At 46.6% G+C, this 72,089-nt stretch overlaps 1 protein-coding gene across 1 annotated transcript; it reads left to right on the forward strand.

Moving 5' to 3' along the window:
* The first annotated feature begins 3,935 nt into the window (after positions 1-3,935).
* LOC119963870 (octopamine receptor-like) lies at positions 3,936-44,997 on the forward strand. Its single transcript, XM_038793229.1, has 3 exons — positions 3,936-3,990; positions 38,407-38,583; positions 42,949-44,997. The coding sequence occupies exons 1-3, from the start codon at positions 3,938-3,940 to the stop codon at positions 43,628-43,630; spliced, it is 912 nt and encodes a 303-aa protein (XP_038649157.1). The 5' UTR covers positions 3,936-3,937; the 3' UTR covers positions 43,631-44,997.
* The last annotated feature ends 27,092 nt before the right edge of the window (positions 44,998-72,089 follow it).

Raw genomic sequence — 72,089 nt, forward strand, 5'->3', positions numbered from 1 at the left:
CAAAATGGAAGATTGCAAGGAATGCAGGGAAAATGGACATGTTGTAAAGCAAGCAGCTTGCAAAGCGCTTGTATATTTGGACTGCTGCAGAAACCAGTTTTGACTGCTGCAGAAACCAGACAGCACTGTGAAAAAGAAACCAGTTAACATACTAATGAGACGATACCGGGCGATCCCCAGGTACAATGGAAACAAGTTAAACACAGATCGATACATTGAATGGAAGGCCAGACCTTTCGGCGCCAGAGAAGCCCAAAACAATAAGTCCCAAGAACCGCCCCAGTGACCAAGGAACTGCCCCATGATTGGAGGATTCAAACATAATCGATTGGGAAGAGACCCAATCGATTCCAAGCAGGTAAGGGAGTCCGCCCAAAGGGGCGCGGATCCCCTGGGACCTATAAAAGACAGGTCCCACACATGGTTCAGTCTTCTGATCCAGCCCTCCAGCCCTCCTCTCTCTTTGACCAACACTCCTCCGTGGACCAGCACCTCGACCAGCTTTTGCCAAGAAGATCTTGAACGAAAGAGAGGAGAGGGTTCGGACAGCAGCCGCCAACAAGTAAGTGCCTCACAACGATCGCTACCAGAGATAGACACTCCTGACCCCTTTTAACTTATACCACCCTGAAGTCTGCAGACCAGAGCAAGAGGCCTTGTTCCCTGACCCAGCAGTTCCTTCGAGATAAGTATTAGTTTATTTAGCAGTAGGAATAAGTTTAATCCTTTTAGCGTGTGCATGGGTAGTTATTATAATTGTATTATAATAAACTCAGTTGTTTGGACTTACTAATTGGTGTATGGTTTTATTGCTTTGAACTTCACCTTGAAGCTTGTGGCGGTGTCTTAACGACACCTGGCGACTCCAGAGCTAAATAAAGAAACAGAGCCAAATTGAGTGTTAAGCACACTCACCCAGAACGACCAACAACTCCATATTTAACAGCACTGTGGGTGTACCTATTCCACATGGACAGCGGCGATTCAAGAAGGCAGCTTATCACCACTTTCTCAAGGGCAATTAGGGATTGGCAATAAATGCTGATCTAACCAGCGAAGCCCACATCTCATAAATTATTTTTTAAAAAAGTATTTGATGAACGATAGTGTCTTTGGGTCTCAATATATACTGCCCTGGCTGGTAGATATCAGGGATTTCCCATGCTGGTCTCTCAACCAGTGCTGAGTTAATTGATCTCAATAGGCTGCAACATTAGGGGAGCTACTACTGGCCTCTGTGTCCTTAAGTTAAAGAATGAGAGAAATATAGCTTTTCAACACCAAACCCCTGCTTCATGTGTATATTCAGATGTCAAACGTGGCTCAGTGGATAGCAATCTCATTCTTCAGGTCGAAGGCTGGGGATTCAATTGCCTTCACCTCCAATGACAAAATCTAAGTTGACAGACCCACTCACTGTACTGACTGCTGTAGTCGAGGCAATATTAAACTGAGGCTCAGCCTGCCCTCACAGGTGAATGCAAAAAGACCCCACATAGAACTATTTCAAAGAAGTGCAAAGACGTTCTCCCTGGTGCCCTAGCCCATACTTAATCCTCTAACGACAACCCCAAAAAGCAGATCCAAAAATACGTTGCATGGTAGCATAATGGTTAGCACTGTTCCTTCATTGCGTCAGGGGACTGGGGGAGATTCCCGGCTTGGGTCACTGTCTGTGCGGAGTCTGCACGTTATCCCTGTGGGTTTCCTACGGGTGCTCCGGTTTCCTCCCACAATCCAAAGATGTGCAGCTTAGTTGGATTGGCCATACTAGGTTGCCCATAGTGTCCAAAAAGGTTGGGTGGGGTTACTGGGTTATGGGGTAGAGTGGAGGTGTGGGCTTAAGTAGGGTGCTCTTTCCAAGGGCCAGTGCAGAGTCGATGGGCCAAATGGCACCTTCTTTCTTTTATTTTTTAATAATCTTTATTGTCACAAATAGGCTTACATTAACACTGCAGTTAAGGAACTGTGAAAATTCCCTAGTCGCCACACTCCGACGCCTGTTCAGAACTCAGAATGTCCAATTCATCGAACAACTCGTCTTTCGTGACTTGTGGCGGGAAACCGGAGCAAACCCACACAAACACGGGGAGAACGTGCAGACTCCACACAGAGTGATCCAAGCCGGGGATCGAACCTGGGACCCTGAAGCTGTGAAGCAACTGTGCGAACCACTGTGCTACCGCGCCACCCAATCTGCAAACGGTCCTTTGGAGTTTGAGTCATCCAGACTCCAAAAATGTTAGCTCTCCTTCTCTCTCCACAGATGCTGCCAGACCTGCTGAGGTTGTCCACTATTTTCTGTTTTTCCTTCAGATTCCAGAGTCCGCAGTCATCTCTTTTTATCTCCCAAGAAAACAGATGCCCGGGTCATTTTATCGCTCTCTGTCCCATCACTGTGGAGTTTATTTAGTGGTGACAAGGAATGCGCTTCCAAAGGACTCAATGGGCGGTCAAAGTGGGATGTCTGGCCCGCGTGGTGATAGGCGCTACGCAAATGCAAGTCTTTTCTGACTGGTGGAATCGGGCCACTCGCACAAATATTCCTGCATCCAAGTATTCTGGGGGTAAAAAAAAAATCCCCTTGTGTGACCGCCTGGCCGTCTCCTCACGATGAATGGGCGGCGGGGGGGGGGGGGGGGGGGTGGGGTACGGAGGAATGGGGGTTGCTGCCTGTGCTGAATCCGATGAGAACAGCGCCATGGGGCGGCGGTACCGTGCAGACAGAGAGGAGTTAGTTTGGTGCACAGGAGCATGAGGAACCTTCAAAGCCCGGCGTCTCCCGCTGTCCTGAATCCCGCCCGCGCAGTCCGGCAGCAGCAGGAGGGAAACGATGCACTCCGCTGAACAGACACAGGCAGCTGAGCTGGCTTCAAGGCGCGGTAGGTGCTGCTGTCTCTCTCTCCACCCTCCTCCCAACCCCAATGTACTCCTGAAGTGTGAGGTAAATTCTCCTCACCACTTTCCATCCTGTAATAGCCCTCACCCCCCTTCCCCTCCTCTCCCCATCATTTAACAATGCAACACACTTCATCAGTGTGACTGCACAGACATCCCACCCATCAGTTGCTGAAAGAGTTGATCGCTGTTGCTTCTTCTGACAAATATAATTGAGATTTTAACGCGTAGATTTCGATTCGAGGAGTGTATTTCGTTGCTGCTGGGGGAGTAAAAGAGAATTACACTGGTCTGCATCGTGTGTGATATATATATAGTTCCATGGGTGTTGGATCTCGCCAACCATTTGGAAGAGTCTGGGATCGCCTCTATTTTTTTACATAAATCGGGGAGTTAAGTCGCAGTTGCTGCTGTCTCCATTCGCACAAGTTTGGGAAGGGGGGGGGGGGGGGGGGAGCGGGGTAACTGAAGGACATTCGGGGTCGAGGACCAGGGGGTACAACCTTACAACAAAAGGTGGGCTGTCCAGGGGTCTCGCTAGACAGACACTTCTTCAAACAAAAGGTAATGGAAATCGGGAACTTTCTCCCTCAAAGAGCTGTGGGGGTGAGATGGGGGTCCATGTGCAAAGAGATTGACAGATTTTTCTCTCTTCAACAGGGACACGGAACAGGTCGAGAGAGTTGAGGCACAGATCTCACTGTCGGTCGGTACAGGCTGGACGGGCTGAATGGCCCCGGTTCTTGTTTGGAGCATGCGATTGTAAACTCTTCTCTCTCCCTCTCTTGCTTCCTCCTCAGCTTTTGCCATGTTGAAGATGTGGCCGGAGGCAAACATTTCGGCACCGTTCAACTATTCGGCGCCCTCCCGGAGCCTGGCAGCGATGGAGGGGAACAGCAGTGCCCGCCTCGCTCCCCAGGAGGTGATGGTGGGAGTGCTGCTGACTGTCATTGACCTGGTCACCTTCTTGGGCAACACCGTGGTCTTCATCTGTCCAGCAGTGGAGAAGAGGCTCAGGACGGTCACTTACATGTTCATCATGTCACTCGCCATGGCGGATTTACTGCTTGCTTGTCTTGTTATGCCTTTCAGGTAGGATTTTGTGTGTATATATATATTATATATTTAAAAGCTACAATATATTATTGGGGAAAATTGCATTTTAATATCCTTTTGTCAACGCCAATTTAATCCCATTAAGCTTTGGTTATGCATTTCTCAATTTTTAAAAACCTGCCACTTGGACCACTTGCACTTCCTTCCTCTGGCCTGGTGTCAATTATTGCGTCTAAATGCATTGCTGAGAAGCACCTTCGGCGGGTGGGGGTGGGGTTGGGGGTCCTTCACTAGGTCCAGTAGGTGCTATATAACTGCAAGTTGTTGTTGTAATGACATTTCTTCCCTTTGGTGCGGCCATTCTGGCCACCATCAAATCAGGAACGTCCCTTTTTAAAAAAAAAAATCCAATTAAAGGGCAATTTAGCATGGCCAATCCCCCTACCCTGCGTGTGGGGGTGAGGCCCATTCAGATACAGATAGAATGTGCAAACTCCGCATGGACAGTTGCCCGGGGTTGAACCTGGGACCTCGGTGCCGTGAGGCAGCAGCGTTAACCACTGCGCCATCATGCAACCCATAATCAGGAACGTCCACGAAAGCTATACGCCTGGGGCCATTTTCTGCCTCTGCACTCCCAGAGGTCATATCATAGAAATGTGGAACGCACTTCTCCAACCAAACAAAATGATGGCAGGCAGGCTGTGCCCAAATCTCCCTCAACGTGCAGAGTGTCTCTGACTGTCATGACTGGGAGTCAGCATGTTCTCCCTGTGTCTGAGTGGGTTTCCTCCGGGTGCTCCAGTTTCCTCCCACAATCCAAAGATGTGCAGGTTAGGTGGATTGGCCATGTTAAATTGCCCTTTGTGTCCACAAAATGTTAAGTGGGGGTTACTGGGGATAGGGTAGATACGAGGGCTTCAGTAGGTTGCTCTTTGTAAGGGCCGGTGCAGACTCGATGGGCCGAATGGCCTCCTTCTGCACTGCAAATTCTATGATTCTATGATGATACCAGTTATCATGGCAACCAGTAGTGTGAGGAATGTCAAACCCAGGTTGTTCATTGAGCAGCATTTGGAGTCTTGAGAAAACAATTCTGCTTTCTGTGTCACTTTGGTGATGCCTTGCACTATTCCCCAGAGAATACAAATGCAATGGTACTGGTACATCGTCTGCTCTTTAATATCCCAATTGAGAGTTGCATCAGCATGCAGAACCCCCGTGATCTTCAATGTTAAGGGATGTGGAGGATAAAGGGGAGGTAGCTACAGTAAATGTGACACTGCTCCCAGGCAGTCAGCAGCAACAGCAGATTATTACCACCATCTTTTGTTGAGTTCCACTGTGGAAGCGTCAAGAATGTAATGATGACTTTCCCTTCTGCTTGCACTTCATGGTTAAAGCAGGAGGTGTGGTCCAGTGGTGGAGTGATGGCTGCATGCACTAATATGTAAGGTGCGTAAAATACATTGTTTACAATGTGAAGGGTCATCCTATTCGCACCTCCCATGATTTGTACTGCCTCTTAAGGCTGCTCCATGTGACTTCCGGTTGCGGCTATGCGGAGCTAAGCCGCACGTTCGGCAACTCCCGCCAGGAACGGACTTTTGGGCTCTTTTTAGGGCCCCCAGCAGTACTTGATCGACGGTTCCTGATGTGGGAAGGTGTTAGCAGCAGATCCCCAGTGTTCTATGGTTTGGACCAGGAGTGGGGCCCGCAAAATAGCGGTAGCAGCGCCTAGGAAAAAGCGGGGGAAGAAAAACAAGATGGCGGCCAGTGGAGGCCTCGAGGAATGGAGGCGGTGGGCGCAGGAGCAGCAGGAGACTCTCCAGCGCTGCTTTCGGGAGCTCAAAGTGGAGCTGCTAGAATCGCTGAAGGTGAATACGGACAAGCTGCTGGCGACGCAGACAGCCCAGGGGGTGGAGATCCGGGAGCTCCGACAACAAGCCTCCGAAAGAGAGGATGAGGCCTCGGCCCTCGCGGTAAAGGTGGAGATGCATGAGGCGCTCCATAAGAAGTGGCAGGAGCGGTTCGAGGAGATGCAGAACCGGTCGAGGCGGAAAAATTTGCGGATCCTGGGCCTCACAGAGGGGCTGGTAGGGTCAGACCTGGGGGCCTATGTGGTCGTCTTGCTGAACTCGCTGATGGGAGCTGGATCTTTCCAGGGGCCCCTGGAGCTGGAGGGAGCCCACAGAATACTGGCCAGGAGGCCCAAGCCGAATGAGCCGCCACGGGCAGTGCTGGTGCGGTTCCACCTGTTCGTTGACGGAGAGTGCGTGCTTAGGTGGGCCAAGAAGGAGCGGAGTAGCAGGTGGGAGAACACGGTGGTGTGGATCTACTTGGACTGGAGTGCGGAGGTGGCTAAGCGGAGGGCCGTATACAACCGGACGAAGGTGGTGCTCCACAGAAAGAGTGTGAAGTTTGGCATATTACAGCCGGCGCGTTTGTGGGTCACCTACAAGGACCGTCACTTTTACTTTGAGTCCCCGGAGGAGACGTGGGCCTTTGTGCAGGCCGAGAAGTTGGACTCTAACTGAGGGTCGGGGGCGGGGGTTTGTATGTAACTGTGTTAATTTTTTGGTGGGGGGGTTCTCTGTTTTATGCTGGTTGTGTGTTGTTTCTAGGGCGGGTGGGGCGCTGTCTTTTTGTGTGGGTTCGGTGGATGGGCTCGAGTCGGGGGGGTAGACTTGGAGTGTGGGGAGCTGGTGGTGGGGGCCGACAATGGGAGCTACCCTAGAGGAGGCGGGGTCGGCAGAGTGAAAGCGCGGGCTTTTCTTTGGTTTCCCGCGCTGAGGGTGGATGGGGGCGGGGTCGGAGCTGAGAAGCGCGGGCTTTTATCCCGCACGAGAGCGGGAGGGGGACGAGGAGGGTCTGCTGATGAACATGGGGGGAGGAGAAGTAGCCCCACGTTGGGAGGTGTGGCGGGAGTCGCCGGGGTCAGCAGCAATTAGCTGACTCACGGGAGTGCTTCGGAGGGAGTAACGCGGCAGGGAGGGGGGGGTACAATTGTAGCCTGGGGGGGGGGGGGTACCGGGTTGCTGCTGAAATGGCCAGGAAGGAGCTGGAGGCTGCAGGGGGGGACTGGGGTGGGGGTTTGCCGCCGTGGGGAACGGGCCAAGTGGGGGGCGCTGGCCTGGGGCGGGCAGGGGATGGGTTATGGCCAGTCGGCAGGGGAGGGGGCAGGGAGCCCTCTGATCCGGCTGATAACTTGGAATGCGACGGGGCTGAATGGGCCGGTCAAGCGGACCCGGGTGTTTATGCACCTGAAGGGGCTGAAGGCGGACGTGGCTATGCTCCAGGAGACGCACCTGAAGGTGGCGGACCAGGTTAGACTGAGGAAGGGATGGGTGGGCCAAGTGTTTCATTCAGGGCTGGATGCAAAGAACCGGGGGGTGGCGATCCTGGTGGGAAAAAGGGTGTCGTTTGAGGCGTCAAAGGTGGTGGCTGACAGTGGCGGGAGATATATGATGGTGAGCGGCAAGCTGCAGGGGGAGCGGGTGGTGCTGGTGAATGTCTATGCCCCGAACTGGGACGATGCGGGTTTTATGCGGCGCATGTTGGGCCGCATTCAGGATCTGGAGATGGGGGGCCTGATATTGGGGGGGACTTTAATACAGTGCTGGATCCCCCATTGGATCGATCCATGTCCAGGACAGGCAGGAGGACCATGGCGGCTAAAGTATTGAGAGGGTTTATGGACCAGATGGGAGGGGTGGATCCTTGGAGGTTCGCGAGGCCGAGGGCCAGGGAGTATTCATTTTTCTCCCACGTGCATAAAGCCTATTCCCGGATCGGTTTTTTTGTTCTGAGCAGGGGGCTGATTTCGAGGGTGGAGGATGCCGAGTATTCGGCCATAGTCATTTCGGATCATGCCCCGCACTGGGTGGACCTTGAGCTGGGGGAGGAGAGAGACCAGCGCCCGCTCTAGCACTAGGAGGTTGGGCTGCTGGCGGATGAGGAGGTGGAAGGGCGGGTTCGGGGGTGTATCAAGAGGTACTTAGAGGCCAATGATAATGGGGAGGTCCGGTTGGGTCGGTTTGGGAGGCATTGAAGGCGGTGATTAGAGGGGAGTTGATTTCCATCCAAGCCCACAGGGAGAGCGGAGAGCAAAAAGAGAGGGAGAGGTTGGTGGGGGAGATGGTGAGGGTGGACAGGAGATACGCGGAGGCTCCGGAGGAGGGAGTGGTGTAACCTTCAGGCCAAGTTCGACTTGCTGACCACCAGAAGGCACAGGGAGCGGTGTACGAATACAGGGAGAAGGCGAGTAGGATGCTGGCGCATCAGCTCCGTAAGCGGGACGCGGCCAGGGAGATTGGTGGGTGAAGGATAGGGGAGGAAATGTGGTGCAAAGGGGGGTAGACATTAACGGGGTCTTCAGGGACTTTTATGGGGAATTGTACCGGTCTGAACCCCTGGTGGAGGGGGGGAAATGGGGCGCTTTTTGGACAAGCTGAGGTTTCCGAGGGTGGAGGAGGGACGGGTGGAAGGGCTGGGGGCGCCGATTGAGCTGGAGGAGCTGGTCACTGGGATGGGCAGCATGCAGTCGGGGAGGGCGCCGGGGCCGGATGGGTTTCCGGTCGAATTTTATAAAATGTACGCAGACCTGCTTGGCCCCCTGTTGGTTAGGACATTTAACGAGGCAAGGGAGGGGGGGGGGGGCTTTGCCCCCGACTATGTCACGGGCGCTAATTTTCTTGATCCTTAAGCGGGACAAGGACCCCCTGCAGTGTGGATCATACAGGCCGATCCCGCTGTTAAATGTAGACGCCAAGCTGTTGGCGAAGATCTTGGCCACAAGGATAGAGGACTGTGTGCCGGGGGTCATTCATGAGGACCAGACGAGGTTTGTGAAGGGAAGGCAGCTGAACACCAATATACGTAGGCTTCTGAATGTTATCATGATGCCGGCGGTAGAAGGGGAGGCGGAGATAGTGGTGGCATTAGACACGGAGAAGGCCTTTGATAGGGTTGAGTGGGGATACTTGTGGGAGGTGCTGGAAAGGTTTGGGTTCGGGGAGGGGTTTGTCAGTTGGGTGAGGCTGTTATATGAGGCCCCGATGGCGACCGTAGCCACGCAAAGGAGGAGATCAGAGTTCTTTTGGGTTGCACCGGGGAACGAGACAGGGGTGTCCCCTGTCCCCCTTGCTCTTTGCGTTGGCAATTGAGCCCCTGGCCATGGCGTTGAGGGAGTCGGGGAATTGAAGGGGTTTGGTGCGGGGTGGGGAGGAGCACCGAGTGTCACTTTACGCAGATGACTTGTTGCTATATGTGGCGGACCCAGTGGGGGGGAATGCCGGAGGTGATGAAGATTCTCAGGGAATTTGGGGGCTTTTCCGGGTACAAGCTCAACCTGGGTAAGAGTGAGTTGTTCATCGTGCACCCGGGGGATCAGGAGGAGGGGATTGGTAGGCTTCCACTGAAAAGGGCAGGGAGGAGCTTTAGGTACCTGGGAGTCCAGGTGGCTAGGAGCTGGGGGGCCCAAACTTAACCTCACAAGGCTGGTGGAGGAAATGGAGGAGGAGTTTAAAAGATGGGACATGTTGCCGTTGTCGCTGGCGGGCAGGATGCAGTCAGTCAAGATGACGGTGCTCCTGAGGTTTTTGTTCCTGTTCCAGTGCCTCCCCATCCTTATCCCGAAGGCCTTTTTTAGGAGGGTCAACAGGAGTATTACGGGATTTGTATGGGCGCATGGGACTCCGAGGGCGAGAAGGGTGTTTTTGGAGCAAAGCAGGGGGGGGGGGGGGTGGGGGGGGGCTTGCGCTGCCCAACCTCTGTGGGTACTATTGGGCTGCCAACACAGCGATGGTGCGTAAGTGGGTAATGGACGGGGAAGGGGCAGCATGGAAGAGGATGGAGATGGTGTCCTGTGTGGACACGAGCCTGGAGGCGCTGGTAACGGCGCCGTTGCCGCTCCCTCCAACGAGGTATACCATGAGCCCGGTGGTGGCGGCTACCCTCAAAATTTGGGGGCAATGGAGACGGCATGGGGGGAGGTGGGGAGCTCGACAGAGTCCCCAATACGGGGGAACCACCAGTTTTTTCCAGGGAGCATTGATGGCGGGTTTCTTAGCTGGCACAGGGTAGGTATTAGGAGGTTGAGGGACCTGTTTGTAGATGGGAGGATTGCAAGCTTGGGTAAGTTAGAGGGGAAGTTTGGGCTCCCCCCGGGGAACATGTTTAGGTATATGCAGGTTAGGGCATTTGCCAAGCAGCAGGTGGAGGGGTTCCCTCTGTTGCCCCCACGTGGGGTATGGGACAGGGTGCTCTCGGGGGTGTGGGTTGGAGGAGGGAGGATTTCGGACGTGTACCACGTAATGCAGGAGGTAGATGAGGCCTCGGTGGAGGAGCTGAAGGGTAAATGGGAAGAGGAGCTGGGTGAGGAGATTGAGGAGGGAGGGGGCGGGGCGGGGGGGGGGGAGTTGTTGTTTCGGTGGAGGGGAGAAATGTGTACATGTGTTTTTTGAATATGCCGGGTGCTAATCTATTTCTTTTTGTGATTACTGGGGGGGGGGGGGGGGGGGGTTAGTTTTGGGGGTTTTTGTTTTTTTTTTGGGTTTTTTTCCGTTTTTGTTGTTAATACTGTTTTCTTGTTGATATTTTCTGTTTTTGATATTTTGTGAAAATCTCAATAAAAATTATTTTTTTTAAAAAAGGCTTCTCCATGTCTCTATCTTGACATGTTTCTGCACCATTGAAAATATTTTGGAACCAGAGGACTGCCACATTAAGGTGGACCGATAGAAAGACTGGACTGACCAAATGATACTCTCGCTGTTCCATGACAGACTTTAGAACTGTGCAAACCAGGCAGAGCTCTGGCTTCACAGAAGGCTGGCCAGTAAAAATACTAATTGTAACTAGGTTCTTAGGAGTTTTGGTGAGTTCCTGCAGTTTTCCATCTATAAGATGCACTGCAGGAACTCACCAAGGCTCCTTAGACAGCACCTTCCAAATCCCAAAACCACTACCATCCAGAAGGACAAGGGCAACAGACGCATGGGAACCCCACCACCTGGTAGTTCCCCTCCAAGCGACATAATATCCTGACTTGGAACTATACCGCCATTTGTCACTGGGTCAAAATCCTGGAATTCCCTCCCTAACAGCACACTAGGTGTACCTACACTACATAGACTTCAGAGGTTCAAGAAGGCAGCTCACCACCACCTTGTCAAGGGAAATTAGGGGCGGCCAATAAATGCTGGCCTGAGTCAGCAACACCCATGCCCCAAGAACTAATTTTAAAAAAAACTCATGAATGGATGTTGCTCCACAAACCAAAAGACAGAAGATCAGATCAAACCTCGATCTACAACAGCTGGGGCCCCTTGCAGCTCTCCAAGCTCCTCCATTCACCCCCTGAGGCTCTTTTATCTTCTCCCACCGAAAAGAAATCAGAGCTGGTCTTGATTCTTTTTGTGTAGTGACATTCAGTAAGTGCACCCACTGTAGCTGTGCCTTCAAAAACTGAGAAAGAGATGCGCATCACGCTGGCACACATTTGGAAGTGTCTTGCTCTGAGGCTTCTAGTTGTTTGCTCTACATTAATGGACATTAAGTCGAAGCGCTCCAGCTAATCCGTACCTAAACCTGTAGCCGATTTCATGAATGAGCAAGCCACTGCCAAAAAGTATTTCAGTACCGTTATCCAAGGGATATATCCTCTAAGTGCCTGTTGCCCTTTTTGTTGTCTATCTGCTGTTACTATTGAACCATTTCGATTTTTGAGTCTTTATTGACATTTCTGGATGAATAAGGTCCAAGGTCCACAAGTTCACTATCTTCCATCCTGGTAATCTCATGATACAATAATAGAGTGGTTGACTGTTCATAGAAATCAATCTGTTTATTAGTCGACAATATCTTCCTGTATTATGTCAGTGATAACACTTCCTTGGGTTTATTATCATGTCCGCAGCCAGCTGCCAGTCCATTGGAAAAGCTTTCTAATAAGCGACAGAAAATCCAGTGACCTCCCTGGAGCAGAGCTAACTGAGTGAAGTTGTCGGGGTAAAGGGCATGGAATGTTAATCATTGGTCAGGTTGTCTGTGGGGTCAAAGGGGATTAATTAAGGTCCTTTAAGGACTGCATGTTAGGCTGTTCTACATTCGGTATCATTGAGTGCACTGCCTTTCAATCAATAAGTTCCTGGAAATTATACTGGGGTCCTAGTTATTTCAGAAGACACTGGTTTGCAATGTATACCAAGGCTCCCTGCTACCGGTGTCAACCACAGCCCCTTAATGAAGACTCCATAATAGAGGACCAGAGAAAGGGGTCTTACATAAACCTCTTAGTCATTGCAGTCACCCCCTCTGGTCACTGCTGATTGTGGGTCCTTACTGTGGATAGTTTAATTTCTGCATTTCCCTGTTGTGCAACAGGGACATTAATTGATTGGCTACAGAACCTTGATATCTCGAAAACCTGAACATAGGAGCAGGAGTAGGACATTCAACCCAGCGAGCCAGATCTACCATGCAATATGATCATGGCTGATGATCCACTTCAAGCCTTTTTCCCCCAACACTATCTCCATGTCCCTTTACATTTTGAAATATGTCAATCTCTAAATCTTTTTTTTTTAAATTTAGATTACCCAATTATTTTTTCTAATTAAGGGGAAATTTAGCGTGGCCAATCTACCTACTCTGCACATTTTTGGGTTGTGGGGGCGAAACCCACGCAGACACGGGGAGAATGTGCAAACTCCACACGGACAGTGACCCAGAGCCGGGATCGAACCTGGGCCCTCAGTGCCGTGAGGCGGTTGTGCTAACCATTAGGCCACCGTGCTGCCCCGTCAATCTCTAAATCTACACAGCCCTCTGGGATAGAGGGTTCCAAAGATGCAGAACCCTCAGCATAGAAGAATTTATTCTCATCTCGGTCCTAAGTGGCTTCCCCTGTATTTTGAAATTGTGCTCCCTGGTTCACGACTTCCCAACCAGAAGAAAAATCCTACCTGCATCTACCCTGCCTGTTCCTTTCAGTATTTTGTAGGTTTCACTGATATCACCTCTTGTTCTTCAAAACTCTACAGGATACAGGCCCCGTTTCTCCTATCTCTCCCCACAGGACAGTCTCGCCATCCCGGGAACAAGTCTGGTGAATGTTCTTAAGATTCCTTCTACGGAAATAATCCTTCCAAAGGTAGGGGCACCAAAACTGCTTGCAGTGCTCCAGGTGGGATCTACCCAAGCTCCTGCAGAGTTGAAGCAAGACCTCTCTACTTCTGTACCCAAATCCTCTTGCGATAAAGGCTAACATTCCATTAGCCTTCCGAATAGCATGCTGCCTCTGCATGTCAGCCTTCAGGGATTATTGACAAGGACACCCAGGTCCATGAGTACATCTACACTTTCTAATCTCTTCACATTTAAGAAATACTCTGCACATCGGTTCCTCCTGCAAAATGAATAATATCAGATTTTTCCAGATTAATTTCCTTCTGCCGTGTTCTAAGTCTGTCCAAATCCTCTTGAAGCCGCTTTGCATCTTCCTCACAACACACATTCCCACCTATCTTTGTGTCAACTGTAAACCTGAAAACATTACCGTTGATAATTGATATATATATTGTGAACAGCTGGGATCCTACTACTGATCGCTATGGCACCCCACTATTCACGGCCTGCCAAAGGAGAGAAAGCCTGTCTATTCCTGCTCTCTGCATGTTTGCCCATCCCAGTATATTACCTCCTATTCAATGCGCTTTCATTTTGTTTTATTTGATCATGGGATGGACCAGCGTTTGTTGCCCATCCGCAATTGTGCCTGAACTGAGCTACGCCATTTCAGGGGACATTTAAGTGTCATCCACTTTGCTCTGGAGTCATGTGCAGGAGTCCCAAAGCAGGTGCGGATGGCAGATTTCCTTCTCTAAAGGACTTTAGTGAACCAGATGGGTGGGATTTGAACCCGGGTCCCCAGAGTCTCTGGATTACTAGTCTAGTGACAACACCACTAAACCACCGCCTCCCCTGAGGCATGCTAACTAACCTTCTGTGTGGGACTTTACCAAAAGCTTCTGAAAAATCCAACTATATTCTGCTCACTGACTCCCTGCATCAATTCTTTTTGTAATAACATTAAGACACTCCAACATTGAATTAATGTAAACTCTTTCCAAGCAATTTCCAAACTGCCTTTGCCCAACTATCCTGTCACTGTTTACACTGTTCCTTTTTGCCATTTCTCTTCAAATCACACAGGAATGAAAAGATTTGCTAGCCTTTGTAAATGTTATCATATTTTTTTCATTATATATATGAGCCAGATGCTCAGCTGGTCTGCTTTAAATTCCAATAACTGATTGGCTAATTCGTGCCCAAATGCTCATTCTCTTTCTATGATATGCCTTTCCTTTGGCAGCTCCACTCGTTGCTTTAACTTTACAGCACACCATTTAACAGCTGTACTTGTAGCAACAGGATTCATCTAATCCAGGAGTGAACAAAATGTGGGTCCTGATAGCCTAGTGGTTTGAGTACAGTGAAATCTCAAGCTTGAGTGATTGGAACGCACTTACCTCTCAGTCAATGCTTACAAACATTGGAGTTTCACCACTTTGGCCATTGGGCCATAGGGGCTGGTTTAGCACAGGGTTAAATCGCTGGCTTTTAAAGCAGACCAAGGCAGGCCAGCAGCACGGTTCAATTCCCGTACTAGCCTCCCCGAACAGGAATGTGGCGACTAGGGGCTTTTCACAGTATCTTCATTTGAAGCCTACTTGTGACAATAAGCGATTTTCATTTCATTTCATTTCATTTTTTCATTGAACGGTGAAGGGAGATGAATGAATCAAAGCTGTGGATGGTTTGTAGAAGCTGTCAATCACAGACCATGATGAGAAAGCTATGAATGGCTTAGAGGCAGGTCACAGCTGCCCTCCTTCCAGGAATGGACACGTGGATCTTCAAGTTAAGTGTTATTGCTACAATCCTTCCCACTGTGTTAATTCTGTCTTTATTCTGGGGTGGGGGGGGGGGGGAGGGGGGGAATTCCTTTAGGCAGGGGTTCCCATTTTCGGCGTGCCAGAGAGTCCTGATTTTGCGTCAATTTGGCGTCAGAGGCTATTCTCCGCCCAATCGCGTTTCGCGATTTTGGCGTCGTCCTATATGTTTTCTATATTTGAAACCCCAGCTGGATATAAGAATTTCCTGACACACCTTCATGCACTCCACCCTGTGCTCACCTTTTGAAATGGAGCAGTTAGATGAGCTCCTTTTCCTTGCCGTGCCAGTTACGGAGTCTGCCAATGGATTCTCTACTGCTGTCTACTCCAAACTACCTTCACTGGTCAATATGCATGCTGGGATTCCTACAGTTCTCTAAGTTTGGCCTTATCGGCAACCACATAAATAGGGGGCTGGATTCTCCGACCCACCACACCAAAATCGTGATCTGCGCGGGGGGCAGAATGGGCGTTGCCGCTGAAATCCGGCACGATGCCGCTCATGCAATTCTCCGATCCGCGGAGAATTGCCACGATTCGTGCGCACGGTCTATGCCGCGCGGGTAGGGGGCCATTGACAGAGGGCTCCGTGGCAATTCTCCTGGTGTAACTGACCGAGTTTCCGCCAGCATGGGTCTCACCTGTCGAGAACTCGTCCGCAGCCGCCCTAGTGGGGGGGGGGGGGGGGAATCCTTCACCAAGGGAGCTTCATGGACGGCCGGGGCAGCGATCGGGCGGCAGCGATCCGCGGGTGTGCGCGATCTCGGGGGGGGGGAACCTCCATTACTGGTACTGCTTCCTTTCTCAAGGAAAGTCCAGAGTGAAACGCCTGTGTTTCGATGCCAGCGTGGGGACATAGCCCCATTATTGGAGAATCCCGCCGCCTCAGTCATTTGTTTACTGTGCAAACCTGATGCTGAAACAAGACACATCAAAGCTATCCTCTGGGATAATGGCTACCCTGATGAGATGATTACTCACTGTATCATTCAAACTTATCAATGGGCCAAAGGCCACCATCTTTGGTCTTGAAATGTGCCCAGCCTTCCTCAGGTTACTGGAGCGATAAGGTATCTCGAAAAGGTGGAGCTAGTTGTTTCATGTTGTTACTTATGCAGTAGCAACACGAGTGGAATTCTCCACTAAAAATGATCCTGCCTTCAAGCCAAACAGACGTTCTGCCTGTCACATTAATGAGTATTTCAGTATATAAACCTTACGTCCCAATGACTGGTGAATCACATCAGACAGCACAACTCTTTGGCTGTTTGTGACAGGCAAAGTAGTGATTGTACCCAACCAGCCCATGCTTGCAAATCTCAAAACATAGGTCTGGATTCTCCGATTCTGCGGCTATATCCGGAGGATGCGGCTGGTCTTACGACCAAAACGTCAGCGGCACCCCTGCACCCCGTGGCGTAAAAGGGGATTCTCCGGCCAATCGCTGAACGCGATTTCGGCATCGGACAATCCTGCCCATAATGGCCAGTATTAGATGTGATTCAGCAATTGGACAAAACTTGCTGAACAATCCTGATTATGTTAAGAATTACACTGACAATTAATTTACCATCAGTTAGATTTGCCGCGTGGCTCACTTACGGGTTCTAGAAGCGACATATATTCACCTACAAGATCCCTGTTCTTTGCAGACAGAAGGATCATATCCACATATTGTACCTGTTTCAACCATACAAAAGCCTACGGTTAGCCATTTCCTGCTTCATGCCTCATGGTCGTGCCTTAATCAACCAGAGTCACCTGCCTGGTTTGAATTTTAACAAAAGCTTGGCAGTTAACTGATCCCTGGTGCATTCTCTGTGACAATACCTCTTCCATTTGTCAGTCAATCAGCACTCTCTTCTCATGCAGTATAAATTGTTGTTTCCTTTGTAGCTGGGAATTCTGTTCTGATGAGTGTAAGATTAAAAGCTTCAACACATGTGTCTTTTTTTTAAAGCAATACTCTAGTTCTGTACTACCAAACTGCGATATATATTAAAGATTTGGGTAAAGGATTGAGAGTTATATATCCAAATTTTCAGATAATGCTAAGTCCAGAGGCACAGTGAAGAATCAGAGTAAGAAGGTACAAAGGTATAATAAATATACCGAGCAAGCGGAACTTTGTTAATCCTATTTACGGTAGCATGGTGGTTAGCATAAATGCTTCACAGCTCCAGGGTCCCAGGTTCGATTCCCGGCTGGGTCACTGTCTGTGCGGAGTCTGCACCTCCTCCCCGTGTGTGCGTGGGTTTCCTCCGGGTGCTCCGGTTTCCTCCCACAGTCCAAAGATGTGTGGGTTAGGTGGATTGGCCATACTAAATTGCCCGTAGTGTCCTAAAAAAAAAGTAAGGTTAAGGGGGGGTTGTTGGGTTACGGGTATAGGGTGGATGCATGGGTTTGAGTAGGGTGATCATTGCTCGGTACAATATCGAGGGCCGAAGGGCCTGTTCTGTGCTGTACTGTTCTATGTTCTATTTGATCATAGCCCATTGTGGCAATTTATGCCCTAGGTTTGCCAGTTATGTTGACAGTACTTGGTATAAGAACATAAGAACTAGGAGCAGGAGTAGGCTATCTGGCCCCTCGAGCCTGCTCCGCCATTCAATTAGATCATGGCTGATCTTTTGTGGACTCAGCTCCACTTTCCGGCCCGAACACCATACCCTTAATCCCTTTATTCTTCAAAAAACTATCTATCTTTACCTTAAAAGCATGTAATGAAGGAGCCTCAACTGCTTCACTGGGCAAGGAATTCCAAAGATTCACAACCCTTTGGGTGAAGAAGTTCCTCCTAAACTCAGTCCTAAATCTACTTCCCCTTATTTTGAGGCTATGTCCCCTAGTTCTGCTGTCATCCGCCAGTGGAAACAACCTGCCCGCATCTATCCTATCTATTCCCTTCATAATTTTAAATGTTTCTATAAGATCCCCCCTCATCCTTCTAAATTCCAACGAGTACAGTCCCAGTCTACTCAACCTCTCCTCATAATCCAACCCCTTCAGCTCTGGGATTAACCTAGTGAATCTCCTCTGCACACCCTCCAGCGCCAGTACGTCCTTTCTCAAGTAAGGAGACCAAAACTGAACACAATACTTCAGGTGTGGCCGCACTAACACCTTATACAATTGCAACATAACCTTCCTAGTCTTAAACTCCATCCCTCTAGCAATGAAGGACAAAATTCCATTTGCCTTCTTAATCACCTGTTGCACTTGTAAACCAACCTTCTGTGACTCATGCACTAGCACACCCAAGTCTCTCTGAACAGCGGCATGCTTTAATATGTTATCGTTTAAATAATAATCCCGTTTGCTGTTATTCCTACCAAAATGGATAACCTCACATTTGTCAACATTGTATTCCATCTGCCAGACCCGAGCCTATTCACTTAACCTATCCAAATCCCTCTGCAGACTTCCAATATCCTCTGCACTTTTCGCTTTACCACTCATCTTAGTGTCATCTGCAAATTTTTTGTACTACAAATCAAACCAGTACCTGTCTCTTTGATCATCATTCTGATCCATATTTTATTATTTTTCTGTTTTCCTATCAGGTTTTTTTCCTTTTTGTCAAAGAAATAAAGCGGTGAGGTGCAAAGAAATGCACTTTGATTAAAAATAACAGATACATTGGGATATTTTCTGAAGGGTGACAGATTATTAGTAACAATGGAAGAAAAATGGGATTTGGTAAACATTACTAGACACCTAAACTAATCAGGAAAGGTTAATGAAATGTTGGAATGTTGGCCTTATCGCGAGGGATCAGTATCCAAAAATGAGGGTCTGGTGTTACCATCCACCTGCTATCCTTGTCTTTCCGGCAGGCTCAAGGCAGTGTTTCAAGGAAGCAAATTAACACTAACTTCTCAAGGTCAATTACGAATGAGCAATATATGTGAGCCTTGCCAGCAATATTAAAGTTGCCACAGTCCCAGATGACCATAGGCTGCTTTGCCCTATGAGGGGGAGAGCTGACTGTTGGTGATTTAACCCGAGGATCACCACAGTTCAGGCTAGGGGCAAGGTTGTGAAAGCGGGGCCCTCATGAATAACCTCGTCGGTACAAGAATTGAACCCGCGCTGTTTGCCTTGCTCTGGATCACAAGTTAGCTGTCCGGCCAACTGAGCTAAACCAGGATCAGACAAGGGTTTAAAAAGTTGCTTACACCTCTGAGACAAGAAATTGCTCCTCATCTCTGTTTTAAATGGGTGACCCCTTACTCTGAGATGTCCTAGACTCTCCCAAAAAGGGGAAACAACCTCTCATCATTTATCCTGAGAATTGTCTACGTCTCAGTAAGGTCGCCTTTCATTCTAAGCTTCAGTGAGTACAGGCCCGACCTATTCAACCTCTTCTCCTTCAGAAAATCCCTCCATACCCGGCATCAACCTCATGAACCTTTTCTGGATGGCCTCCAATGCCAGACTTTTTATCGGTAACAGTGATTTTGATCAATTTGCACAGCAATACTTAATTAGGATAATGTTATCACACAGAATTTCAGAGAAACAAAGCTGACAGCTTGAAAAAAATAATCAAAAATGACTGGAACGCACGGCAGAAAAGTCACTTAGTGAACCTGGAACATCAATCAACCTTTTCTCTGCCTGCAGCTGCTGGATTTTATCACCTAAATCTGGCATCTTTAAATTTCAATTTTCAAATATTTTATCAATCTTTATAGAATCGCCGCAAATTCCCTCGTAGAAGGGAATAATTAAAGTTCTTTGATGGAAGGTCAAAGAAAACCAGCAGAAAATTGAATCAGTCAGCACATTTTGAGGCAATTTAAAACAATGGTTTCTGAGGAACACTTGACAAATGCCATTTTCCGAATAACTTTCCCTCCATAAAGGATGAGGCAAGACTTAAGATGCATAGGATGGGGAAGGAAACTGCAGGGGATGGGCACAATTGTAATGTGGAGCTCGCCCAAGGAACAGCTACTGCGTGTCCTTGATAAGTATCTACCTGTCAGGCAGGGAGGAAGTGGTCGAGCGAGGGAACCGTGGTTTACTAAAGTAGTTGAATCACTTGTCAAGAGGAAGAAGGAGGCTTATGTAAAGATGAGACGTGATGAGGAAGAAGGAGGCTTATGTAAAGATGAGACGTGAAGGTTCAGTTAGGGCGCTCAAGAGTTACAAGTTAGCTAGGAAGGACCTAAAGAGAGAGCTAAGAAGAGCCAGGAGGGGACATGAGAAGACTTTGGCAGGTAGGATCAAGGATAACCCCAAAGCTTTCTATAGGAATAATTTGATTAGGGATAGTCAACACGGTTTTGTGAAGGGTAGGTCGTGCCTCACAAACCTTATTGAGTTTTTTGAGAAGGTGAGTAAACAGGTAGACGAGGGTAGAGTAGTTGATGGATTTCAGTAAAGCATTTGATAAGGTTCCCCACGGTAAGCTATTGCAGAAAATACAGAGGCATGGGATTCAGGGTGATTTAGCAGTTTGGATCAGTAATTGGCTCGCTGTAAGAAGACAGAGGTTGATGGGTGGTGGTTGATGGGAAATGTTTAGCCTGGAGTTCAGTTACTAGTGGTGTACCACAAGGATCTGTTTTGGGGCCACTGCTGTTTGCCATTTTTATAAATGACCTGGAGGAGGGCGTAGAACAGGGGTGGGCAAATTTTTCCGTGCAAGGGCCACATTCAGAAATTTTTTTTTTTTTAATGACTTGGTGGGCCGCAGAAATACCTTTGGCGGGCCGCATGCGGCCCGCGGGCCGTAGTTTGCCCACCCCTGGCGTAGAAGGATGGGTGAGTAAATTTGCAGATTACACTAAAATCGATGGAGTTGTGGACAGTGCGGAAGGATGTTGCAGGTTACAGAGGGACTTAGATAAGCTGCAGAGCTGGGCTGAGAGGTGGCAAATGGAGTTGAATGCAGAAAAGTGTGAGGTGATTAATTTTGGAAGGAGTAACAGGAAGACAGAGTATTGGGCTAATGGTAAGATTTTTGGTAGTGTGGATGAGCAGAGAGATCTCGGTGTCCATGTACATAGATCCCTGAAAGTTGCCACCCAGGTTGATAGGGTTGTTAAGAAGGCGTACAGTGTGTTAGCTTTTATTGGCAGAGGAATTGAGTTTCGGAGCCATGAGGTCACGTCGCAGCTGTACAAAACTCTGGTGCGGCCGCATTTGGAGTATTGGGTGCAGTTCTGGTCGCCGCATTATAGGAAGGATGTGGAAGCATTGGAAAGGGTGCAGAGGAGATTTACCAGGATGTTGCCTGGAATGGAGGGAAGATCTTATGAGGAAAGGCTGAGGGACTTAAGGCTGTTTTCATTAGAGAGAAGAAGGTTAAGAGGTGACTTAATTGAGGCATACAAGATGATCAGAGGATTAGATAGGGTGGACAGTAAGAGCCTTTTTCCTCGGATGATGATGGCTAGCATGAGGGGATATAGCTTTAAATTGAGGGGAGATAGATATAGGACAGATGTTCAAGGTAGGTTCTTCACACAGAGAGTAGTAAGGGCGTGAAATGCCCTGCCTGCAACAGTAGTGGACTCGCCAACATTAAGGGCATTTAAATGGTCATTGGATAAACATATGGATGATAGGGGAATAGTGTAGATGGGCTTTAGAGTGGTTTCACAGGTCGGTGCAACATTGAGGGCCGAAGGGCCTGTACTGCACTGTAAAAAAAATTTAAGCAATGTTATTCTGCAACTGACTTGAGCTTTTGTTTTGAGTGGGTGGACCCTACTCACTGTCTGTACGATGGGCATCAGTTTTGGGGTGGGCGGGAAAGCAGTGGACTAGCTACCCAACATGTTTTACACATCCACCCTTGCCGAAAACACAGCCCATAGTGGGCCCATAAAATCCAGCCCATACCTTCCTCACTCTTCTCCTTGCTTACCTTTCTGTTCCACCTACAATCTATCAATCCTCAAAAGCTAGGTTGACAGCACCTAATCGTTACTTTTTGATCTTCAACAGGATTCTACGATTTTGAGGCTATGTCCGGAAGAAGCGTCTAGTTTTATGACGAAAAAAATCGGCGAGGCCCAGCACCAACCCACCGACTGGTGAGGAGCTAGCAGTCGCGCCACATAAAACACACGGCATTCCCGAAATAAACGGTGGGAGAAATGCCGGGTCCGTGGCTGCGCATGTGAATGGAGACGACCGTCAGCTGTTGCGGCGTATAACATGGCACAGGCCGCGCGCCTGATAGATAGTGCTACCTGCCAGATAGTGCCACCCAGGACACCCCCGGGCCATCCCCCACCAGTCCCCCGAGCCCTCACCGAAGGTCACCCCCCCGGCCAGCGGCACAGCTCCTCCCGACTGTGGCACTGCTGGGCAGCCGCCACGCCGGGTTCATAAGAGCTGAGAGCACAAGTAAACTGCGCCATTGGGAACTCAGCCCACTGGGGGCGGAGTATCGGGGAGGGCCTTGAGGCAACATACTGAGGCCGTCCCAACGGCGTGCGGCGTACCCCTCGATGATGCCATTTTGGAGGGGGCGGAGCACCCAAACACAGACGCTGCCCCCGATTCGATTGTAAACAGGGATTCTTCGCACAATCGCCGATTACAATATCGGCGTTGAGCAATGGAGAATCCAACCCTTTATCTTTTCTGCCCTACATTATCACCTTTTGGCTGTGTGCCTTAATTAAATTTTTTAAAATTGGGATGCCACGGTTGACCCGGTTCTACCCTGACTCACTCTGATGCTTTGCCTCTATTTTTTTTTTTTCTTTTTTTAAATATAAATTTAGAGTACCGAATTCATTTTTTCCAATTAAGGGGCAATTTAACGTGGCCAATCCACCTAGCCTGCACATAGAACATAGAACGATACAGCGCAGTACAGGCCCTTCGGCCCTCGATGTTGCACCGACATGGAAAAAAAAAACTAAAGCCCATCTAACCTACACTATGCCCACATCTTTGGGTTGTGGGGGCGAAACCCACGCAGACACAGGGAGAATGTGCAAACTCCTCACAGACAGTGACCCAGGGCCGGGATTCGAACCCAGGTCCTCAGCGCCGTAGGCAGCAATGCTAACCACTGTGCCACCGTGCTGCCCTGCTTTGCCTCTATTGAATGTAAGAAAAATAATAATTTTTTAAGTTCCGTATCTTTTACAGTTGCACATCTATTGAAAGGAAACATTCAGGGGGTGAAATTGGTCTTGGTGCGTAGCGGTGTAATATAGTCCAGAGAGCACAAATGGCCAACTCAACTTTACATCCACACCCGACTCTCCATAGCCTCAGTGCAAACAAATGACTGTCCAAGTACAGTTTCACCTCCTCGGTGCTGTTTTAAAACTTGCCAGAAATGTTCTTGGGGTCAATAATAACATCCTGACACAGGGTAGAAGACAAAGACGATGAAAAAGAAAATCCCGTGTAAAGAGGAGATGGCCGATGCGAGGAGGGGATATGGTGATTGGCACAGAAAAATGTGACAGAAGCTGATTCTGAAGGTATTCTGCCTCAAAATTAAATATCTTAAATTTCCCTTTGATTTATCACCGGCCAAATAATTGTGAAACATTTGGAACTGAATATGGGGAGATAAGCGAGGAATAATAATTTATTTTACGTTAAAATACTATTAAAACATTTTCAAATACGGGATGGAGTGTGTAGGGAAAAAAGACTAATTGAAACAACCTTAACAACGAGAACTTTAATGCATAAGTACAATACAGCGGATGCTGGAAGTCAGAATAATTTCTATAATAATAAAATAAATATATCTATCAACTCTGCGGATGAATCAACACCACATTGACTGCAGTGGCTCATCACCAACTTCTCAATGCCAATTAGGAATGGGCAGTAAACGCTGGCCTTGCCAGGAGCGCCTTTTTTAAAAAAGAGGGTTAATAATAGCTAAACTACATTAAACTGCAAGCTGAAAAACAGGAATAAAAAGGAACGTTAACAGACTTTGCCTGACAAGGGCAGCTGGTAACCAAGGACAAATCTTGGGTTGCTATGGGATGAGCAGAATAGAGTAGCGCAGTCATGAGATAGGACACCATTAAAATGCAACAAGTGAGATGCATTAACCATGAACCAGCCATGAACATGGGCTATAGGCTCGCCTGAGGGAACCAATCAATCAACGAGAAAGAAGAGAGAGCTTTTAATAAGTACAAGGGGAGCAAATTGGGGCAGCACCGTAGCACGGTGGTAAGCACAGTTGCTTCACAGCTCCAGGGACCCAGGTTCGATAACCGGCTTGGGTCACTGTCCGTGCGGAGTCTGCACATTCTCCCCGTGTGTGCGTGGGTTTCCTCCCACAGTCCAAAGATGTGCGGGCTAGGTGGATTGGCCATGCTAAATTGTCCTTAGTGTCCAAAAAGATTAAGTGGGGGTTACTGGGTTACGGGATAGGGTAGAGACTCTAGAGTAGGGTGCTCTTTGTAAGGGCCAGTGCAGACTCGATGGGCCGAATGGTATCCTTTTGCACTGTAAATTCTCCGATAGGTATGAGTGGAGTACAGAAAGTGTAGCTTGGAGCTTAAGAAAGCAATTAGGAGAGCAAAGAGGGGCTATGAGAAATCTCTAGCCGGTAAAAGTAGGGAAAATCCCAAGTTATTCTATAAATATATCAATGGGAAGAGCATAACTCGGGAAAATGTAGGGCCCATTAGGGACCATGGGGAGAATCTGTGGGTGCAGCCAGAGGATATTGGTAGGGTGTTAAATTAATATTTCACATCTGTCTTCACCCAATAGATTGAGGAGGCAGATACGGAACTCGGGGAGAGAGACTGTGAGCTTATTGAGCAAATTGTCATAGGGAGGGACAAGGTATTGGAGGTGGTGGCAGGCTTAAAAGTGGAGACATTTCCAGGTGGGGACAAATTGTGTCACAGGTTGTTGTGGGAGGCAAGGGAGGAGATTGCAGGATCCTCATCCAAATTTTTAATTCTTCTCTGACCCCGGGAGAGGTGCCAGTGGATTGGAGAACTGCAAATGTGGTCCCACTATTTAAGAAAGGCTGTCGGGATAAGCCAGGGAACTACAGGCCAGTGAGTCTCACGTCAGTGGTGGGGAAACTAATGGACACAATTTTGAAGGAGAGACTATCTCCACTTGGAGAGACAAGGTTTGATCAGGAATGGTCAGCATGGCTTTGTCAGGGGAGGTCATGCCTAACAAATGTGATTGAATTTTTTGAGCACATGACAAAGTGTGTAGATGAGGGTAGTGCAGTTGATGCCGTTTACATGGATTTCAGCAAAGCATTTGACAAGGTTGCACATGGGAGACTTCTAAAGAAGGCAAATGCACATGAAATACAGGGGAAGTTGGAGTCAAAACTGGCTGAGCTGTAGGAAACAGAGGATGATGACAGATGGCTGCTTTAGTGACCGGAAGCCAGTGTCCAGTGGTGTACCACAGAGATCTGTGCTGGATCCCATATTATTCGGTATTTATATGAATGACTCAGATGGGGGTTGGATCAGTAAACTTGCGGATGACACAAAGATAGGCCAGGTGGTTAGCAATGAGGCTGAGAGTCTTGGGTTACGGAAGATGTTGATGGGATGCTCCAATGGACAGAAAAGTGACAGATGGAATTTAATCCTGAAAAGTGTGGGGTGTTACACTTTGGAAGGAGCAGTGTGATACGGAAATATTCAATGAATGGCACCACACTGGGAAGTCCTGAGGAACAAAGAGACCTTGATGTGTTTGTAAATAGATCTCTGAAGGCAGATGGGCAGGTTAATAGGGTGGTGAAAAAGGCATTTTGTACACTTGCCCTTATCAATTGAGGCATAGATTACAAAAGCAGGAAGATCATGTTGGAGTTGTATAGAACTTTGGTGAGGCCACAGCTGGAGGACCGTGTGCAATTCTGGTCGCCACATTATAGGAAGGATGTGATTACACTGGAAGGGGTGCAGAGGCATTTCACCAGGATGTTGCCTAGGATGGAACATTTTAGTTATGAAGAAAGGTTGGATAGGCTTAGATTGTTTACACTGGAGCAGAGAAGACTGTGGGGTGACCTGATTGAGGTGTACAAGATAATCAGGGTGTATAGGGAACAGCTGTTCCCCTTAGTTGAAGGGTCGGTTATGAGTGGACACAAGTTCAAGGTGAGAGGCGGGAGATTCATTGGGGATTTGGGCAAAACCTTTTTACCCAGAGGGTGGTGACGATCTGGAATACACTGCCTGGGAGGGTGGTAGGGGCGGGTTGCCTCACATCCTTTAAAAAGTACCTGGATGAGCACTTGGCTCATAATAACATTCGAGGCTATGGGTCAAGTGCTGGCAAATGGGATTAGGATTGGCAGATCAGGTGCCTTTCATGAGGGGGTGCAGACTCGATGGGTCAAAGGGCCTTTTGTGCACTATATTTTTCTCTGATTCTGTAATATGTGCATTTGGGAATGACAAAGAAATATGTGTGGAACAGTGGCACAGTGGTTAGCACTGCTGCCTCACAGTGACAGGGACCCGAGTTCGATTTCAGCCGTGGGTCATTGTGTGGAGTTTGCCCTTCCTCCCCGTGTCTGCGTGGTCTTACTGCGGGTGCTCTGGGTTCCTCCCACAGTCCAAAGAAGTACAAATTAGGTGGATTGCGAATACTAAATTGCCCCTCAGTAACTGCAAAATGCACAGATTAGGTGGGGTTATGGGGATAGGGTGGGGGAAGTGGGCCTAGATAGGCTGCTCTTTTAATGGGTTTGTGCAGACTCAATGAGCTGAATGGCCTCCTTCTGTCCCATAGGAATTCTATCAGTCTGTGCTGAGCACAAAGGATCTAAGAATTAATACAATATCTAGATTTTTCACTGCAGTCGGCTAGGACTGATAAGTCCTAAACTAATGGGAAGACATTGAAGCAGGCAACAGACTTTGAGTGAGCATTGGGTTGGCCACTAGACTCTTGGAGACTAGTTGTGATTCTGATTTAACTCTTTATTAGTAGTAAAATAAAGATAATGGGCTGGTTCTCCATCAGTGGAATCCTCCACTTTGCCAGCAGCGCACTCACGCCCGCGGATTTCCCGATGGCATGGGTGTACCCACAATGGGAAACCCTGTTGGCTGGCTGCCGGGACAGAGAATCCTGCTGCCAGCAGGGGTACTCCTTACCAGAAAACGGGTGCGGCGGAACAGAGAATCCTGCCCAATGTCTGTTGGAGACAGCGTTTCTCTGAAGGCTGAGTCAAATCCACAAACTCCACTCTAACACCCAGTATGACAGTTGTCACACTAGTGATCCCAATAAGTCACACCAGTGATGCCACAGAGGATGGGATCGGGGAGGGCATGGTAGCTGACACTACACAGGTTAAGACAATAAGTAAATTTTTTTGACAGTTTTCGCCAAAGTGGCCAGCCCCTCAAGAATGAGTAAAGCTTTTTCTCCCTACAATCTTTAATCATTATTGACCCTCACTGCAAACTTGTCCTCTTGGACTAACTAAAGTTCATTGGTTTTCCTCTCTGGAACACCTTTCGAACCTGATCACGTCACACTGCGGGGCAGGCCTGAAGGGCCTATCTCCAAATCCTGTTTTCCTTTCCACAGCGTCACTTTCATCGCGGACTGCCAGAATATGTCCATCCAGAGTTGGCAACCCTATCCATGCCTATCATTGTCTGAAGAAGCCTAGAAAGCTAGTCAGATGTCCGGGCCACTAAGGATGGCAGATAATTGTGGATGTACTGGCGGCACGTACATTTTGAGAACAGATTTAGTTAAAAATTAAAAATTCTGCATTGCTTTCTTACTATTCCACTATACTCTTGACACGGTGGCTCACAGCTTATTTGAATAATGCAGGCATCAAGTTGAATGATGTGGGTGGGCAGTGAAATGCGTTGATAGGTTCTAAGTAGATGGCTGGCAGATCAAACTGACTCTTACTGACTCATTCCTGGGGCCGAAGTACGGTATGGGTGCACTGTCACTAGGCTACTATTTCTTTTATATTTCTGCGCAGTTGAACAAATCTAAAAGCCAGGTGCATTCAATGGAAAGGAGATTCAAATGGGTTGAGAATTCACAGACTGATGCGAGGAACTTACCCTGAGTTTGGCATGGCAAGGGTTTTTTGATCAGTCATTGTAGTTACAGAGGAATCTCTGAACCCATGAATGAATACCAATTTCACCAACCTTCCTAAAAGTTATATCAGCTGAATCAAGCACAAAGAAAATAGCTCATCACGCCGTGCAGGTGGTCACAGAAAGTGAACTTAGGAATTTGGCGAGGAAGAGAATTTAGTGCAGTGATGGAGGAGAAAGCAAGTAGGTAACATAACAAGCAAGCGGATAAAGGGGAACTTGTATACAAGGTATACTTGGATTTCCAAAAGGCGTTTGATACATTGCCACATGTATCTTTCAAAACTTGGGTAATTTAATAGCAATTGTATGGTTCTATTAATAGTAGTAATATTTACTTGCAATAGAAGAGTTTAATTGGGAGCTCATTATAAATTAATTGACTCTCACAGCTTCTTCTTCGCTGTTACCAGACTCCTAAACAACCCTCTTTTGGCCTGACCTGATTAATCCTACACTCCTGTATGCTTCACCCGATGCCGGTGTCTAGGTATTTATATTGTGTACCTTGTGTTGCCCTATTATGTTGCCTTATTATGTATTTTCTTTTCTTTCCATGTACTAAATGATCTGTTTGAGCTGCACGCAGAAAAATACTTTTCACTGTACTTCGGTACATGTGACAATAAACAAATCCAATCCAATTAAAGAAATTAGTTAATTAAAATATAATAAAAATAGCAGGGCAGGTGATGTGTTGCGTCTGTAGAATGTGGGAGCTCCTGGATGCCAGTGTGATCTAGGGCAAACACATTATAATAGGCTCCAGTGGCTTGAGGAGCTTTGGCTCCCAGTCATTGAGCTAGAGACCAACTGCAGACACTGTGATGGATCAGGAAGGGGGAATGTTGCAGGGACATTTTGTTCCAGGAGGCAGTCACATTCTTTAGATTAGGGTCTTCAGTGGCCATGGACAGGAGGGTATGACTGTGAGAGTGAAGCAGGCAAGGGGACGGAGAAGGTAGAAGTGGAGGAGCCTCAGCCCTTACAGTCGTCCAATAGTTGAGGTCCTTACAGCTTGTGAGGACAAAAGCAGGTGCTGCAGAGTGAATGAGCAAACCTAACCAAGGTACAGAAAGCCATGGTCTTTGTGAGTCCAGGTGGCTGTGTTGCCTACCCTTTAGGGTTCAGGACATCTGCTCAGGGATGGAGAGGAATTTGCAGTGGGAGGGGAGGATCCGGTTTTCATGATCTATGTAGGCATCAATGACATAGATAGGACTGTGAAAGAGTTTCTGATTAGGGATTGTGAGCAACTAGGGGTCAAATTAAAAAGCAGAATATCAAAGGTAATAATTCCTGGATTATTATCTGAGCCATGAGTAAATTGGCAAAGGGTAAACAAGTGAATATGTGGCTCAAAGATTTGTGTGGGAGAAGTGGGTTTTGATTCATGGCATATTGGCACCAGTACTAAGGAAAGGGGGAGATGTACCAGTCAAATTGTCTTCGCCTGAACCATGCTGGGATCTGTGTTCTGGTGAGTCAAATCACTTGAGAGGTGGAAAGGACTTTAAACTAAAAGATGGGGTGAGTGTGAGGTGGTGCGATCGTGTGAGAGGGGATGTAGTAAATCAGAGGGTAACAGCAAGTTGCTAAACCAGGGTAGCAATTTGGGTCCAAATAAAGAGGAGATGGCTAAGGGTATATGGTGGTGTAATGGCATCTGGGGGAATGGGATTCAAATCCCATGGGCAAATGGGCAGCACAGTAGCATTGTGGAGAGCACAATTGCTTCACAGCTCCAGCGTCCCAGGTTCGATTCCGGCTTGGGTCGCTGTCTGTGTGGAGTCTGCACATCCTCCCCGTGTGTGCGTGGGTTTCCTCCGGGTGCTCCAGTTTCCTCCCACAGTCCAAAGATATGCAGGTTAGGTGGATTGGCCATGGTAAATTGCCCTTAGTGTTGGGTGGGGTTACTGGGTTATGGGATAGGATGGAGGTGTTGACCTTGGGTAGGGTGCTCTTTCCAAGAGCCGGTGCAGACTCAATGGGCCGAATGGCCTCCTTCTGCACTGTAAATTCTATGAAAATCCTGCCATGGCAGCTGGGGGAATTAAATTCAATTAACAAAAAAAGTCTGGTACTGAAAGCTCATCTCAGTAATAGTGACCAGGAAGCGACTATCGATTGTCATAAAAATCATTGCCATCTTTCACTGGTTTGGCCTACGCGTATCTCCAGAGCCACAGTAATGTGAGTATTCTTAATGGAAAGGTTAAAGTTAAAGGTTCTCTCTGAATGCATGCAGCATTTGTAACAAAATGGATGAACTGCCAGCCAAGTTACAAGCAAATGTGTACAGAAACATATAAAAACAATAGGAGCTGGCAGAGGCCATTCGGCCCTTTGAACCTGCTCCACCATTCATTTTGATCATCCAACTCAATAGCCTGATCCCGTCTTCCCCCCATATCCTCTGATCCCCTTCATCCTAACTGCTATATCTAACTGCTTCTTGAAACCTTACAATGTTTTGGACTCAACTGCTTCCTGTGGTAATGAATTCCACAGGCTCACCACTCTCTGGGTGAATTAATTTCTCCTCATCTCTGTCCTAAATGGACTACCGCATCCTCAAACTGTGCCCCCTGGTTCTGCACACACCCACCATTGGTAACATCTTTCCTGCATCTACCCTGTCGAGTCCTGTTAGAATTTCATAGATTTCTATGAGATCCCCCTCATTCTTCTGAACTGCAGCAAATACAATCCTAACCAATTAAATCTCTCCTCGTATGTCAGTCCTGCCATCCCAGGAATCAGTCTGGGAAACCTTCGGTGAACTCCCTCTATCACTAGAACATCCTTCCTCAGATAAGGAGACCAAAACAGCACACAATATTCCAGGTGCGGCCTCACCAAGATTTATACCAATATGACCTGAAAGCCATCAAGGAATCATGGTTGTAGGGTGACCAAGGCTGGGATTAAATAATGAAGGATTTTTTACATTTTTGTAAGAGAGGAAGCTACAGAACGGTGGTGGAGTAGCTCTGTTAATTAAAGATGTCATTATTGCAGTAATACATTAGTACAAAGATGACCTTAGCTCAAACGATCAAGGTGTAGGAATCTGTTTGGGTGGGGATAAGAAATAGTAATAGTAATTGGTCACTTATGGGAGTAGTTTGTCGGGCCCCAAAGAGTAGTTTCACTGTAGGACAGAGAGTAAAGCAAGAAATAAACAGGGGGTGTAAGAAAGGTACTACAATAACCATTGGTGACTTTAATCTACATGTAGATAGAAGAAGCAGATTGGAAAAGGTAGCCTGGAAAATGGGATAACAGTATGCATGTGGGACAATTTCTTAGCGTAGTACATTCTTGAGCCAACCAGGGAGCAGGCTACCCTTGACCTGGTAATGAGCAATGAGTCAGGAGTAACCAATAACCTCACAGTAAATCAGAATCAGAACCTGTTTTCATGGTCAGTTTGAAGGGGTGATGTGTGGGTTTAAGAAGGGTATGAAGGCAGAGCTACCTAAAGTGAACTAGGAAAATTGTTAAAAAGATAGGATAGTGCAGATGAAGCGGCAGAACTTTATGGAGCTATTTAATAACTCTCGGCAAAGATTTACCCCAGTAAGAAAGAAAGACTCTTCTTGAAGGATGCATCATCTGTGGCCAAATAAGGAAGTTATGGATTTTATCAAATTGAAGGAAACGCTGCACAAATCTTCAAAGATTAGTGGAAGGTCAGAAGATCGGTTAGCAAAGAATGATGACAAAAAGAGAAAGTTGAGTATGAGAGAAGCTAGCAAGCAATATAAAAACAGAGTCAGAATTTCTACAAATATTTAAAAAGGAAAAGAGCAACTCAATGGTCCTCAAGAGAGTGGTTTGGACTTTCTGGTCCTATCCACCACAGGAATTGTCGCGATGGGACAGAAAATCTGATGGGCCAACAAAAGATCAGTTGACTTTGGGCAGGAATGTCCAGTTGTGTGGCAGGTGGGTCTTGAAAATATTGGCCAGTGAGTCTGGGGACTTGATCGTGGAAAACAAGGAAATGGCTGAGACATTGAATAAACATTTTGTGTCTGTCTTCACTGTCGAGGATGTGGGGTGGAATTTGACCTTTTTGAGGCAGTGTCACAGCAGACGGGGAAAAGCGGCGTTGAAGCCACCCACCCCATTGGCAGTTCAGGCCGTCATATTGTCAGCAACTAAGAGGGGGAAAAAAGCCAAGGGATGGGTTCCTGTGGGGAGGAGCATCCCGCTGAGGCCGCACTTATCTTAGTTTCCTGCACTGATGAGCTCAGCTCATCAGCGGCCTCTGGAGGCCCCAATGCCGCAACTCACTTGTTAGGGGATCGCCGAGCCCCTCTCACAAGGGCAGGCACCCCCCAGGCCCAATTCAGTGCCTGAATAACCTGGCACCTTGGCACTTCCATCCTGGCACCTGGACAGTGCCCCTTTTCGGCGGCAATTCAGCTGTTGGAATGGGCAGAGCGACAGAGTCGAGCGATGAGTGTTTAAACTAGCTGCTTCGCGGATTCGCGTCTTTCGGGCGGGAATTCAGCTGTTGAAGTGGGCGGAGCTACATAGTCGAGCGGTGAGTATTTAAATTAGCTGCTTCGCGGATTTGAGTCTTTTGGTCGGGAATTCAGCTGTTGGAGTCGGCGGAGCTACAGAGTCGAGTGATGAGTATTTAAATTAGCTGCTTCGCGGATTCGAGTCTTTTCGGCGGGAATTCAGCCGTTGGAGTGGGCGGAGCTACAGAGTCGAGCGGTGAGTACTTAAACTAGCTGTTTCGCTGCTTAAACAGCGGCCACAGGGTCTTTGGGGATAAATTTGAAGAGTGACACCACAGCAAAGCAGTGACCTGATTGGCTGGAAGGAAAGTGCTCCAATTAGCAGTAGCTGGGAGAAATGTAACTCTTTGTGTGTTGATAAGTATTGTGATTGGTAAGTAAAATCTTTTTTCCTTTCACTTATTCATTATTTGACATTATATTTGTAATCAGTTAAGGTAAAGTGCAAAAATGGCAGGTGATCCCAGACCCGTGTTATGGTCCTCATGCTCAATGTGGAAGTTCAGGGACGCGGCCGATGCCCCTGACACCTTCATGTGCGGGGAGTGTGTCCAGCTGCAGCACCTGTTAGACCGCATGTCGACTCTGGAGTTGCAGATGGACTCACTTTGGAGCATCCGCGATTCTGAGGAGGTCGTGGATAGCAGATCCAGTGAGTTGGTCACACCGCAGATTAGGATTGGTGAGGGAGACAGGGAATGGGTGACCAAAAGGCAGAGAAAGAGCAGGAAGGCAGTGCAGTTATCCCCTACGGTCATCTCCCTCCAAAACAGGTATACCATTTCGGATACTGTTGGGGGAGATGACTCATCAGGGGAAGGCAGTAGTAGCCAAGCTCATGGCACCATGGCTGGCTCTGCTGCACAGAAGGGCGGGAAAAAGACTGGCAGGGCTATAGTCATAGGAGATTCAATCGTAAGGGAAGTAGACAGGCGTTTCTGTGGTCGAAACCAAGACTCCCGAATGGAATGTTGCCTCCCGGGTGTACGGGTCAGGGATGTCTCAGATTGGCTGCAGGACATACTGAAGGGAGAGGGTGAACAGCCAGTTGTCGTGGTGCATATAGGCACCAACGATATAGGTAAAAAATGGGATGAGGTCCTACAATCAGAATTCAGGGAGTTAGGAGATAAGTTTAAAAAGTAGGACCTCAAAGGTAGTAATCTCAGGATTGCTACCAGTACCACGAGACAGTCAGAGTAGAAATTCAAGAATAGTCAGAATGAATACGTGGCTTGAGAGATGGTGCAGGAGGGAGGGGTTCAGATTTTTGGGACATTGGAACCAGTTCTGGGGGTGGTGGGACCATTACAAACCGGATGGTCTACACCTGGGCAGGACTGGAACCAATGTCCTAGGGGGAGGTTTTGCTAACACTGTTGAGGAGGTTTAAATTAACGTGGCAGGGGGATGGGAACAAAATTAGGAAGTTAGAGGTCAGTAAAGAGGCAGCAACTAAAGCCGGTAAGGCACGAGATAATAAACTCCATGTGACTAAGGGGCAGAGTAGACAGGGAAGAGATGATGAACGCAAAGGGATAGGTGGTCTGAGGTGCATTTGTTTTAATGCGAGAAGTGTAGCAGGTCAGGCAGATGAAGTTAGGGCTTGGATTAGTACCTGGGAATATGATGTTGTTGGTATTACTGAGACTTGGTTGAGGAAAGGGCAAGATTGGCAACTGAATATCCCAGGGTATAAATGCTTCAGGAGGGTTAGAGAGGGAGGTAAAAGGGGTGGAGGAGTTGCATTATTAGTCAGAGATAATATCACAGCTGTGATTAAGGAGGGCACGATGGAGGATTCGAGCACTGAGGCAATATGGGCAGAGCTAAGAAATAGGAAGTGTGCAGTAACATTGTTGGGACTTTACTACAGGCCTCCCAAAAGCGAGCGTGAAGTAGAGGTACAAATATGCAGACAGATTATAGAAAAATGTAGGAGCAATAGGGTGGTCGTGATGGGTGATTTTAACTTCCCCAACATTGAATGGGACTCATGTAATGTTGGAGGCATAGATGGAGCAGAATTTGTAAGGAGCATCCAGGAGAGTTTTTTAGAGCAGTATGTAAATAGTCCAACTCGAGAAGGGGCCATACTGGACCTGGTATTGGGGAATGATCCCAGCCAGATGGTTGAAGTTTCAGTCGGTGATTACTTTGGGAATAGCGATCACAATTCTGTAAGTTTTAGAATACTCATGGACAAAGGCGAGAGTGGTCCTGAAGGAAGAGTTCTAAATTGGGGAAAGGCTAAGTATAACAAAATTCGGCAGGAGCTAGGGAATGTGGATTGGGAGCAGCTGTTTAAGGGTAAATCCAATTTGAAATGTGGGAGTCTTTTAAGGAAAGGTTAATTAGAGTGCAGGACAGACATGTCCCTGTGAAAATGAGGGATAGAAATGGCAAGATTAGGGAACCATGGACGACGGGTGGAATTGTGAGATGAGCTCAGATGAAAAAGGAAGCATTCATGAGATCTAGGTGGCTTAAAACTGATGAAGCTTTGGAGGAATATCGGGAAAGTAGGACAAACCTCAAACGCGCAATAAAGAGGGCTAAAAGGGGTCATGAAATATCTTTGGCTAACAGGGTTAACGAAAACCCCAAAGCCTTTTATTCGTAAACAAGGAGCAAGAGGGCAACTAGAGAAAGGATTGGCCCACTCAAACACAAAAGAGGGAATTTATGTGTGGAGTCAGGTGAAATGGATGAAATACTTAATGAGTACTTTGCATCGGTATTCACCAGGGAGAGGGACATGATGGATGTTGAGGTTAGGGATGGATGTTTAAATACTCGAGGTCAAGTCGACATAAGAAAGGGGGAAGTTTTGGGTATTCTAAAAAGCATTAAGGTGGACAAGTCCCCAGGTCCGGATGGGACCTATCACAGGTTACTGAGGGAGGTGAGAGAGGAAATAGCTGGGGCCTTAACAGATATCTTTGCAGCATCCTTGAGCACGGGTGAGGTCCCAGAGGACTGGAGAATTGCTAATGTTGTCCCTTTGGTTAAGAAGGGTAGCAGGGATAATCCAGGGAATTATAGACCTGTGAGCTTGACGTCAGTGGTTGGCAAACTGTTGGAGAAGATACTGAGGGATAGGATCTATTCACATTTGGAAGAAAATAGACTTATCAGTGATAGGCAGCAAGGTGCTGTTGTGCTTTCTTGGTGGTAGCGTTGACGTGGGTGGACCAGGACAGATTTTTGGAGATGTGTACCCCTAGGAATTTGAAACTGCGAACTGATGTGTTGGGTACTCTGGATCCGTGGAGACTGCGTTTACCTCAGCAGTAACACATAGAGGCTACCAACACTTGAAATAGTACAACACTATTTTATTAAGCTAGAAACTGTTGAACATACTTTCACTGTGGGCTGACACTATGTTAGATTAAACTAAAGACCTATGCCTATCCTAACCAGTGTATGCACTCAGCACATGGTGAAGATTTGTGCTGCAAGCTGTGAGCTCCGTCCTTCTGAGAGGCTGCATCCCGAATGAGCAGGAAAACTGATGCCCTCTGTCTTTATAGTGTGTGCTCTAACTGGTGATTGGCTGTGGTGTTATGTGTGTTGATTGGTCTTGCTGTGTGTCAATCAGTGTGTGTGTCTGCACCATGATGTACTGGTGTATATTATGACACTAACAATCTCCACCGCCGGTGTTTTCCTGTGCAGCGCGCCATCGCCGGCAGCAGGAATGTCCGTTCCCGCAGCTAGCCAATGGGGTTTCCCATTGTGGCCACTCCACACCGTTGTAAAACCCGCGGGCGTGGGTGCGTTACCAGCGGGCCGGAGGAACCCACCGACGGAGAAATCCGCTGGTGTTCTCGCAATCTATGCCAGTGTTAATATCTCTTCATGCCAGTCTCTCAGTCAATGACAGGATCTCTCTCACATGGTGCTAGCACAATAAAAGCTTCTCACCTGATGAAGGAGCAATATACCTGTTGGATTGGGAGAGAGAATTAGTGTCTTGGCTCAGGTAGCTGGAGCTTGGGATGGTTTATATGAATGAGCTGGTGGTGGAAGTGCTGACAGGGAAGGGCGATCTGGAGCTGGGGGCCAAGTCGTAAGCGAAGAGATGCAAGTTCTGGAGCACGGCAGGTTCTTGTGATCATTGTGATCATTTCTCCCCGGCTCTTCTGAGGTTGCTGTCTCTCACGGTGCTGCAGGCAGCAGGAGTTCTCCTGGACTGACCCTCCCCCCACCCACCTACCCACCCCCCACAACTGGCCAGTTTGAATAAAAAGCAAGGCCCAAGATTGTTGGGGCCCAGCTCTGCTGAGGTGGCTTTCCCACTCATCAGCCTATCTCAGCTCTGACCACATCCCAAAATGTTGGACTGAGAGCCACTTGGATAAAAGAAACCAAAGGACTAGCGCAAGCCCAAGCCAAATATTGAGTGTCCATATGCTAGTCACACATGGTGGAGGGGTGGGTTACAGCCAAATCCTATCCTCTCTATCCGTGCAGAGGTCTTTTGATAGTGATGAAGAGTGTAAGCTCTGAATGACTTGTACCTGTGACTCACCAAGGGATGGTATTCACCTCCACCTCAAGCACCTCCAGACTGTCCCTCTCTGTCAGTACTGCCACCACATTCAGATGAGGCAAAACCAAAACACTGCACATGGTGAAATTATGAAATAAAAAAAGAAAATGCTGTTAATACTCAGCATCTTGGGCAGTATATGTAAAGAAAGATATGAGGAGGAATTTCTTCTTTTAGTGGGTTAGTGGAATTCTTTACCGCAAAGAGCTGTAGAGGCTGAGTCGTTAAGTTCAAGGCTGAGAGAGACAGATTTTTAATCAGTATGGGAAGTAAGGATTATGGGGATGAGGTGGAAAAGTGGAATTAAGGATTATCACACCACATCAGTCGTGATCTGATTAAATGGTGGAGCAGACTCGATGGGCTGAATGGCCTCCTTTGGCTCCTATGTCTCGTGGTCTTCAGAGAGGAGCAGAGGCAATCTTCTCGCAACAGCGCAGTAGAGGTATTCTCCTAGAAATCCTCCGGACAGATGTGCCAACCTCTGAACCTTACTGTCGGACAGGAAGTGAAGGCACCGGATTTGGATTCAATGAACCACTTTAAAAAGCAGCTGGATTGATGCGTGTAGAAGATTATAGTGAGTTCAAGATCACTGATTGATTTTCTTTTCCTGCAAGTGAAAGAATATCTACTAGTGTAAGGCAGTCCTAAATGGATAAGAAGTGGTTCTCACATTCCCAGTTGTTAATCTCCCCATTCGCTCTCAATTTCAATGAGTCAGCCAAGCACCATAATTTATCATAGTCAGGTGCAAATCCATTCAATTATACAGAGCATACAAGTGACAGGAGTAGAGAATTAAATGTCCAGTGACAATTCAGTCAGTGTTGACTTGAGATTTGAATTACCCAGCTAATTGATTAAGCACAGAAACAACCCGTCTGGCCCACACAAGCCTTTTCATACACTAATCCCTTTCTTTCTCATTTGCTTATGTAGCTGTCCGTTAAATGCACCTATACTATTCACTTCAATGGCTCCCTGTGGAAAGTGCATTCCGCATTCTAACATTTCTCTGGAAAAATAAGTATCTTCTGAATTGGATATATTAGTGACTATGACATTCATTATTCCTAGCTTTGGACTCCAACACAAGTATTTTTGCTACATCTACCTATTCAAAATCATAATTTTAAAGACAGCAATCTTGTCACCCTTCAGCCTACACTTTCCTTGAGAAAGAGACCCCCAGCATTTTGCCATGCTAAGTGCAATTCAAATTCAGAATATAATATGACGTAGTATGTTCCTTTAGGCAGCTGTAACCAACTATTAGTGTGTGCCATTGGCTAACCCAAGTGTCTCTCCTGTTCCAGTATTATTTATGAAGTAACGGGAATGTGGATGTTTGGCAGACAGTTCTGCAAAGTCTGGATCTCCTTCGATGTGATGTTCTGTACCGCCTCAATCGTCACCCTGTGCTTCATCAGCTTGGACCGCTACTGCTCAGTTGTCACCCCGTACAACTACCCAAAGAGGATGTCTCGCAAAAGGTCGGTGAAACTCTTTTACAGCTCGCTCAAGTGTTTGAGCGAGCAAATTTCCAGTGCAGTGCCTGTGATAATCAAAATCCTTTTTCCTTAGAAATAATAGTAATCAGCATGTTTCAGAAGTGCTGGCATTCTCCCATACTTACTTACAGGACATTGTGGGTGGCGATGTGTGCCAGCCTGATACCTTTGTAGACATTGCTTTGCGAAACAAATGCTGTTAATTGTAGCTACCTTTAATTGTTGTGGTTAAAGTTGTTACTTTTGTAAATTTGAAGACTGGGGTTTAGGCCCCAGGGTTGTGGAGAATGGGCTAGAATTACTGAGAGTTACCACGATCGGTCACATTTGGGAGCGCTGTGCTCCAGAATCCCCTCCCTAAATGTCTCAACCTCCCCATCGCCCCCTCCTCTTTTAAGCTACTCCTTAAGATGTCATTCCTCAACCAATCCTTTGGTCACCTGTCTGAATGTCCCCTCATGTGGCTTAGTATCAAATGGTCTTTGATAACACTCCTGTGAAGCACCTTGAGCTGCTTTGCTATTTCAAAGATGCGACATAGCTGAGTTGTTGTTAAGGTGGTCGTTGTTGACAGGTGCAGCAACTTTGTGGAGGGAGGGAAGCCCAGGGAATCCCCAAACGTAGAGATACAAACTGCCCTCGATCCCTTTCTGATCACATTGCTCACAAAATTCAGACCATTTAATTTCTTCCCTGAACTGAAAATACCTGTTAGATTGGACGTGTAATTGGGACGAGAATAAAACATGGGGTCTCAAAGATTGCAAAATTTTAAGCGCAAGTGAACCACGCATCATAACTCTTTGTCGACCTATTTTCCTGAGGTGCTTACAACTACAGATCCCCTCGCAGAGTGAATCGTCACTGACAGGGCTGGCTCTTCTCCCAGGTTACAAATGCAAGTCTCCTGCCGTTGCACTCTGTTTGAATCCCCTCCTCAAACTGCAGCCAGATTTTCAGATGCAGCAAAAAACAGCCATGTTTTTTCAGGCGGTCTCGTGAAAAATATTGAATGCCTTGTTTGAAAAATTAATCCTCACTGAGTCCTGTTCTGGGTTTTCTTTTTCTTGCACTGGATATCTGTCCAAATTAAATCACACTCAACATTAAAAGGGGCTTCCCAGATTGATGGTTCTATAACATGTTGACGTAGAAATTCCTTTCGGACAGTGAAGCAAAACCTGTCGGTGTTGGGCTGGTAGGCCGTTATACAGAGCATCACTTATTTAATTACCCTGACTGCACTGGAACTCAGTATATTGTGTTGTGTATTGTATATGTCAGTCCGATATCATCTATCTGAAGGGAATTCCTACTCCTCTATACCTGAAATACATTAATGACAGTTAAATGAGTGGAAACTTTAATTTTCAGAAATGAAGAAAGAAATGTATCAGGCCGGATTTTCCGTCCCTTCCTAGTGGCAGGATCTTCTGGTCTTACTGAAGTGTCCCCCCCGCCCCATCCCCCCTGTTGCTCGTTCTGGGTGAGTGTGCTTTACACTCAATTTGGCTCTGTTTCGTTCCTTAGCTCTAGAGTCGCCAGGTATCGTTAAGATACCGCCACAAGTTTCAAGTTCAAGTTCAGACCAATAACTCAATACACCAGTTAGTAAGTTCAAACAAGACACGTTTATTATAATACAGTTATCTACTAATTATGCATATAAAACTACAAGACTAGGCTAATCCTACCACTAACAGGCCAATACTTATCTGGATAAGGGAACTGCCGGATCAGGGAACAATGGCCTCTTGCTTTGTCCTTGATCCGCAGGCTTCCAGTCGGTGTGGACTAAAGGGGTCAGGAGTGTCTACTCTCGTAGCGTGCGTTGTATGACACTTACTTGATGGCGGCTGCTGACCAGGCCTCTCCTTCTCAAGGTCTTCTGCTGCAACGGTGTTCTGCTGGGAGGGCTGGCTGGTCAAGGAGAGGCTGGCTAAGAGAGCGAATCAGTTCTGGGACCTGTCTTTTATAGGTCCCAGGGGCTTTGCATCCTTCAGGGCGGACCCTCTATAAACCTGCAATCGATTGGGTCTCTTCCCAATCGATTGATTTGAATTTCCCCAATAACGGGGCAGTCCCTCGATCACCGGCCGATTCCTTACACCTTATTGGTGCCCTTTGTCTTAGACTCTACTGGCGCCGGAATGTCTGGCCTTCCATAGAATGTTTAACTGTTGTGTCCATTGTGCCTGGGGATCACCGTAAATCGCTTCATTAATATGCGCAGCTTGTTAGCTACTATTCTGCCGGGTTTCTGTGGCAGCTAGAATACAGGGGATTCTGCAGACTGCTGGTTTCTTTGCCAATGTCCATTTTACCCTGTAATCGTTGTGTTCTTCCATTTTGTGTGAGAAAATGGCCAATCCAGGTGGCTACACCCCCCCCCCCCCCCCCCCCCCCCCCCACAACACCCCCTCCCCACCGCCCGCAGCGGGATGGGCGAGCCACGCAAAATGGCAAAGACATCAACGAGATCGGTAGATTCCGCCGGCAGCCCATGGCAGGCCACCTTTGTCGCCGTAAAAAATGCCGCGGGGAGATTGGGGGGTGGAATGTCCCACCCATGGCGAGGGGTCAGTGCCTTCCTTGGTCTCCAATTGTTTCTGCTAGTTTGCACCCATTTTACATTTGGATGTTTTCTCATGCGATTTGTGGGAAATCTGATAGTAATGGCATGTTGGCCAAATGGACGTGGGGTCAGGCACATTTCCGGGTATAACCTCCAGGTTGTGCAAATTCCAGGCTGCGCGCCTTTCCACGTTCTTATCCATGACCAGAAACCACTTCGCAAATGTAGACACACATTGCAAAGCTGCGAATCTACTCATTTCCTGTGCAGCTTGCCTGCTGCTGAATCGCTTTCATACCTTTGCTACTTCTAGACTTGACTATTCCAGTGCACTCCAAGTACAAATCTCTCCCTTCACTCTGCCCATATCCTAAATCACACTAAGTCCCAACTACCCTGAGCTTGCTGACCTACACTAGCTTCCGGTTCAGTAGCACCTAGATTTTAAAATTCTCATGCTCATTTCAAATCCCTTCACAGCGTCATCACTATCAATCTCTACAATCTCCCCTTGTCCTAAAACCCTCTGAGGTCTCTGCACACCCCAGATTCTGGCCTCTTCAACGACCCTGATTTTAAAGACTGCAACAATGGCAGCCGGACCTTCAGTAGCTGACGACCAAAGCTCTGGAGTTTTTCCCTGAAGTCTCACGATCACTCCACCTCTTTTGTGTGTCCTTTAAGACACTCCTTAAATCCTACCTTTCATCCAACGTACCATCTCCTTACGTGGCTGAATTTTCTTTGGAAACACTCCTCTGAAGCACATTGGAATGTTTTACTATGTTACCGGCGCAATGTAAATGCAGGTATGGTGGCATGGTGTCACAGTGGTTAACACCGTTGCTTCACAGCTCCATGGTCCCAGGTTCGATTCCCGACTTGGGTCACTGTCTGCGTGGAGTTTGCTCGTTTTTCCCGTGTCTGCGTGGGTTTCCTCCGGGTGCTCCGGTTTCATCCCACAGTCCAAAGATGTGCAGGTTAGGTGGATTGGCCATGCTAAATTGCTCTTAGTGTCCAAAAAGGTTAGAATCATAGAATTTACAGTGCAGAAGGAGGCCATTCGGCCCATTGAGTCTGCACCGGCCCTGACAAAGAGCACCCTTCTGAAGCCCACGTATCTACCCTATCCCCGTAACCCAGTAGCCCCCACTTAACATTTTTTGGACACGAAGGGCAAAAACACTGAGGGTTAGGAGGGGTTATTGGGATACAGGGATATAGTGGAGGTGTGGGCTTCGGTGGGATGCTCTTTCCAAGGGCCGGTGCAGACTCGATGTGCCTCATGGCCTCATTCTGCACTATAAGTTCTATGATTCTGTGATTCCAAGTTTGTTATTGCTGCTGTTGAGACACCGAGTTACGTACAAAGACTCAGATATTCTATCCTTTTGTTTGGCTTCTCCTGCTGGCCTCGTGGGTACGAGTCGTACAATCCAGATATGAATGCTGGGGGTATACAAGTGTAAAACAGATTAATAAATTGGGATGCCATTTGAGGCTGAAGGATTCAAGAAATATTTTGGTGGGTGTCTGGAGAAGGAAGGGATTGTGGGAGATTGATATCAAGCAGGTAAAGATGGTATTTTCCAAAAGCCCCATGATGCCAATAGAGCCAATAGTCCCTCCCCACCCCATCCCTCCACCATTCCCTCCCTCCCACTTCCAGTGCTCAATCGCCCCTCCCCACTGCTTGATAAATCTCCACATGCCTGTAATTGAATTTTCCAGCTGTTAAGACAAATATTATTCATATGTGTCATTTTTTGCAGATGTATCATAATGGCAGTGACTATTTGGGTCTACTCATCACTGATATCATTTCTACCAGTGATGCAAGGATGGAATGAAATACCAGGCATCAATTTCGATATCGGGACAGAATGCGTTTTCGTGACCAACTGGGCATTCGCTATCGTGGCATCCGCCTTGGCCTTCTACATCCCCTTCCTGATCATGTGCAGCATGTATTTCTTCATCTATCGGGCATCCCGGCTGAAATCCAGCAGAATCATGTCACAGACTCTGGACCTCCACTACCATCCCAATAGCAAGCGGCCAAATAACCTACAGCTGGAAAACAAGGCCACTAGGACAATGAGCATCATCATTTCGGTTTTTGTCATGTGCTGGCTCCCATACTTTATCTTGAATGTCTGGCTCGCAGTACACAGCACCGATGTGTCCAGCGACGTCGTCACGCATGTCTTCAAAGTGATAACCTGGCTCGGGTACTGCAATTCCACTATCAACCCCATGCTGTACGCCTTCCTCAACCGCGACTTCCAGCGGGCGCTGAAGAAGCTGCTCATCTGCCGCCGCTGGAGGTCACAGGTGGACATCGGAGAAGATATGGTGTCCATTGTGACCTTCTCAAAGACTGCCCAAGAGGCTGAGTACAATACCAGGGTGACCAGCATTCCCAATGGAAACAAAACCAAATCAAAGCAATAAGTGTTCGCATTGGGTCAGATGGAGTTAGTTTGGGAGGAGGCTCGTGTGGAGCATAAACACCAACCTGGACCAGTTGGAACAGATGACCTGTGTCCGCACTGTAAATAATATGGCCTGGAAATTGCAATCAGTAGCAAAATGACAGCACTTGCTGCTAACCGCAAAGAACACAGCCCCGCTAAGATTTAGCAATCACTGTGGCTGTGAATTTCTGGCATTACTTTCATTCTGGCTTCACAGGATCTCCAAAATCCAGCAGCCTCAAGCAAGCTAAGTAGCTAATCACATTGAAGAATTCTCACAGACAGCAAAACTGGAAGTGGCATCCACTGATTATTCGCCACTTTTTAATCAACCTATCTGTGGCAAAATTAGAACGTTCACAGGGGATTAAGATTGAAATACCATAAACAAACTTCAACCACAAAACAATTTTACATATCATTTTTTATCATAATGGAGAAATGTTGACATTCCACAAATATAAAAATAGTTTTTCAGGGGCAGAGAGGTTATTCATTGGACATTCTGAACTATGTATATTGCTAAAAATCCAGTTACACTTCATTTAACAAGGCGTAACTTTTCCAAAGGATTTTAAACAATTAATAATAATTTTTATTATTGTCACAAGTAGGCTTACATTAACACTACAATGAAGTTACTGTGAAAATCCTCTAGTCGCCACATTCCGGCGCCTGTTCGGGTACACTGAGGGAGAATTTAGAATGTCCAATCCACCTAACAGGACGTCTTTCAGACTTATCGGAGGGAATCGGAGTACCCGGAGGAAACCCACGCAGACACAGTGCAGACTCCGCACAGACAGTGACCCAAGCCGGGATGGTCCCGGGTCCCTGGCGCTGTGAAGCAACTGTGCTAAGATTTCCGTCTGCAGGGACTCCCAACGGCAACTCCAACGGTGGAGGAGCAGGGAAAGCTCGCAGGCAAGTTCAGAAAGTTCAGTAAATTCTTAAGAAATAATTCTTACTAAAATGATACAAGGCACGAGTTAAACCACACCTGGAATACTGTGAGCAATTTTGGTGACCTTATCTAAGGAAAGATATACTGGCATTGGAGGCAATCCAGAGAAGGCTCACTAGGTTGATCCTGGGAATGGAGAGATTTGAGTAGATTCTACTCATGGAGTTTTGAAGAATGCGAGGCAACCTTATTGAGACATATGGGATTCACAGGGGACTTGACAGAGTAGATGCTGTGAAGATGTTTCCTCTTGTGGGAGAGTCGAGGTCCAGAGGGTAAAATCTTAGATTAGAGGGTCACCTGTTTAAACCAGAGATGTGGAGGATTTTCCTCTCTGAGCGTAGCGAATCAGTGAAATTTTTTACCCAGAGGGCTGTAGAGACTGGGTCGTTAGGTATCTTCAAGACGGGCAGCACGGTGGCCTAGTGGTTAGCACAACCGCCTCACGGCGCTGAGGTCCCAGGTTCGATCCCGGCTCTGGGTCACTGTCCGTGTGGAGTTTGCACATTCTCCCCGTGTCTGCGTGGGTTTCGCCCCCACAACCCAAAAATGTGCAGAGTAGGTGGATTGGCCATGCTAAATTGCCCCTTAATAGAAAAAATAATTGGGTAATCTAAATTTATAAAAAAAAAAGTATCTTCAAGACTGAAATAGACAGATTTTTCATCAGTAAGAGAATCGTGGGTTATGGGGATGAGGCAGGGAAGTGGTGTTGAGGATTAACATGTCAGATCAATCACGATTTCATTGATTTGCGGAACAGACGTGATGGGCCAAATGGCCTACTTCTGCTCCGTCTTCTTATAGTAATCACTGACAGCAACTTCTGGATTTTCATGTTCAACTGTGCATGTATGAATACCAAAAATTGAACCATCATTACAGCCACAAAATTTTGACTTTCGACGGATTTCAGTGTAAGGTGGACGGTTAGCTCAGTTAGCTGGACAGCTAGCTCGTGATGTGGCGTGTTGCCAACACGCGAGTTTTATTCCTGTACTGGCTGAAGTTATGCAGACCCTGCCTTCTCAACCTTGCCCCTTCCCTGAGGTGTGGTGACCATCAGGTCACCAGTCAACTTGGATTGGATTGGATTGGATTTGTTTATTGTCACGTGTACCGAGGTACAGTGAAAAGTATTTTTCTGCAAGCAGCTCAACAGATCATTCAGTACATGGAAGAAAAGGGAATTAAGCAAAATTCAAGAAAATACATGAAAATACATAATAGGGCAACACAAGATATACAATGTAACTACATAAGCATTGGCATCGGATGAAGCATACAGGGTGTAGTGTTAAGTCAATAAGAGGGTCATTTAGGAGTCTGTGGGGCAGTGGGGAAGAAGCTGTTTTTGAGTCTGTTCGTGCGTGTTCTCAGACTTCTGTATCTCCTGCCCAATGGAAGAAGGGGCTCTCAAAGGGGCTGTGGCTACATTTTGTTCTCAATCCATCATGTCCTGTCTTTCTCGGTTTCATTCGAATTACTGTGGTCTCTATTGTTCCTTGTAAGTGCCAAATTCATCATCCTACACTATCTACTTCACTTGTCAATGTGTTGAAATTAAGATTCATGGGATTGCTTTTACTCCATCTCATTCATCTCTCTCAGCCTTTCCCTCTTCCTGAAGGCCTTTGTTTTTTGAAACCCTAGATTGCTGTCACTACTTCCCAATTTAATTTGGAATGAAAATCGCTTATTGTCACAAGTAGGCTTCAAATGAAGTTACTGTGAAAAGCCCCTAGTCGCCACATTCCGGCGCCTGTCCGGGGAGGCTGGTACTGGAATCGAACCGTGCTGCTGGCCTGCTTGGTCTGCTTTAAAAGCCAGCAATTTATCTGAGTGAGGTAAACCAGCCCCAATTTGTATCGTCAAACGATAATTTGTATCGTCTGCTGCTTTTTTGAGTCTTGCTCCTCAATATGTGAAAACAAATCTCGTGGGTTGTGGGGAGAGAAACATCCCCAGCGTCATTACAAAATTTTACGACTCTGTTGTAAAAGCAGCTGAACTTGCCTTATCATTTCTCCATGTTAAATGTGGTGCTGTGTTAAATGTTACGCACTCTCATTAGAACGATTAATTTGCTTAAATTGCTGAGGAGCATATTGCAATTTGTATGAGACATTGTATAGCATGGCAATGTAATGTAAAAATAATATTGTGTTAGTTCCTTGCACTGTTATGTAATACTTTATTTCACGTATTACTGTCTCACTGGCTTATGTGAGAAGTTGTATTTGATCATGGGAGCCAAATAATCAGAGACAGGCTGTAAAACAGAGCGTAGGCTGGGAAGTTCCCATTGCATGTTCCTCAGCCCAATTCCACTTTGCTCTCTCTCTCTCTCACACACCCTTTGCAATTGCTTCACTGCCAAATATCCATCCAGTTTTCTGTTGCATTTGCTAATGGGACCTGTCTTCACTACTCCCAGGCATTCCCTTCTGCGAATTCACCATTCTTTGACTAAACCTAAACAGTTTGTTGACCTTCTTTCTTCAGAGCTGGGGCTTATGGCAGAAGGATATTTTTCTGTTTGACTTGAATAACATTAGAATGCCGTAACATGCTCTCTCATTCCTGTAATCGGTAAATTAACAAATAAAAAAGAACAATGTAAAGTACAGCACAGGAACAGGCCCTTCGGCCCTCCAAGCCTGCGCCGACCAGGCTGCCCGACTAGCCTAAAACCTTCTACACTTCCGGGGTCCGTGTCCCTCTATTCCCATCCTATTCATGGATTTGTCAAGACACCCCTTAAATCATACCTGCTTCCACCACCTCCTCCGGCAGCGAGTTCCAGGCACCCACTGTGTAAAAAAATGTCCCTCACACATCTCCTCTAAACTTTGCTCCTCGCACCTTAAACCCATGTCCCCTAGTAATTAACTCTTCCACCCTGGGGGAAAAGCCTCTGACCATCCACTCTGTCCATGCCCTCATCATTTTGTAGACTTTGATCAGGTTGCCCCCTCAACCTCTGACATTCCAGTGAGAACAAACAGAATTTATCCAGCCTCCCGTCATAGCTAATACCTTCCATACCAGGCAACATCTTGGTAAATCTCTTCTGTACCCTCTCCAAAGCCTCCACATCCTTCTGGTAGTGTGACCAGAATTGAACACTATATTCCAAGTGCGGCCAAACTAAGGTTTTATACAGCTGAAGCATAGCTTGCCAATTTTTATACCCCGTTGGGATTAATCCATACACACCAGGGAGACTCCAGTTTGATCACTAGTGCTAATCTTGTTTGAACTGCAAATAAGGCTAATAGAGAGGTTGGCAATCTTTACCCAATTATATGGCCAGCTATGACAATTGGAGAGTGTCAATCCTACCATGGTATTCATTCTCCTTCACTTCCGTTATGCATATGTGCCTCGTTTATCTGCCTGTTTTTGCCACTGAGGACCTGAAAATGTGTGCTTTAATAGAGATTTGCTCCTTAGATCTGTCCAGATCAGGCAAGCAGTCTCGTCTGCAGATATTATCAGGGATTGTCTTGGTGGAAAAGCAAGCTGTGAGCAGAGCCACAACCTATCCACCTCACTGGGGTTCAGGAACAAGGGGAAAGACACTACTGGGCAGAAGAACTGAACCCAATCTGAGGACTCAGCTGCCCATATGCAGGTACAAATCTCTGTCTCTGTTGTCACTCGTCCATTGTTGTAGGGCTCTTCAGTGTCCCTGGAAGATGACTGTATGCGCCAGCTTTTAACATTAGAAAGTCAGTGCACAATCTAGATGGGTTGGAAATCTTTACCCAGTGGCATGGCAAGCCATGTTGACTGGAGAGTGCAGTAGTCACTACCCTTCTACATGGCAGTGAGATTTGGACCTACCAAAGGCAGCCTCGGGCTCCAGAGAACTTCCACCAATGGTGATTCCGCAGGATACCCAAAGTCAAGTGGGAAGACAGCCAAAGGCACTCTCAACACAACCAATTTAAAAAAAAAATAAAAATTTTACAGTACCCGATTATTTTTTTCCACTGAAGGTGCAATTTAGCGTGGCCAATCCACCTAGCCAGCATATCTTTGGGTTGTGGGGGTGAAACCCTCGCAGATATCCTCCAGCAATCATGATCATTCAAGATCAACTTCACTGGCAACAAAAGCAGAAGAGCAGGGATCAGAAGCCTGGTTCCAGAAACATCCCCCATCCCCCAATACGGTTATAATATAATCTTTATTGTCGCAAGTAGGCTCACATTAACACTGCAATGAAGTTACTGTGAAAAGCTCCTAATCGCCACATTCGGGCGCCTCAGGGCCAATCTTGTCCTCTTTGTCCAAAGACCTGTGGCTCCATATTAATGATGTCTGGCAGATGCCATCCTCGATCCAAGGGACTGACAACGGTGACAGGGAAGGCAAATGCAGACTAACTTAGTGTTAACTCTACTGCTGGCCTTTGTAGACAGGTAAAGCACTCGGTGCAGCCACATTCTGCCTGAGTTCAACGATTAACGTTTCGGTTATCAGTATTTGAGACTTCATGCTCGTTTTTAATAATAGTAATCTTCATTAATGTCACAAGTAGGCTTACATTAACACTGTGATGAAGTTACTGTGAAAAGCCCCTAGTCGCCACACTCCAGCGCCTGTTCGGGTACACGGAGTGAGAATTCAGAATGTCCAATGAAATGAAAATCACTTATTGTCACGAGCAGGTTTCAATTAAGTTACTGTGAAAAGCACCTAGTCGCAACATTCCGGCGCTGTCCAGGGAGGCTGGTACGGGAATCGAACCGTGCTGCTGGCCTGCTTGGGCTGCTTTAAAAGCCAGCAATTTAGCCCAGTGAACTAAACCATCCCCTAATTGACCTAACGGCATGTCTTTCAGGACTTGGGATAATGATCAATCAGTTAAAAGCACAAAGTCTATGGGTCTAGCAATTGGGTGATGTGATGCCATTTTACAATAATAAAATAGGCACATTTTCCTCCCATTATCTACATCTGTCCAGGATTTCAAGTTCTGGAGTCTAGTCCTTTAGGCCCATCTTTCCCCAAGTCCATTCCCATCTTATGGCACGATTGGGTGCATAAACAGCAGCCAAAGGGTGAGAGTCCTAAAAATCGAACAGATGATCTCTCCCTATTGGACCAATCTGAGGGGTGGTTGGAAAGGCAAAGCCTATTTCTTCCAGGCCTGTCTTTCACATGGTCATCCATCCAGTGTTGGGAGAGGAAAATGAAGCTGGAAACTCCCCCAGGTTGGGTAGATAAATATGGGTTCCCTCATTATTGTTCTTCCTTTGTTCCAATGTTGCAAAATTTCTAATGCCTCAAGCGAAACATTTTGGTGGTGTTCGGAACATGGGCCACATTGGCCACTGCACAGGTTTCAACTGCTGAACACTGCACCATGCGTCAATGCATGGCGCCAATCCCTCCTGAAATAACAGTTAGATTATCGCTTTGTTGTTGTTTTGCAATGTTGTAAAGGTCCTGTTGCTGTCAGAATAAATTTATTTTGCACAAAGATTACTCTGTCTTTTATGGTCACTGTCAGCCAGCTTTTCATTTCCGTCACTTTGGCCGGGATTTTTGGACCCATACCATTTTCCAACCATTTGACTTGATGCTCTCCGACCCCCCACCAGGTCGGAGAATCGCCGGGGAGTGGCACGAATCCCGCCCCGACGGCAGCTGCCGTATTCCCCGGCGCCATTTTCAGGCGGGGGCCGGATTCACGCCACACCGGTCGGGGGCCATTGGCGGCGGCCCAACTGGCAAATCTCCGGGCCCTAATGGGTCCATTTTTGCCCAGTCTCGCCGGCGTGAATCACGCATCTCACATACTGGCAGGTAAGTCGGCTGGGGTGGTCCTCGGGCCGGGGGGGGGGGGATCTGACCCCAGGATTGGCCCCCACGGTGGCCTGGCCCGCGATTGGGCCCCACCGATCTGCAGGCGGGCCTGCTCCATGGGGTCACTTCTTCCGCGCTGGCCCCTATAGGGCTCCGACATGGCTGGCACGGAAAAGAGAATGCTCCCCACATGCGCCAAAATACGCCGGTCAGTCTGCGCATGCACGAGATCACGCCGGCCCTTTAGCGCATGCGCAAACCCGCGCAGTCCCTTCGCCGCCGGCTGGAGCGGCGCCAATCCCTCCGGTGTCCACCTAGGCCCCGAAGGTGCGGAGAATTCCAGCGGGGTCTTAGTCCCCAGAAGGGAGAATCCCAGCCATTGTGTCAGAATTGGCTCTCCAAATGAGCATTATGACTCAGGGCCATTCTGTCTTTTCCCCATACCCTTGAAAATTGTTTCTCTTCATGTAATCATCGAATGCCTACCTGAACGCTTCGATTGAAGGTGCCTCCACCACACTTCCAGCAGCGCATTCCTCCGGAAACGTTTATGGTGTTAAAAAGTATTTTCTCACATCACATTTGCTTCTTTTGCAAATCGCTTTGAATCCATGCCCTCTCATTATTCATCCTTTTATGAGTGGGAACAGTTTCTTTCAATCTACTCTGTCAAAACCCCTCGCAATTTTGAACACGTCCATAAAATTCCTCTTTAACATTTTTCTCTCCAAGGAGAACAGTGCCAACCTTTCCAATCCATCCTCATAATTGAAGTTTCTCATCCCTGGAACCATTCTTGCAAACCTTTTCTGCACACGCTCCAATGCGTTCACATACTTCCTGTAGTGTGGTGCCCAGAACTGTTCACAATATTCCAGATGAAAGTCTAACTAGTGTCTTCTATAAGTTCAGCACAATCTCCTTGCTCTTCATTGAACTTACAGCGCAGAAGGAGGTCATTCGGCCCATCAAGTCATTCTTGAAGGAGGTCATTCGGCCCTTGGAAAGAGGACCTTACTTAAGCCCACATCTCCACCCTATCCCTGTAACCCAGTAACCCCACCTAACCTTTTGGATACGAAGGGACAATTTAGCACGGCCAATCCACCTAACCTGCACATCTTTGGATTGTGGGAGGAAACCCACTCAGACACGAGGAGAAAGTGCATGGTCCACACAGTCACCCAAGGCCAAAATTGAACCTGGGACCCTGGAGCTGTGAGGGAGCAGTGTTAACCACTGTGCCACCATGCCGCCCCTATACTCTATGTCTTGTACTCCATGTCCCTATTAATAAAGCCTAAGAAATGGTATGTTTTATTAACTGCTCTCTCCACCTGCACTGCTATCTTCAATAATCTATACACATAGACACCCAGGTCAGTAGTCACAGTGGAAAACACTAGTAACATTCCAAAAACAAATAATCAAGGGAAAGAAGGGGGAGGGAGATGAAATAAATACTAAAAGAATCATTAGGGAAAAAGTACTAGGGAAACTAATGGTGCTAAAGGCTGATTAGTCGCCTGGACCTGATGGATTGCTACATCAAAGGACGTAGCTACAGAAATTGTGGATGCACGGGTAGTAATCCTCCAAGAATTGTTTAATTCTGGAAAAGTCCCAGAGAATTGGAAAACTGCCAATGTAACACCTTTGTTCAAAAGAGGAAGAAAACAAAAACAAGCATCTCTAGACTAGTTAGCCTAATTTCTGCCTTTTGGAAAATGTCAGTGTCCATTATAAAGAATGAGATAGCAGAACATTTAGAAATGCCAAATATGATCAAGCAGAGTCAGCAGGGCTTCATCAAGGGGAAATCAGGTCTGACAAATTTATTATAACTATTTGAGGAGATATAGAGCAGGGTAGATGAAGGGAAGATAGTTGACATAATATATTTGGATTTCTAAAAAATATTTAAGGTACCACACAAAAGGCTATTTCATAAGATAAGAGCCCATGGTGCTGGGGATAGTATATTAGCATGAATATGAGGATTGGATAACTGATAGAAGATAGAGGGCAGGATTTAATTTAAAGATTTTGAGGTATCATTTTGGGAGAGTTTGATGGGGTGTTTCTTGCCGGCTTTTTCGGTGAGATCCACACCGCTATTTATCGACACTTTGTCATTTTTGGGCTTTGGGGAGTTTTTCTCCTGTCTAGCTCACACATAGAAATATTTTCTGTAATGCGGAGCTGAACGGACCGGCGAGATCGGCTCCTCAGAGATCAGGCCTCCATTTTGAAATGGTGCCCTGATCTCTAAGTGAGCTTGAGGGTCCCACACCTCCACACTCATGAGCGATGTCATGCCCTGCACAAATTGGCATTACCCTACATCCCCCAAGTGAGGACACCCCACTTTGGGGGTCGCTGAGGGCCCGCCTTTTCAGGCCTCCCCACCCCGCCTTTCGGATCCCCCCCCCCCCTTTCAGGACCCCCACCCTTTATCCTTTCCCCCAACATTTCAGAGGCCCTTTCATACCCATCTTCGACCCACAGCCTTCATACCCCTTTATCCCCCTTTTCATGGGCATGGCCCCCCCTCCAGTCCTGACCCTTGGCAGTGCCACATTGGCATCCGGGCACCCTGGCAATGCCACCCAGGTGCCTTGGCAATCCCCTGCCAGTCTAGCGGTTCCACCTGGGCACCTTGGCAGTGTTTGGGTGCCAGAGGGACAGTCAGGATGACACCCTGCCTTGTCCCTGACCACACAGGGATCTGTTATGCCCTGGGCGACCTCTCCCCCTCCCGTCTCCCCAGGGGCTATTACACACCTGGTAGCACAGTCCCACCAGTGGTGGAAGAATAGTAGCGGCAGTGGTACAGTTGGGAGGGAGTTGCACTGAAAATCCTCAACATTGCCTCTGAACCCCATGAAGTCTCATGGCACTATGCATACCTGAAAATGAGGTGTCAACCTGGTGAAGCTACAACACAGGACTCCTTGCATGCCGAACAGCATAAGCAGCAAGTGATAGACAGAGCAAAGTGATCCCACAACCAATGGATCAGATTGAAGCTCTGCAGTCCTGACATATCCAGTCGTGAATGGTGATGGACAATTAAATAACTCACTGGAAGAGGAGGCTCCACAAATATCCCCATCCTCAATGATGGAGGCAGGAAACACATCAGTGCAAAAGACAAGGCTGAGGCATTCCCAACAATCTTCATCCAGAAGTGCCGGGTGGATGATCCACAAACATTGATTGATAGGAGCAGGAGGAGGCCCATCAAGCCTGCTCCACCATTTATCTCAATCATGGCTGATTATCCAACTCAATAGCCTGGTCCTGCTTTCTCCCCATAGCGTTTGATCCCATTCTCCCCAAGTGCTATATCTAGCCGGCTCTTGAATATATTCAATGTTTTAGCATCAACCACTTCCTGTGGTAATGAATTCCACAGGCTCGCCACTCTTTGGGTGAAGAAATGTCTCCTCATCTCTGTCCAAAATGGTTTACCCTGAATCCTCAGACTGAGACCCCTGGTTCTGGACACACCCATCATTGGGAACATCTTCCCTGCATCTACCCTGTCTAGTCCATCTCGGTCTCCTCCGGAGGTCCCCAGCATCGTAAATGTCAGTTTTCAGCCAATACTATTCACTCCACGTGATAACAAGAAAAAGCTGAATAATAATAATCTTTATTGTCACAAGTAGGCTTACATTGCAATGCAATGAAGTCACTGTGAAAAGCCCCAAGTCGCCACATTCCGGCGCCTGTTCGGATACACAGAGGGAGAAATTACTTGTCCAAATTACCTAACAGCATGTCTTTCGGGACTTGTGGAAGGAAACCGGAGCACCCGGAGGAAACCCACGCAGACACAGGGAGAATGTGTAGAACACGCACAGTCAGTGACCCTAGCCGGAATCGAACCTGGGACCCTGGCGCTGTTGCACATTTTACTTGAGTGTAATACGCGTTTATTGGAGTGTATTAACATGCCTCCGTTTAAAGGCCGTGTGCTTAACACTGCTAGGCTCTGTATGTGTAATTTCAGCTCGGAGTCGCCAGGTGTCGTATATAAACACCTCACAAGTATCTCAAGGTCAGGTTCAAAGTAATAAAACTATACACCGATTAGTAAGTTCCAACGATCAATATTTATTATACAAATATAATAAATACGCATGCACACGCTAAAGACTAATACCTATTTCTACTATTAAACGACTAAATACTTATCTAAGTGGGAACCAGCAAGGTCAGGGGACAAGGCCTTTGTTCCTTTCTGGGCTGCACCTTCTGTTCGTTATTAGACGAGTACTGTATAAGTTCACTTAGCGAGCGTCGTTTTGGGACTTACTGAACGATGGCTGGTGCTCAACGGCTGGTGATGGAAGACAGGATCAACGGCTGGAGTCGGAGTCAGGATACAACAGCAGATCTGGGTCGAAGTCAAAACAGCAGTCCAAGCCGGAGCACAATAACAGACAGGACCATGTGCGGGGTCTATCTTTATAGTGGCCCCCAATGTCCGTGCCTTTTCGGGGCGGGCTTTGCCTGTCATGCATTGATTGGATCAATTCCCAATCGATGTCTCACAAATCCCCCAATCTGAGGGTCTTTTCTCGATGGGTGGGGCGGTCTCTAGGGTCTTTTGTGATGGATACTTCTGGTGCCGTTTTGTCTGGGCGTCCACTCAAAGTATCCATTCACAACCAAACGTTGCTATTGTGTGTGCCCAGATCTGGATTGCCTCATTAATATGCAAAGCGTTTTGCTATTAACACCTTTGGTTGAGATCTTCCACCTGGCCATAAACTAGTTTTGCTACGTGCAGAATGCTAAGCAGTCTTTGCAGACTGCTTGTCTTGGCTAAAACTGCTTTCTCCCTGCAGTCTTAGCAGTTCTCCATTTTGTTAGCCCAGTGTCCATCTTAGGTGGCTACAGCGCTTTAAAGCGACAGTGCTAACCACTGTGCTACTGTGCCGCCCATTGAAGGCACTTGGTACTGCAAAGGCTAGGCCCCTGATCACATTCTGGCAATACTACTGAAGACTTGTGCACCAGAACTGGTTGGGCCTTAGCCTCTACTATCCTAGGCCAATGCATCTGTTACACTAGTTAGTGAGGACGAGATCAAGGAATTTTTTCTCTCTAGTTCCCTCACCATCAGCCAAAGACCCAAATTAGCATCCATGTCATTCAGGATCTGGCCGGTCTGGTCAGTAATGGTGCTCGTGAACCACTACTGGTGATGGACATGGAAGTCCTTGGCCCCATCCAGTAGTTACAACACTGGAATCTGCCTGTCAATGTTAAAAATTGTCCAGGTATGTCCTTGCACAAGGAACAGGACAAATCCAATCCGGCCAATTTCCACTCTACCAGACTACTCTCCAACATCAGCAAAGCGTTGAAGTCACCAACAGCGCGATCAAGCGGCACTTACTCAGCAACAAACTGCTCACTGACTGCTCAGTTTGGGTTCCGCCAGGGTCACTCGGCTCCTGACTTCATTACAGCTTTGGACCAAACATGGAAACAAAGAGCTGAACTCCAAAGGTGGGGTGAGAGTGACTGCACTTGACATCAAGGCCGTATTTTACTGAATATGTCATCAAGGAGCCCTAGCAAAACAAGTCAATGGGAATCAGGGGGGAACTTTCCGCTGGTTGGAATCATACCTGGCATAAAGAAAGATGGTTGTGGTGGTTGGAACTTACAAATTGCTTCACCTTGATCTGATCTTTGTCACTTAGAGTCCAGGTAACATCTGAACCAGTCTATTCTGTATACTGTAGATGTACATCCACTGGCTAATACAACACAATTGAAGGACTCTGTGACCAGCACATTCATCACTGGACTGAAACTCCTCATTACTATGACAATGCCTTCTCTTTGGTCAATATCGCCTTCTTCTTATTCAGAGTCTTCTGTCTCGTATTTGGTTTCAAACACCCTATTCTATCTTTAAGACAGTTTACTGCATAATGGAATTTCAAATCATACCTAAAACAAAACAATTGACCACACACCCTGTGCATTTCTGAGGTTCATTTTTGTGTTGAAATTCCCCAATTCATAGACGTGAGGTTCCTAATCAAATTATAGGTCCATGGTCCGCAAACGGTCAGAAGTATCACCTTCTGCTTGTCCTTGCCTGTGATCTCGTTTGCAGTAAAGATGAAACGGAAGATGAAACGGAATAGTTTTATGTATTGACTCCATGACTCAGCCCCTTGGTCAAGTGGGTCTAATTTCCCAATGATAGGCATTTCCACTCACAGTTAAATCATTCCGTCTCTTGTTGGAGCTTCTGTACTTTCCCAACTGTTCCTTCCTTTCTCCCCTGTTTCATGATGACTGTCGGTTGCAATCAAAAAATTTTACCTCGTCGCCAATGTGATGGCCCGGGACACACACTGAAGGCTTCCCTAGGACAAAGGGGTTTATTGATGGAAGGCAGAAACAGTCAGTTAACAGGCACAGAACATAATACAACAGGTCTTTACTCTTCAGTTTCCTGGCCCACACTGTCTGGGGTCCTGCGTCCAGGACTTCGTGCCAAACTCCCCATTGGCCGGGGTTCACACACTCCCACGTGGTTGGCTCCAGAGCCGGTCATGTGATCAGGGGCATCCTACCGCAAGTATCTTTAATATAGTAAACCACCCCAAGGCACTTCACAGGAAAACGTGGCACACATGAGTGCTGTTTATAGGATGCTGCCAAGTACAGAATTCATGCTATGGAATGAAATGTATCTAAACGACAGGCACTGAGAATGACAAGGGGTCAAACTTCAGATAGAACCATCAGTGCCAATGCTTTTAAAACAAACATTTCCAATTAAGGGAAAATTTAACGTGGCCAATCCACCTATCCTGCACAAATCTGGCATGCAGACATGGGGGGATTGTGCAAACTCCACATGGACAGTGGCCCGGGGCCGGGATCGAACCCGGGTCCTCGGCACCGCGAAGCAGCAGTGCTAACCACTGCACCACTGTGCTGCCCTTCAGTGCCAATTCTGACGCTAAAGCTACATGGTTCAGTATAGAATCCCTACAGTGCAGAAGGAAGCCATTTAGCCCATCGGGTCTGCACCGACCCTCCGAGAGAGCACTCTACCTAGGCCCACTCCCCCGCCCTATACCCGTAACCTGCATATTGATCATGTCCAATCCACCTAACCAGTACATCCCTGGGTATTAAGGGGCAACTTATCAAGGCCAATCCATCTAACCTGCACATCTTTGGGCTTTATTTTAGAGCCTCGTTAAGAAGCTTTAATTTCAAACCACTTCTTCAGCTACTGTTGCTAATTATAAATGCAGTGTTGGAAGTAAACCTACATTACTTCCTTTAGAAATTGTTATAAATGCATGGTGGGATCTAAATAAAAGAGCTTTGAAAGGTGTGATTACTGATTCTATTACAGATTAGGCTCAGGCATGAAATTGACTTTTGGCAATGATATCACTAGAATGATTTCTCACAATTTAAATGCAAAGGTGCATTTAAGGAGAAGCTAGATAAGAACATGAGGGATGTGCTGATAGAATTAGATACAGAGGGGCAGAAGAAGGCTCGTGTGAAGCGCACTGGGATGACAGTGGCATAGTGGTCGCAGCATGGTGGCACACTGGTTAGCACCGACGCTTCACAGCTCCAGGGTCTCAGGTTCGATTCCCGGGCTTGGGTCACTGTCTGTGCGGAGTCTGCACGTTCTCCCCGTGTCTGCATGGGTTTCCTCCGGGTGCTCCTGTTTCCTCCCACAGTCCAACAATGTGCAGGTTAGGTGGATTGGCCATGATAAATTGCTCTTAGTGTCCAAAGGGGTTAGGATGGGTTACGGCAGTGTTGTTCAAACTTTTTTTCCGGGGACCCATTTTTACCAACTGGCCAACCTTCGGGACCCAACCCGGCCAACATTCGTGACCCACGCCGGCCGACCTTCACGACCCACGCCAGCCAAACTGCACGACCCACCATTTTCTCTTACCTTGTTGGCTGCTGACAAAGATGGAGGAAATGGTTTTGGGTCCCTTTAGCCCTCATACACGCTCCTCCAATGGAACCTGTTGGATGAAGGTGAAGCCTTCCGGTGTCAGAAAGTATGGAGTCTCCACCTGTCCAAAGTTCTGAATTTTTTCCCGGTAAAATTTTATCAAATAAACCCCCACCCCCTCCGAACCTGTAAAAAACATAAAAAATAAAATGAGTAAAATAAATGAAAAAAATGAAAACCCCCACCCCCCCCCCCCCGAACTTGTAAAAAAAATAAAATGAAAATAAATGAAAAAAATAAAAATTAAATGAATAAATGATTAAAAACCACTACAGAACTTGTGAAACAAAAAGCTGCAACCGTTTAAAAAAATAGCGACCACATGCGCATGCGTGCCCGATCATCGTGGGCGCATGCGCAATGCGGGCAATTTTTTTTTTTAACATGTTCGCGGCTGCTTGCAGTCAGCATTATGAAAAGCCAGCTGCTGCGCAGGGACTTGTGCAATCGGCAGCACCGCGGACAACGGCTTCGCGACCCTCCCGACACCCGCCCACGACCCACCTGTGGTGGTATGAATGTGAGCACTGCCATTGGTTCAGAGCATGGGTTTCCCATTGGCTCTGGCTGGTCATGTGCCTCTCGTCCGATTGGCTGGGACTAGTCATGTGACTGCTCACCAATTGGACAAGAGGCAAGTAGACCTCGCCTCCGAGGCGAGGTATAAGTACCCAGAGTTCCTGGCGGTCGGCCTTTCTCTGTAGTTGACCACCGGGCTAACAACTAGCTGATTAAAGCTACAGTTTGGATCTTCATCGTGTCTCGAGTCCAATTGATGGTACATCACCACCCACGGGTTGCGCCCCGACTTTGAAGAACACTGGGTTACGGGGATGGGGTGGAGGTGCGAGCTTAGGTGGGGTGCTCTTTCTAAGGGCTGGTGCAGACTCGATGGGTCTCCTTCTGCACTGTAGAATGACCTCCTTCTGCACTGTAGATTCTATGTCTTCTATGTTTATGGTACTGTCACTGGACTAGTTAACCAGAGACCCAGAGGAATGTTCTGGGAACGCAATGTGGTATTCTCCATCCTGCCGCACCCGTTTTCTGTTGTGACCCCCCCCCCCCCCCCCCCCCCCTCCCCCGGAGCGGGATTCTCCATCCCGGCAGCCGGTCAATGGGATTTCCCATGGTGGGCACCCCTGCGCCGTCGGGAAATCCACAGGTGTGAGTGCGCTGCCAGCGAAAAGGAGGATCCCGCCGATGGAGAATCCAGCCCCCATTCAAGTTCCACCACTCCAGATGGTGAAATTTAAAAATCTCATGAAACCATTGTCGATTGCCATAAAAACCTATCTGGTTCCCTAATATCCTTTAGGGAAGGAAATCCTTACCTGGTACGGCCTACATGTGACTCCAGACCCACAGCAATGCGGTTGATTCTTAACTGCCCCCTCAAGAGCAATTAGGGATGGGCAATAAATGCTGGCCCAGCCTCTGATACCCACATCCCATGAACAAACCAAAAAATATAGGATAGGTGAGTAAAGATACCTCTTCCTGTTCTGTAAATTCTATTTATATCAACGTTTGAATCATGTAAATTCTGTTTAGCTGCCTAAAGACACAAATGGACTTCCTACACTTGTGTTACCATGGATTTCAGTTGGTCGCAAACCAGATATTGTTTATGATGTGCAAAGATTGATGGAATTAGATACTGAACCCGGCGTGAGATTTCTGAGTGCTTGTTCCTCAAACATGAAAGAGAACAGAACAACATGATTATATTGCTCTGGCAATATAATTGGGCTGTGATTTTTTTTTTAAATGATCCTGCTATTGTCCTCCTCCAAACACCCTGAACCCTATCCCCTTAATCGAAGAGCATCCTGGAGGATCATGCAACCCTACAACACTCGGTCACACCGTCCATCGTAATCTGTAGAAGATCGGTCCACACTTCAGATATTTCCCCACAAGTCGCAAATAACAAAAATAATTCTCTGCAAGCACATATCCAATTCCTTCTTGAACCTTACCATTGAATATCCTTCCAATGCTTCTTCAGGCAGCACACTCCAGGTCATAATGACATAAACATATTTCTCATTTTGTCCTTTTTTCTGGTTGATGGACTGAATGGCCTGCTCCTGTTCATACCTTTTCAAAGAGAGAGAGCCAGAGGATAAGCATCAACGAAGCCAATGATTGAATGGCTTTGGAAACTGTATAGTCACAACAATATTTTTCATCCCACATGTAGCAATAATACTGTCATTAATATGCACTCACCCCTGCCTGTTCCAAAAATATTCCACATTAAAGTGACTGATATGAAAAATTATACCTAATTTCTTTCACTCTCCTGAGTGCTGTGTGTTGCTGAGTGGTTACACACGCAACACCCACGTGCAATGTGCAAACACACAGAAGAGAAAAGCAGAGACCCTGAAGCGATGCTCTGCCTTGCTCTGCAGCTCTCACTGCGTGACCTGCTGGAATGAATTGATTTGTCCAGAGAGCACATGCTGTTTCTTTTTTAACTCAAGGAGCTTTTACCTTGCCTGGAAATTAAGTTGGATCATTTCTTTCACTTATATTTCAGTAATTAGTTCACACAAAAACAAATTAAGAGCTGGAGTAGGCCTCATGAATTCTCCTTCAGATTATCTCATGAACAGATAGCAGCTCTGTGTGTGTGCACGCTGAACGTAGAGAAATTGCAGGCTCTTTCCCCACCTTTTACACTTCGATTGAAAAGTGAGATGGACCGATTTTTGTTGGCTATTAATAGCCTAGATTCACTAGGTTAATCCCAGAGCTGAAGGGGTTGGATTATGAGCAGAGGTTGAGTAGACTGGGACTGTACCCATTGGAATTTAGAAGGATGAGGGGGTGATCTTATAGAAACATTTAAAATTATGAAGGGAATAGATAGGATAGATGCGGGCAGGTTGTTTCCACTGGCGGGGGAAAGCAGAACTAGGGGACATAGCCTCAAAATAAGGGGAAGTAGATTTAGGACTGAGTTTAGGAGGAACTTCTTCACCCAAAGGGTTGTGAATCTATGGAATTCCTTGCCCAGTGAAGCAGTTGAGGCTCCTTCATTACATGTTTTTAAGGTAAAGATAGATAGTTTTTTGAAGAATAAAGGGATTAAGGGTTATGGTGTTCGGGCCGGAAAGTGGAGCTGAGTCCACAAAAGATCAGCCATGATCTCATTGAATGGCGGAGCAGGCTCGAGGGGCCAGATGGCCTACTCCTGCTTCTAGTTCTTATGTTCTTATTAATTTAGAGTACCCAATTAAATTTTTCCAATTAAGGGGAAATTTAGCATTGCCAATCTACCCAGCCTGCACATCTTTGGGTTGTGGGGGTGAGACCCACGCAGACACGGGGAGAATGTGCAAACTTCACACAGTCAGTGACCCAGAGCCGGGATCGAACCTGGGACCTCAGAGCCGTGAGGCAGCAGGGCTAATTCACTGCGCCACTATGCTGCCCGCTTTGTTGGCTATCAATGATGGAAAGCCAAGGCGAGAAAGTAAAGTTGAGACACAGATCAACCTGAATCGCTTAGAATGGTGGAATGACCCAGCAGGACTAAAGGGCCTATTCCTGTTCATTTGGTCCTATTCAATCTTTTTCAAATAAGGAAAGGTAACAGGAAATGACAGATATGTTCATACAGGGAATGTACCTCACAGTGGCACGGTAGCACAGTGGTTAGCAGTGTTGTTTCACAGCGCCAGGGTCCCAGGTTTGATTCCCGGCTTGGGTCATTGTGTGGAGCCTGCACGTTCTCCCCGTATCTGCGTGGGTTTCCTCCGGGTGCTCCGGTTTCCTCCCACAGTCCAAAGATGTGTGGGTTAGGTGGATTGGCCATTCTGAATTCTCCCTTAGTGTACCCAAACAGGTGGCGGAATGTGGTGACTAGGGGCTTTTCACAGTAACTTGCAAAGTTAATGGAATTCTACTTGTGACAATAAAGATTATTATTATAAATCTAGGAAACGAATAGGAATTGAATGTAGAATCAAAGATGTAAAGGTTCAGGGAAATGAAACAAAATGAAATACGAGTTGAGAAACATTCAATTTGATCATTCTATTGCAAAGTAAATTCTACTCAGACCAGTTCATTTCCTGAGCAGCCACACAATTGTACAGAAGACCTCCTCCCCCTTGCCAGCAAAAGGATTTTGAGAGTGCCAATGCTGTGGATGTTTCTTTTATTCCATCTTCAGGGCAGTGCACTAACCTGGTTCTGACTGTCAAATTCTTCTGTTGATTTGGACACCCCAGCATGCTCACACCTCTATCCTGCAGTTTGCAACTCACTCCTTCTAATCTCCACAGTTTTCGAACCATGATATTAAATGGATGATGTGTATTTTTTTTAATAGTCAGGCTCCCTTAAAAGTATTTACTACTCTTTCTATCTGATATTCCTATGCTTCCTGCTTCCAGTCCCGTCAGGTGTAGGAACAGGAAGATTTGCTCACTGATGATTTTTGTATGTCTTAAAGGAAGCTTGATTCTGCTCATCATTTTCTGTTTAAGCACAGGTTGTTCACTGGAAATATATGCACATTAGTGATTTATAGTTGTGTAAATATGGCAACTTTTATTGCTTCAGTTCTTCCACTCTATCTAAGCATTATAGGCCTGGCTAAAGATATGGGACTCATTATTGGGGTTTGAGCGGAGGGGGTGGGGGACGAGGGGAAGCTCTTCCACACTCTTGTTCACAATCAGGACTGTTGGAGCCATACGGGCTACGTGGTAACTAATCCACAAAGGGGGAGTGCGTCATCTATGTTTTCTGCTCTGGAAGGTTTGAAAATTAAATTGCTTACCAACCTGATAAAATGCAGTGCCTATTGCTAAAACCCGGGGAGCTCCAAGTCTATTGCTGTAAGATTCTTAGCAGAATATCCACAGCTCGTCATATTAATTGACAACCTCATGACCACCACCTGCATGACAGGGATATGCATTAAATAGAATTACCAGCACGGAAACAGGCCAAACGATTCATTCTGATGTTTATGATCCACACAAGCCTCCTCCCACCTTATTTCCCCTGACCTTATCTTCACATCCTTCCTCCATCATGTACATGCCCACCTCCTTCTTAAAGGCATCAATCCTATTTGTCATGAACAATGCAGCACCTTCCACCATGATGATTTTTCAATGTTTTCCTTCTTCTTTATTTTATGTATTTTCGTTCTGAGTTCCACATTCTCATCAATCTCTGGGCAGAGGTTTCTCCTGAGTTCCCCATGAGATTTATTAGTGCCTATTTTATATTTAAATGGCCCCTGGTTTTGGACACCCACAGACTAGTTCTCAGCGCCCACCTGATTGCAACCCGTCATCATTTCTGTGTTAGGCACTCAAGTCTCGTCCTTTGAGAAAAGAGCTCGGGTTTTTTTTACCCAGTTACAAAGTTCTCCTTTTCAGCATTCAGCTGGACGTGATGGAGGACACTAAGTTGTCTTTCTCACATCAGCCCCTTTATCAAGTGCGACGGAGAGCACAAAAGGATTATTGACTTTCGCTGTCTTGAAGGACAAACTGAGGATTTGCTGTTAAACTGTCATCTGTGCCAGCTTGGGCTAAAATGAACAAAGGAAGAGAAGTAAGTCAACAAGTCCCTCAAGCCAGTTCTACCATTCAAACAGATCATGGGTGATCCATATCTTAAATCCATTTACTCACCTGAAATCCACGTCGCCTGCCAACCTCAAAACTCTTGTGTTCACTCAGCCCAATGATATTATGGTTTCCTAAATGCCCTGTTGACATATTCTTAATAATGGGTTCTAAAAAGTTTCCTCTGTTGCACATTCTCCCCGTGTCTACATGGGTCTCACCCCCACAACCCAAAAAGATGTGTAGGTTGGTGAATTGTCCAGCCTAAATTGCCCCTTAATTGGAAAAAAAAGAAGTGGGTACTTTTGAAAAAAACACTGTTTCCTCTGCTGATGTTAGACTTACCGACTTGTAGTTCTCTGTTTTCTCCATCCTTTCTTGAATACCTTCCAATCCACGGGTATTCCTCTAAAATCTGACTTTTCAGAAGATGAACATGGTGCAGCCTATTAATTTTCCCAGGTCTATTTCTTTACTGTTTTTAATATCATTTTTATATGAATTTTTAAGTTCCTCATTTGCGCTGAAACATTGGAACATCAATTTCCAGAATATTCTGTCTGCTTCTGTGAAAACACGTAGAAACTATTTGATTAACTCTCTGCCATTTCAGGGAGACAGTGGCATTGTCACTGCGTTAGTTGTTAGTAATCCAGGGACCCAGCTTATTGCCCTGGGGACACAGGTTCGAATCTCATCACAGCAGACGATGAAATTTGAAATCAATAAAAATCCGGAATTAAAAGTCTAGTGATGGTTTTTGATCCATTGTCAATTGTTGTAAAAATAAAACCCCATCTGGTTCACTAATGCCCTTGGTCTGGCCTATACGTGACTCCAAATCCACAGCATGTTGAAAACATCCGATTAATGAATTAAAAATAATTCTCCATTAGAGTTTATTCTGTCTTAAACAACCCACTGACGTTTACACTAACCTTCCTGTATCCAAGTCACAGGCTGTGATTTCCGAGCATTTCCCAGACGATTCCCTGTGACCGATTCCCTGGTGGCACAGCGCAAATGGCCTTTGACTGGGTGGGGCTGGAGGATCTCGCCGGAGACCAACGGCAAGCTGTCTTCCCGTGGGAAATCAGTCAATGTGAAGAGACACGATGAATCTGGCAATCAAAAACATAAAGTTGACAAGGAGGCAAGAGGACGAAACTAGGTAAAAAGACAGTTTGGCACTTTATACGATTTGAGGTCTTCAGTAGTGCCCAAACTCCACATTCATCCTCAACAACACCACCCATCAAATGTTTTGGTGACTTGTCTGATGACTTTGATCTGCCGATTTCCAGAGACAACATATCGCCTGAAAAACATGAAGACAAAGAGGACTCTGAAATGGCAATGGAACTACAAGATACTGCTCAAGCTTATTGAATATAGAAAGTCAGAGAGATCTGGGTGTGCAGCTCCACAGATCTTTGAAAGTGGCAACACAAGTGCACAAGGCAGTCAAGAAAGCTTATAGAATGCTTGGCTTCATTGGACGGGGTATTGGGTATAATAACACATGCTGCAGTTGCATAGAGCTGTTGCAGTTGGTCAGGCCGTACTTGGAATGTTGTACACAATGCTGGTTGCAACACTACCAGAAGGATGTGGAGGCTCTGGAGAGGGTGCAGAGGAGGTTTACCAGGATGTTTCCTGGTCTGGGGGGTGTTATCTATGTGGAGAGGCCGAATAGACTAGGACTGTTTACAATGAAGGAGGTTGAGGGGTGACCTGATAGAGGTCTACAAGATTATGAGGGGCATGGATAGGCACTCTTACCCAGGGTGGAGGGGTCAATCACCAAGGGGCATAGGTTTAAAGTCCGTGAGGCAAAGTTTAGAGGAGATGTGCGCGGCAGGTTTTTTATGCAGAGGGTAGCGAGTGCCTGGAATGCATTGCCAGGGGAGGTTGTGGACGCAGATACGTTAACGGTGTTCAAAAGGCATCTTGACAAATATATGGATAGGGTGGGTATAGAGGTATACGGCACAAGGAAATGCTGAGGGTTTTGGCAAAGGTTAGTATCATGACCGGTATAAGCTTGGAGGGCCGAAGGGCCTGTTTCTGTGCTGTATTGTTCTTTGTTCTTATTGTTCTGCAGCTGAAGTGAGGGAAGACATTGCCTTCTGGCTAAAATCTGTTCCACTGGGTAAATTGAATCTTTTGTAATAAATAAACCAGAGAACATAGGTGACATGGTAAATTTGAGGAAAGAGTTTGAGGTGCGAGGCTGAAAGCAGAAATCTTCAGGTCTTCATGGTGAAGAGAAATTGCATGACAGAAAGGAGAATGTTTTTCAGAAACCTCTAAGCCAGTCTACTGTTATGTTTGCTAATTATTTCCTTTGTCCCTAGTCAAGGAAACCAACCTTTGTTGGCGTGTACTTTAACTGGAGAAATGTTGGAAGAGATGTTGCCGATCATGAAATTTTCGAAAGTCATTTTAAGGCTATGTGTGTGTTTGTGCAAATCTGTAAATTATTTGGAGGAATTGATTTTTGCGTTATTGGCTGAGTTTGAAAAGGAGTGTCCCTATTGAAGGAAAGTGCTGAGACATGTTGTTGCCACATTCACTCTGCTGCCTTCCTTGGGACTACCTCTCCTTGGGACATGATGAGTCATCGGTGTCAAGTAATGTTTTACAATGAAAACAGAAAATACTGGCCAATCTCAGCAGGTCTGCAGCATCGGTGCAGACAGAGAGAAGGGAGCTCACGTTTCGAGTCTGGATGACTCTTTGTCAAAGCTGGATAATCTTGTAGCCTGCCTTGCATATCTCAGTGAATTCAATGAGCTTCTCAAAGAGCATCTGAAAAGTTATCAATATTGTGGTTCAGGAAAGACTAACTTTTTAAACACAGAAACTGCAATGACTTCATCACTATAATGATGGAGCTGCCCAGGAACCAATTCACTAATGAAGTCAAAGATGCCAAATACTATTCCATAATTGTTGATTCATCACCAGTTGTGAATCATGGGGACCAATTTTAAGATATATGATCAGCGATGGTGATGTTGTCGAGCGATTTCTCAGTTTTGTTCAGCTACAATACCACACTTGGGAGTGCCGAGAGACAACGGTTATGGAAATGGTTTCAAATTTAGAACATAGAACATAGAACAGTACAGCACAGAACAGGCCCTTCGGCCCTCGATGTTGTGCCGAGCAATGATCACCCTACTCAAACCCACGTATCCACCCTATACCCGTAACCCAACAACCCCCCCCTTAACCTTACTTTTTAGGACACTACGGGCAATTTATCATGGCCAATCCACCTAACCCGCACATCTTTGGACTGTGGGAGGAAACCGGAGCACCCGGAGGAAACCCACGCACACACGGGGAGGACGTGCAGACTCCGCACAGACAGTGACCCAGCCAGGAATCGAACCTGGGACCCTGGAGCTGTGAAGCATTTAGATTCAGTTATGAAAAATTATCATAGGCAGAGCTTTGATAATGCTGTAAATATGGGAGGAAAATATTCACATCTAAAAACAAGACTGAATAATGCAAGCCCCTGTGCATTTGTGAATTGCGCTTTCACGTATCTGATCGTCAGTCCAGAAGTAAAACACTCGAACACGTCAGTAACGAATATTCGTTTATTCACGGCCGGGACAAATCTCTAAGCAGTCGGGTAACTACCTTCGAGAAGTGCCAAAATCCCAGAATAAGGACTGTATTTTTATACATTTTACAGCTTAGGGGTGGTCCCCTTAAATTCCTAGATACACCTATGATTTGGCAAGGATCCAGAACATGTACATATATGGAATTATTCTTCGAGGTCGGGAGGTTATTTTTGACATAATCATTAGCACAAGTCACTATTAATGCTATTACAAAGGTTTTTCTTATCCCATGGCCAATGTTTATTTGTTTCAACTGGTCAAACGAGCTTAATTGCGCTATCTCCGCAATAAAGTAACGCTTCCCATTCATTCCATTCTTTGACTTTTTGACCTCTCTGCTTTCACAGATGCGGGTCAGAACATTAAATAGTACTAAAGCCGCACTCCCCTTTTTCCATCCCATGACCTTCTGACATCTCTGCTTTCACAGATGCCGGTCAGAACACGCTCCCTTTATTTCATCCCTTGACCTGTTGACATCTCTTTCACAGAGCTTTTCAGAACTGTTATATTAACCCTATCAGCGAAGTTCCAAATGAAATCCACTTCTACACATTATTCATCCCATGTTCCAGTCACTCCTTGAATTTAATTTGCAATGCAGCAGCTGAATCGTCTGAGGCAGTCAAGCATTTTGTTGACTTTGTTCAAAACTTGTATGCCTTCTGTATGCCTTGTTGTCTATATGGACTTCAGTAAGGCCTTTGACAAGGTCCCTCATGGCAGACTGGTACAAAAGGTGAAGTCACACGGGATCAGAGGTGAGCTGGCAAGATGAATACAGAACTGGCTAGGTCATAGAAGGCAGAGAGTAGCAATGGAAGGGTGCTTTTCTGATTGGTGGGCTGTGACTAGTGGTGTTCCACAGGGTTCAGTGCTGGCACCTTTGCTGTTCGTAGTATTTATAAATGATTTGGAGGAAAATGTAACTGGTCTGATTAGTAAGTTTGCGCACAACACAAAGGTTGGTGGAATTGCGGATAGCGATGAGGACTGTCAGAGGATACAGCAGGATTTAGATCGTTTGGAGGCTTGGGCAGAGAGATGGCAGATGGAGTTTAATCCAGACAAATGTGAGATAATGCATTTTAGTCTAATACAGGCAGGGAATATACAGCTAATGGTAGAACCCTCAAGTGTATTGACGGTCAGAGAGATCTAGGTGTACGGGTCCACAGGTCACTGAAAGGGGCAACATAGGTGGAGAAGGTAGTCAAGAAGGCATACGGCATGCTTGCCTTCATTGGCCGGGGCATTTAGTATAAAAATTGGCAAATCATGTTGCAGCTGTATAGACCTTAGTTAGGCCAGACTTGGAGTACAGTGTTCAATTCTGGTCAGCATACTACCAGAAGGATGTGGAGGCTTTGGAGAGGGTGCAGAAGAGATTTACCAGGATATTGCCTGGTATGGAGGGGATTAGCTTTGAGGAGAAGTTGAATAAACTTGGTTTGTTCTCACTGGAACAAAGGAGGTTGAGGGGCGCCCATTAGAGGTCTACAAAATTATAAGAGGCATAGACAGAGTGGATAATAAGAGGCTTTTTCCAAGGGTAGAAGGGTCAATCACTAAGGGGCATGTGTTCAAGGTGCGATGGGTAAGGTTTAGAGGAGATGTACAAGGGAAGTGTTTTACACAGAGGGTAGTGGGTGCCTGGAACTCGCTGCCGGAGGAGGTGGTGGAAGCAGGGACGATAGTGACGTTTAAGGGGCATCTTAACAAATACATGAATAGGATGGGAATAGAGGGATACGGACCCCGGAAGTGTAGAAGATTTTAGTTTAGGCGGGCAGCATGGTTGGCGCAGGCTTGGAGGGCCGAAGGGTCTGTTCCTGTGCTGTACTTTTTCTTTTTTCTTTGTTCTTTGTTCTTTTCGGTTTCTACGCATTGGTGGAATATGCTGCAATCACACCAACAGCAGGCGCGTGGAAAACATGTGATGGTTAAAACAACTTGTGAGACCAGGTGGTCCACTTGTGCAGATGCTGTTTTGGCTTTGAGACTGAAGATTGTCGATATAAAGGAATGGTTGTCAGCCATGGCCATATCAAATTCAGAAAAACCATGTATGAAAGCTGATTAAAAATCCTTCGAGCGAAGTTTCAAAAGTACGATATTGCCGTTTTCACTGTTTTGCAGAAGCGCTTACTTTGAAGAATTAATGTCATCAGAAAATCACTGCAGTGTTGGTACAAATTTACTGAATGCTTCACATTTGTTCACCTCAGTTGGAGATTTTGTTGCCGAAGTTAGAAATTACCATACCTCAATGTAAGCAAAGGCATAAACTAACAAAGTATACAGGTCCCTCTGGTGATGGGAAGCTTACAAGACACTTTCTGATGAAAGTAGAGACAATGAAATCACTTCAAAAGGAAAAGAGAAGACCATCATCGAGACTGTCAATGTTATTTGCGACACAGTAATGGCACAATTGCAAAGTAGAAATGAATCTCTGAAGAAGACTGTTGAATTATTTTGCATGCTTTTCGACAGTTTGGATGAGAATGTTAAGAGCCGCTGCAGTTTAAGAGTTTAATTGAATTCCACCAAGAAGCCATAGACACAAATCTTTTTGAACGTGAAGTGAAATAATTAATTAATTTCATCGATAATGATGAGCTCTGTGCTTTAAGATCACAAGCTAATTTGTACAGACTTATCCGTGATGTTTTGCAGGTAACCGTTCCAAATGTGGAAACCATTTGTAAAGTATTTTAACAATACCTGTCCCAAATTCTCCCAGTGTACATCTTTCTCTGTATTGCATAGAATGAAAAATTATTTGCGAAGTACGATGAGTCAGGAATATATGGCAAGTTCAGCAGTGCTGACAATTGAAAATACATCTTTGCAAGATTTTACCTACGATGATATTAATGATTTTGTGAAGAAAAGATGCAGAAAAAAAGCCACCTGGGTTGCTTTGGATTGCAAACAACTGATGAAACAAGAAAATATTTAAAAATCTGACCCTCTACTTTGTTCTCCAGTCTAAATTCTGTTCTTTAAGAGAACATCTGGCGGTCAGATATAATGGCTGGTGGTCACACATAAACAGTTATAACCGGTGAATAACCGGCATGCACCATCGGTCTCAAAACTGGCCTTCAGAAAGTCTCTTCTTGCCCTTCTGGACAATTAATGAATAAAGTCCTGCTAGACAGTTGCCAGCAAAGCCACTGGACACTCCCAGTTCATTGGAGTATTTGCTTCTGCACTTTTTCTGGCTCATTCTGTCCTGTGCTGTGCTGCAATCATATAATCGGCTGGCTTATCCATCCCATTGCTCATCAGACAGTTCATGTTTGCTCGCCGAGAAACACACACAGCGCAATATTGACCATCTCTACCATTGCCACGACACCCTGGGCTAGTGTGCGGTCAATTCCAGCTACTCTTGATCCACAGCCACAACATAGGTGAAATTAGATTTTATTTAAAATACCTGAGGTCCTTGGCTGAGCTCAAATAACTCAGTGATCAGGTTTGTAACTTGAAATCACAAGTAACTGTTATTATGTACAGTATTGCAATAAAAAGGACAGAAAATGTAAATGATTATCTACTACCCCCTTACCAATCCCCCCTCCCTTTCTAACTTTCCCCACTCTCTCTACACACACACACACAGACAAACAGCACAGGTGGTAAAGGTAAAAAATATATAAATAAAAATAAAAGAATAAGGATCTTTGATGCACTTCCAGGCAATGTCTTTCTGAAGTTCAGGCTTTAGTTTTGGTACTTCTTCCTTTTAGGTTTGAGATGGTTTTCTCTGCAGACATTTCAGGTTCACACCAAAGGGTGTTCTGGGCACTCACTGCTTTCAGAACAATAAAGCAGTTCTTTCACTTCAGCAAACAGGAGAGAGAACGGGTTCCTTTCACTTCCTAGGTCTAAACATTTCTGTCAAATTCTCTCAGAAAGCATCACACAGACTGATCATTGCAAGGCAGGACACTGTCCCTGGTCAACCCACCCATTGCCAGTTAACCAAATCACTCCAAAGCTGGTTCCTCAAGTCCACTCGGTGCCATGGAGTCTGGTTTCGCCTCTCCAAAATACAAAACCTGGGAACACAGGGTCCTATCATGCGGGTTGCTTCAACTCTGGATCTTCTGCTTAAAGAGACACATCCTGATTACGGGCCCACGGACCAAAATAATTGAAATTAAAGAAAAGAAATGAGAACAAAGGAAATACCTAGGGAGGACTATCACTGTCATACTGACAACAGGTAGACTTGACTTTTAATTTATCAATTATGGTACAAGCTTCTTATTGTCATGTGTTAAAGAGCACGAAAGCAGTTAAGCGGTGATTTTGGGTTACTATGGCTTGCATATTGTGCATTTCAATTGATC

Source organism: Scyliorhinus canicula, chromosome 3 (assembly GCF_902713615.1).
Source record: "Scyliorhinus canicula chromosome 3, sScyCan1.1, whole genome shotgun sequence".
Lineage (NCBI taxonomy): Eukaryota > Metazoa > Chordata > Chondrichthyes > Carcharhiniformes > Scyliorhinidae > Scyliorhinus > Scyliorhinus canicula.

What these genes read in the sequence shown, in the direction of transcription:
- LOC119963870 (XM_038793229.1), top strand. Translation starts at nt 3,938, where the DNA reads ATGTCACTCGCCATGGCGGATTTACTGCTTGCTTGTCTTGTTATGCCT. An exon ending in TGTCTTGTTATGCCTTTCAG is followed by an intron (nt 3,991 to 38,406) that starts GTAGGATTTTGT and finishes CTCCTGTTCCAG; the next exon opens with TATTATTTATGAAGTAACGG. An exon ending in AAGAGGATGTCTCGCAAAAG is followed by an intron (nt 38,584 to 42,948) that starts GTCGGTGAAACT and finishes CATTTTTTGCAG; the next exon opens with ATGTATCATAATGGCAGTGA.